A 71,198-nucleotide genomic window follows, 5' to 3' on the forward strand; every position below is an offset into this window, starting at 1 on the left:
ACTGCTCTCTAACTCTCCCAATTGAACAATCCATGTTATCCTTTCTTCTTTTATTTCTTTTTTTAAGTTCTTTCCGTTTTCTAAAACTCTGGCTATAACATTGATTAATCAAGCAGCAATTTAAAAATAATAGTTAAGAAAAAACACAATTTTAACCACACACTGAGAAAGAAACTGCTTTTGATTTCAACACGTTATCGGCCAACATGCACGTAGAGTGTAGCCTTGTATTAAGTCGAATTCAAGTATTCAACTACTTCCACCATAAGATCTCCTCCGGGTTTGAGAAAGGGATCGAAAATTCAGCATTTAGTTCATATGGTTGCAACTCAATATATATTTAGTCAACACAATTCATTGTGATGGAGTGTTTGGAAATGTAATTATGGTAGTTTTTTAAAGTGATTTTTATTCAGAAATGCATCAAAATTTTATTTTTTTTATTTTTTAAAAATTATTTTTAATATCAGCGAATCAAAATGATCTGAATATATCAAAAAATATTAATTTAAAATAAAGAAAAAAATAAAAATAAATTAATTTTTTAAAAATCACTTTAAAATATAAAAATAAATAGAATCATGATTCAATGTTACACAGGCACAGGCACGAACATGGAACACCCGAAATGAGTGGCATATTAGGAATATTCATGTGTACCACATTATTTTAGTTATTTTTATATAAAAATGAAGACTGTTCATCCGTAGATGAGTTTTTTTCTTAAAAAGGTATGAGCAAGCCTATACCTTTCAGTTTTTAAGGTACCCTAGAATGCCCTTTATTACGAATATAATTCCCATTTATTAGATTCAACTCCTAACAAATGGGCCTTTACTCCGGCAACCTCCCCGTCCCCACCTGCAGTTCATCCCCCATTTCTCGGGTTCATTCTGCATTAATTTCTTGAACGTAACAAATTGAGATTTTCCAACCTGAAGATATGGTTCCTGTAATTGGAGGAGGCATCCATTCGAAAGGGAATAATTTAATAGCATTGGTGTCATTTATGGGAGTCTCTCATGGGATCTCTTTAAAGAGTGATGGCAACATCCAATCTAACAACTGCTTTCTAACTCTTCCCATTGAACAATCCAATTAAATCCTCATAGTAATTATTTTTTTTAGTTTAACGTGATAGTCCGGGCCAGCTTATGCATATCTCGACTAATCCCACGAGCCCTGGTTAACGACTATATAAATCTTCATTGGCCATCTTATGAGCAACCACCACAAGATTTAACAGTTTTACCGATGAAATTTTTCCGTCGGTGTAAGACACATATTCCATTGGTAATTATATTACCGACGAAATCAAAGACGGAAATGATCCGTCGGTGAATCGTCCGTCGGTAATGTTTTGTCCGTCGGTAATAATTTTTTTATTACCAACGGAATTACCGACGGAAATACCGACAGAATTAACGAACATTCCGTCAGTAATTTCGTCGGTAATTACTGAAAAACATTTTATAAAAATTCATTTTATAAAATTATAAAATAATTAAATTAACATAAATTAACACTGTATAATATATACTTAAAATGCTTGGAAAAAAGAATAAGAAAATCAATTCAAACAAATTTGCAACAAATAAATAAAATAAAAAAATAAATTCAACTAAAAAAATTCATATGAAAAAAATGAAGTTGCAATTGCTAAAAATTTAAAAATCCTATAAATAAATCTACTAAAAATTGATCTCATATGAAAAAAAAATCTCACAACAACATTTATACAATTATTAAGAACAAAAACAATTAAAAATAAAATAAAAAAACAAATATAGTGAAAAAAAATCATGAAAAAAGAAGAAAAAAGAAAAATCTTACCTTAATGTAGTTGCAAGTGAAGCTAAGGAGAGAAAAAAAATTTCATTAAGCATATTAATTAAAAAAAACTAAGAGGATAAAAGAAGAAAGAAGAAGAAGACATACCCAAGCATGAAGGAAAAAAGAAAGAGATGAGGAGAGAAAAGAAGAGAAAGAAATAGATAAGAAATGATGTTTTTTACATAAAGTGAAGAAGAAGAAGAAGACATACCTTAATGATGTTTTTTATAAGGGCATTCAGGCTTTTTATTGGAACGCTTTACCGACGGATTTACCGATGGATAATTAAATATTAATATTTTTTAATTATTCCGTCGGTAATTCCATCGGTAATATTTAATTTAAATTTTTAATTTCGTAAAATTTTTTCAGAAACCGCTAAAAAATTACCGATGATTTTTCAATCCGTCGGTGATTCCGTCTGTAATATTTAAATGAAAATTTTAAATTAATTGAATTTTTCATAAAACCGCCAAATAACACCGACGACTTTTCAATCTGTCGGTGATTTACTCTCTGGAAAATACTGACGGAATTTTCCGTCGGTGATTCCTTTTGTAATTAACATGATGAACAATGTTCACAATTTACAAACAAATTTACCGACGAAATCACCGACGGAATTTATTCCGTCGGTAATTCTGTTGGTAAATCCGTTGGTAAAAATTACATGTCATCATTTTTTTTTGCTTTGTTTTAATTTTTTTTCCCACGGTAATTTCCTCGGTATTTCCGTTTGTATTTATCAATTTTCTGGTAGTAAACCACATGGGTCGAACCTGAGATCACAGAGGGAGCAAACCTCTTAGTCTCAAACTCTTACCACTGGACCACCACCTAGATAATTATCTTCATAGTAATTTTAATTATATTTGCGGAGATTGATGCTAAGTTTACCCTGTTAAGATCTTGAAAAAAACCTTATGGAATCTCATGTATTAAATCTCATTTCCTTAATGAATCTCTATATTCAGGGATTTTTATTTTGTTTATAACCAATAACAATTTGAAGATAGCTGAGAGAGAGCTCTATTTCGCGGGAACATCCAGTTAAAAAATCTTCAATCCGTTGATTCATAAATATCATTATAATATTAGAGCGAATAACCAGAAACCAGTCGAATAATAAATTATTAATAATGATCGAGCGTCCTATCCCGAGCCTAACGATTATCCCCTCTCTCAATTGAATTGACAAATTTCTGGCTGCTCGCCCATAACAAGAAGGTACTCTAAATCTGTGATGTACATCATTAAAAAAATAAAAAAATCTAAGTTAATAACTTCTGATTCAGAATATCAAGATAATTTTTTAAAAAGAAAAAAAATGAAGCTCAAAACTCAATAATCTAACTTAAAAAGATAAAATTAAAAAAATATATTATTAAAAAAAACCTAAAAAAGGTTCAAGATTAAGTCATGCTAATTTTCAAAACTTTGAACTCGAATCATGAGATTAGGATTACTTCATAGAAGACATACAATTAATTTTTGGAAGGGCTAACGTAAAATCCAAGATAAAGAAAAAGAAAAATAGAGGAAAAGTAAAAAGTCCATCGTTGTCCTACCACTGCTCCACCGTGCACATGCGTCTAGGACGACATGATTCTTCCAACACCGTTGTGGAAGGTGGTGTTTGACCACCAGGAGAGGTCGCACATATCGCTCAAAGCCTATACGTGCCTCCTATTAGTTGTCATATACGAAACACGCACCAGCCATTTTTTAATTATATTTATATTTGTTAAAAGATTGAATTATCCTCATTTAAATTGATTATCACTAAAAAACTATGATGAAAATACAAAAAATTCCCTGGATGTTAGTTTTATTTCCTTTTCTTTTAAAGGAAATTTAGTCATTTCACTATGCAATCAAAATGTTAAAAGGATAAAAATGCCCCTGAATCATAATTTTTTTTTCCTTTTAAAGATATTTAAGTCATTTTACTGTATATTTAAAATATTAAAGGACTTATATATCCCTAATCAATATGATAATTAAAAATAAACCTCGGAGACACAACAAAGCTCCATTGATAACACCGCCGGAACCATAAAAAAATCTTGAGAAAATAAATTTAACAATACCAAAGAAGATCACAAACGATAAACAGAATGGGCCACACCACCCCAAAACACTTAAGAAATTCAAGAGTTCAAACTAGGATGAAAAGAAGATGAGTGCTTAAACACATCCACCATGATAATTAAAAGAGAATCAAGAGAGAAAAAAGAGAAACTAAAAAGAGAAGTGGCAACGAAAAGGGAAAAAAAAAAGGAATAACAGAAATTTTTGACTGATTAACATTTGAAATTCACTTTATTACTTGGTAAGGGGTTCTAAACCTACCTCAATAAGCTTAGGTGAAACGGAATAGAATTGATGCCAAATTTATAAATTTTGTGTTAGGGTTCATAATATAAATTTTAGAGAAATGCAAATTGATTGTTGTTTTGGCCAATTAGGTTAGATTAAATGTTGATGGGTGAAAAAAATTATTAGAAATTGAATAAAAACTTAGCATCAAAGAGATGATAAGGGGTGACAAAAAATGAGGAGAATTGGCAAAATTGAAAATTTCATGTATGTTTGCTTAGTTGTGTTTGATTAATATATAGGAATGCATTAATGTTGAATTGAGAGGAAAATCATATCTTTCCTTCCCTTTTTGTGTGTTTTGGCGAAGAGAAAGGTGAATAGGAAGATTTTTTAAAATTATGTAAATGCATGTGAAATTATGTTATAGGAAATACATATTACTATATGGATGATATTTCAAAATAAGTTGTTTATTTTACTTAGTAGTGATTGAACGGTTATATTAATGTGACTTGGAGCTCTTGAGGAAAATTGTTAAATTAAAGATAAAATTGTGGTGTTTGTGTCCGATTGTTTAAAGTAAGGAAGGAATTAAAAAAGATGATTTTGGGTCGAGAATAAATGAATGACTTTGAATTGGTGTTTGATGTTTCTTAATATGTATAGATTGTGCTTGCCTACTAATAAGACAATAACAAATTAAAAATCATGTCGATACAAGAGAAATTGTGGGAGTAAAATAGTGAGCAGAGGGGCCAAACATAACTAGATTGCAGGTAGGTGTTCACACCTTAATCTAATTTAATTATTGGTAAATTTTTGTTATGTGGATAGTTGATTGTGATCTTATGACTATTGGATGTGAAAATGAAAAAGAACTAAATTAAGGAATTTATAGAGTTTTGGGCATTTGTATAGGATTGTCGAAGTTATAGGCATCTGTGTGGTATTCCTGGAGTTATAGGCATCTGTGTGCGATTGCAAGAGTTATAGGCATCCGTGTGCGATTGATGGAGTTCTTGGCGCTCATATAGGATGACTAGATTTATTAGCAATCGTGAGGTTTAACTAGATGATTAGGCGACCGTTCGAAGGTTAGTCAGAGTTCTGACAACCAAGGAAGTAGTCATGATAATATATAACTACCGAGATTGGTCGAAGTAATGGAAGTATTCAACGGTGAGAAATGTCTTGTTGTAATGAGGTTATGATCCAGGATGATTAAATTGAATTTGTGTTTGATGCAAATGATAGAATTATGGATGGACCCTTTTTCAAGGGAAAGCACTATAGAGACATTCTAAAGCCATAATATATTTTATTATATTTTTGTTTCCCTTAACACTTAAAATATGTCTTACGTATAAGTTTATAAATCTTAATATTAAAAATAAACATATTTGATCACAGTTAAGGCACCACAAAGATAACAGACGTGCATATAGAAAGTCGAACCTGGGTGCTGAGGAAGGGAACAAGTCCATGTCATGATCGCTAAGCCACGACTTCAAGTGCGTCAAATGTTATTTTAAATTAATTTATTGTTCACTCACAATTATTTTGCTATAATATTAATGTTGGAGAATATTTTTTAATAAAATTTTAATCCAAAAAATGAATAAATTTTATTTTTAATTATACTCAAATGTGTCCAATATCTATATCTAAGAATCAATTTTGTCAACTGGAAATTTCCTACTCTTCCTTGATGTGACATTATTACATGATTTTCTATATTTATTTTTATTACACCAAAATTTATAACTGTAGAATTTAATTCAAATATGTTGCATACCATCTCAATCTAATTTGAAAGAATGAGTTTTTCTCTTGATAACTACCGTATCTGATAGACAATAAATAAGATATAAATATTATTAAATTCAACCTAAATCTAATTTGAGTTACACACAGCTAGAACATATACATATATATATATATATACATATATATATGTTGTTGAATATTAAATAATAGTAAAATAATAAATATATAAAACTTGATGAATAAAATGTAAATATTTAAATAATTTACTTCACGAGTAATAAATATAGTATAAATATAAAGGAACCTATCCATAGATACGACTGTCGTCCTATCAAAATCAGAGATTATCAACTCTCATGCTAAGCTTTTCCAATTTTAAATTAATGTCCATAATAATTGTAAAATCCTCTTTATCCATTCAAAGAAATTGGAAAGATCGAGAACTATGGGTTCCACATGACTTGGGATTGTCATCCTGTCAAAATCATAGACTAACACGTGGCTAAGAAACAGCAGCCGAAATTATTACTATTTACTTCGTTAATGAAATGGTTTCCTGCCATGGAAATGCACTGCTGTTACATGTGGCTGCCGAAATGTTTTTAATTCGTAGTGGAGACTGGGGACAGGTTAGCGGCCAAGTTGTTCGGCACCGCTTCATTTATTGTTCCCTGGACGGGGCCAGTCACCTAGACCCACCGACCATTTATTTACATGGCTTCCGATCCCATCCCTCCCTGAATAGCTTCTTCTTTTTTTTTTTCTTCCTTGAATTCCCTATTTCTTTCACATTTCTAATCTGGCTCCCTATTTCTGACTAGTATATGTCTTGTTTGTACAAAACATTAGTGATTATAATGGATACTCATTGATCATATATGCTTTTACTTGTATTTATATTTTACTTATTATTCATCGAATATAAAATTTAAATGTATATATTTTATTCATGGATTTCGGTATTCATGGACCAAGTACCATGTATTATTTTAAATTAAAATAAAAAAGTAACATACATATACTAAAATACAAACACACAATAATATATAAATCTTGAAACAGGTTTTGGATCAAATTTCACAATATCCATATTAACAAAAAAAAAAAACTATAGAATCATAGGTTTTCATCGTAGATGGAGACACAAAAAAACAATATATATCGAAATAATATTTGGATATTTTTGCCTTTCTATCACAAATCATTAAGTCTTGCATGAGGGTAGAATGATCCTTTTACTAATAATAAAAAAATCATTTATGAATGAACGGAAACTTAAGAATCTTTGTATATTTTTTAGCACAGTAAAATTACTTAATCTCCTATAAAAACAAAAAATCCTAAGCATGGATCTAATGGCTTTATCATCCTTTTCTTCTTCTTTTTTTTTAAATAGTAAAATGACTCATTTGACCTTAAAAGATAAAAGTTTTAAAACTTATATCCAATAGCCTTCATATCTTTTCACATTGGTTTTTGTTTTTTTTTTTGTAACAATAAAGCTGGTTGGGAGGTTGTTTGGTAATTGACTTAATATAGATATTATTAAAAAAAATATTGGTTGGTGCGTGTAATACACGCACTAGAGTGAGGGTTGTCTCCATGCCTTTTAGTCGGTGGATGAGACACTATATGGTGGTTAAATTATGGCTTCCAAGGCAATGTTTAAATCATATTGGCTTTCTCTTCATCCTAATATGACGTGTGTTTTAAACAGATCTTTGATTTGGCGCGAACAACTCTTTTTTTCTCCCCACTCCTCCTAGATTTCAATGATGACACTGTACAATTTAAAAGTAGCCCTTCAATTTATTATTCCTTCACATTTGTTCTCTGTTTTTTATTTGTACTATTTATTTTATTTGAAATAATTTGTGAAATTGATTATTTTTTTAATTTCACCTTTTTTATTTTTTTATCTTTCAAATTTAATAATCATTCTTTTAATTGATATTTGTTTTATTTAAGATGTTTTTTTATATAAAAGTTTTATTTTCAATTTCATCATCCTTTAAGTTGTTTTTCCTACCAATTTGATCTTTATTTTTGTTGTTTTTCCTACCAATTTGATCATATAAAAGTTTTATTTTCAATTTCATCATCCTTTAAGTTGTTTTTCCTACCAATTTGATCTTTATTTTTGTGATTGCTATTTGATTTTTTTTTTATTTTTTTCTTTGATTTAGTCCCTCACCATTTGGTTTCAGTTAATTATTTTATCAAATGTGGTCCTAATTTTTTTAATTGCTATTTATTTATTTTTTATCCTTTTTTCTAATTGAATTTTATTTTCAATTTCATCACTTAAAATTTAATTATGAATTATTTTTATGTCAAATTTGATCCCAAATTATTTTAATTTCTATTTATTTTGTTTTAGATCCTTTTTTTTCCAATTTCATCCCTCAACATTTTACGGTTAAGAATTTAACTATATTATTTTTTAGGGTTTGTCTTCTATAGTGAACTCATGACAAGGGTCACAAGTTTCATATATTAACACGGGTTGACTTTGGTCTTAAAGTTTTTTTTTTTAATTTGATATTTTTTCAATTTTATCTTTCAATATTTGATTTTCACACTTTTTCTCCGCTTTTCTATTTACAGGGTTATCTCAATTATATGTTCATGGTTATGAGGTTAACAATTTGGATTGACTAAAATCTTTTTTTCATTGCTTTTTTTAAATTAATTTTTTCAATTCTACCCTTTGATATTGGATTGTTTGATAATTAAATTTTATTTTTTTATTCAACTTTCTTTCAACGAGGTTACCTAATATCATGATCGGGTCATAGATTTGGTATGCTAATTAAGATGGACTCGGGTCAGTTATTTTTATCTTTTTTTTCATTGCCAATTTTTTTCCAGTTATTATCATTTTTTTATGTTATCAAGATTATATGAGCTTATTGAACCCAATCAAGTGAATAAACTTGATCATTTTTTCTTTTTCTTTCTTTAGATCTTTGCATCACCTTAGCATCTTTCTCTTACAATAGAAAAAGTTTGGGTTGGCCAACGATGTAATGTAAGTCACCTATTTAGTCCTGACTATTTTTCAATACATAGGGTAACTATTTAAAAAAAAACTCACCTATTAAAATTAGTATCAATCCTATTCAAGTTAAATTGTAATTTCTAATTCAAGAAATTAAGATGCTCTGCATTATAAGTTGATTTGTTAATGTTAATATTTTAAATATTTTTGTTAAATAGATTGATTGATATATTCATCCATTTATTTCTTTTATTTTTAATGATTATAATTAATTAAATTTTAATTGACAGATATTATTTACCACATATTAAAGCTAAAATAATATGATTACATAATATTTTTGTATTATTTAATCTAAATTAATAATTCAATACCAAGTTAATGAATGATGATGATACTTATTTTTTTCTTGTAAATGAAAATTGATATTTAAAACATAACTAATCTTATTTTATTTTTAGTATGAAAGATCTAAGTGTAATTAAATCTAATCTCAAATTAAAATTTGGATATTTAATTCTTGTGAATTAATTTTATTTAGAACTTAACTTATAATGAGGTGGGAACTACTTCTATCAAATAAAAAGTAGGAATCTAAATTTGAAAACATAAGAAAGTAGTGTTTGTTATGGAAAAACCATCATGTAGAAAAGAATAGAAGTCTAAGAAGAGAGAATATTGCAGAAATTAAAATGTGATTGGAGAATTAAAAAAACTATAAATAAAATTAAGAAATAAATAAAAACTCAATCGGGATATAAATAAATAGTCTCATATTAATACTTAAATCTAATCATATACGTACTTATTTATATTAGATGAGAAGATTACATAATAAATTATAAAACAAACTGAATTATATCGTATTTCTTTGCTAATAATTATATAAATCCTAACTAATCTAAAACATTTATGTTAATCCTACTTTGAATAAGATTAATGCTTCTGATCAATTAAGTGAATTTTTGTTGTTGTGGTTGATCACTTTTTCTTGATCAAATACTCTTTTTTTATATATATAGTTAATCATCATGCTTGATCAATTTCATGGATGATTTTAGCCTTTCCTTTCATATAAATGTTCTTATTTGGTTTGCAAATGAATACTAATTTTTTCTATAAATAATATCACTCATATTATTGTATTTCTAGATGGAGTGAAGGAACATTTCCTTGCAATATTAGTACCGAAATCATTCAATTAAAATTTCAAACAAAGTGTTTTCTAGCTTTTTCTCGAACAACTTTCTTGATTGTTTGTACTTAAACAAACAACTAAATTGTTTTTGGATGTTATTTAGAATCAACTATGAAAAAGAATGAAGTTATAAATTAATAATAGCTTAATTACCATGCTTGAAATACATACATTACAATTCTATAGTAATCTCACACTAGTGAACTCCAGGTTGATTTGTTAGTTTTCTTAGAATATGGAAAATGTATTGAAAGATCCTGAAACTATTTTCGAAGGGAATTTAGATGTGCTTGAAGAATAAATAAATATAAATAAAAGAAAGAAAGAAAGAAAGAAAAAACTTATAAGTAAAAACATAAATGATTTGCAAATATTAAATGTGTGGTTGACTATATGTTCTAGCAACTGGTACGACTTATTTATATTGTTATAATGTTAGAGTTTCATATAAATATTTAATTATAATAGATTTATTTATTTCATATAAGGTGATTACATGATAAATTATAATATAAATTTAATAATATTTTATTTATTTACTAAAAACCATATCAATCCTAACTAATCTGTAAATTAATAAATTTAATGTACTGAGAATTACCACTTTGAATTGAACTAAACTTGATGGTCGATTACGCGAACTCTTATTGTCGTTGTCAATCACATTTCCTAGATCAATTTTACTAGCTCAGGCTCGACTTCAGCCTTTCGATCCTTCCTTGGAGGACAATAATGAACAATAACTATTCCTATTCTTGATTGACATATAAATATTTAATTTCGTTTACGTAAACATTAGCTTAATATTTCGATTAGCACTGCACTCGGATCCAATGGATTTGCCCACATAAGAACAAATGAGAGACTCGGAGTCCTTTAAAAGTTATTACTTGGAAGAAACCTCCCATCTCACATGTGCAATTGACAATTAGTCAATTGTCCCCATCTCCGTCAACAAAACAGTAACCAACATCTCCTAATCCAGGTATGGAAATCTTGGACTCAATCGGCGGTCCTCTATTTTTAATTACTTTTTCACTGGTTTTCTATGTTCCCATCCATGGTGGTTGAGCTGTCCATCCTTTATTGGTAACCACTTCAAGAATATCATTCCAGCTTTCTTGTAGTTAATGTACTAGGGCTTAAGAGGCCTCATTTCCCCAAATATATAGCATCCCTCCCTAGCTAGTTCGTAGCCACCCAGCCATTCTTAGACGTGTAGCGCTCGCTTTCTTTCAATTTAGATTAGTTTTTAGTTGGAGGGTGATTTAGGTCAGCTTCTTATAGACTTTTGTTTATAAATAAACAATATCGATCTCTCGTCCATTTTATTTGAAAAACCTAACAAGCAAAACAGAGAAAGAGAGAAACACTTGTACACACAGAATGGGTTGTATAGAGATGGATAAGGAGAGGCTCACGGCTGAGATGGCCTTTAAGGACTCCTCCTCCGCCGTGATCAAGATTCGTCAGCATTTGCCGGACTTTCTACAGTCCGTTAAGCTCAAATACGTGAGGTTAGGTTATGGCTACTCTTGTAACCCTGCTACCATTCTCATGTTTCTCATAATTGTACCTTTATTTATAGCCACACTTGTTCAGTTCACTGGTCTAGAACTAGACCGGGTTTATGAATTTTGGAGGACTCAGTCCCTTCATGAATTCCACGCGGCCACAAGACTTGCCGGTTCGGCCATTTTACTCTTTCTTCTTGCTCTCGTTTGGGCTAAACGGTCCAAGCCAGTCTATCTAGTCGACTTTGCATGTTACAAACCGGAAGACGAGCGTAAAATATCGGTGGATTCATTTTTAAAGATGACTGAAGATCTCGGGGTTTTTGAGGACGAGACTCTTCGATTCCAGACACGTATATCAACCCGGTCTGGTCTTGGCGATGAAACATATCTTCCGAGAGGAATAACATCTAGACCACCGAATTTGTCCCTGGAAGAAGCTCGGGTCGAGGCCGAATCGGTCATGTTTGGTGCACTAGACGATCTTTTTAGCAAAACCGGAGTTAAACCAAGAGATATTGGTATCCTTATTGTGAATTGCAGCTTATTTAATCCCACACCGTCTCTATCTTCCATGATAGTGAATCACTACAAGCTTAGAACGGATATCAAGAGTTACAATCTTGGCGGCATGGGTTGCAGCGCCGGGCTTATCTCTATTGACCTTGCAAAAGACCTACTCAGAGCAAACCCCAATACATATGCAGTTGTGGTAAGCACTGAAAACATCACTCTTAATTGGTATTTCGGTAATGATAGGTCAATGTTATTATGCAACTGCATTTTTCGCATGGGTGGTGCTGCTGTTCTTCTCTCAAACAAAGCACGAGATCGTGTCCGGTCCAAGTATCAGCTGGTCCACACTGTTCGGACCCACAAAGGAGCAGATGATAAAAACTACCGATGTGTTTATCAGAGAGAGGATGATAAAGGAGATATTGGGGTGTCCTTAGCTCGTGAATTAATGGCAGTAGCTGGTGATGCATTAAAAACGAATATCACCACATTGGGTCCTTTAGTTCTGCCTTTAAGTGAACAGTTTATGTTTTTTGTCGCACTTCTTAGAAGAAAGCTGTTGAAAGCCAGAATCAAGCCTTATATACCTGATTTCAAACTTGCATTCGAACATTTTTGCATCCATGCTGGAGGTAGAGCTGTTTTGGACGAGTTACAAAAGAATCTGCAACTCAGTGACTGGCACATGGAGCCATCAAGAATGAGTTTGTACAGGTTTGGTAACACATCAAGTAGTTCATTGTGGTATGAACTGGCTTACACTGAGGCAAAGGGTCGGGTTGTAGCCGGGGACCGGGTATGGCAGATTGCATTCGGGTCGGGTTTCAAGTGCAACAGTGCTGTTTGGAAAGCACTGAGGGAGATTCCAGCGGGTGAGTCAAAGGGTAACCCGTGGAATGACTCGATTGACTGGTACCCGGTCAAGGTTCCCTCGGCCTGATTGCTTATGTGGCATTGTATTACTGGATGTGATAGTCATTTGGATGTTGATGTGGCATTGGGAGTCTTCGATTTTACTCTCTTGTTTTTTTACCTTTTTTGTCTTCTTTGTATCAGAACACAGCGACATCGCTGTCATTTGTCGTGTTATACAAATAATAGTAATATAACTAGGTCTCATGCCCACGCAATATCGCGAGTTTGTGAAATGTTTATATGATGTTATAGGTTTGTGAAAAAAATAAAATAAAATTATATGAAGAAAAATTGTTGTAATTCACAATATTTTTAATGAAAAAACTATAAAGCTAAATTTTTAATCAGTTTAATATTTAAAAAATAAAATGAACAAAATTTTTTTTGAAAAAAATCATAACCAAAAAATTGAAAGAAAAAAAACTATGCAGGAATACACTGTAGCAATCTATAGTGTTTCATGAGAAAATTTATAGTTGTAATTCTTAACCAACTCAATATTAAAAATAATAAAATCGATAAAGATAATTTTAAAAAAATTCATAACAAAAAATCATGTGGGGAAACACTATAGCAATCCACAGTGTTTTTTTAAAAAACTACAAAGCTAAATTGTCTTTCTCAATATGAAAAAAAATCGACAAAGACAATTCTAGAAAAAAACAAAAAAAATCATAAAAAAAAAACCATGTGGGAAAACAATGTAGTATTCCACTATGTTTTAAAGAAAAAAACTACAAAACTAAAATTTCAACCAACTCCATATTAAAAAAATAAAATCAACAAAAACAATTCTGAAAAAAAAACACAAAAAAGAAGAAGAAGAAGACAATTTTGGAAAAAAAAAAGCAAACAAATGGAAAAAAACATGTGGGGAAAGTTAAAGCCAAATTCTCAATCAGCTCAATATTAAAAAAAAAAATCAACAAAGATAATTTTGAAAAAAACATGTGGAGAAACAATGTAGCAAAACAAAACCATGTGGGGAAACATTATAACAATCCACAATGTTTTCAAGAAAAAAACTACGAAACAAAATTCTCAACCAGCTAAACATGAAAAAAATAAAATCGACAAATACCATTTTGGAAAAACAAATTCATAAAAAAAAAACCATGTAGGGAAACATTGTAGTAATCCATAATGTTTTAAAGAAAAAAACTACAGAACTAAATTTTCAATAAGTTCAATATTAAAAAAAAAATTGACAAAGATAATTTAAAAAAAAACACAAAAAAAAAACATGTAAACCCCAAAAAAAAGGGAAAAAATGTGGGGAAAGACAAAAAAAAGTAAAAAAACAAAAAAAAAACATGTGAGGCTCCCCACAGTGGCAGAGCCAGAATTTTTTAGATGATGGGGCAAATTACTAACTAATACTATATAACTTTTCAATCTGATTTTTCTTTGAACTTGATTGAGTTACATGACTTGAAGCTTTGAATGACTTTTCATCCTCAAATGATTTACGCTTAAAATACTTGTTTAGTGACATGTTAATTTAATTGATAAACCTACTAGTTTTTTTTATTATTATTATCATTTGTGTTTACATAATAATTAACACAACTACACAATAATTTGCTGTTAAATAAAAATCAGTTAAGTTACATAATAATTCTAAATTTTCCATATGAAATTCATAGCAAAATACATATCAATTCATCAAAACTCATTTCAATTCATATCTATATACATATAATAAGTATGTTGATTAAATTATACTTAATCATTTCTAGACATTTAAATTATTTATAGATACACACAAAACAATTCTATGGACTCACTAAGTCAAATATGTAAAATTAATTTTAATATTATATTCTAGTTTCAAATATAAAAAAAATACAGAGAAAGAAAAAGTGTAGCTCATGGGATTTAAACCCATGTCGTCTCCTAATTCCAAGCATCTCATTAACAATTAATTACAAATAAATTTGTGATATAAAATGACAATCAATATATGTTCATTGTAAATTAAGACCTCAATTAAATAATTAATCCATGATTATAGTGAATTAAGAGACCTCGGTTAAATAATTTTAATAATTTACTCTGTCAATACAAGAGATGCTAAAAATGCTGGTTTTGCATGAACATTAATTTATTCATTTATAATAAGAAAATAAATATTTAATTAATTAAATTAGTAAATTCAAACATTTATTTTGAACATATTTGAATACATTCATATCAAAACCCCTAAATTATCATAAACCCTAATATTTTTAATAACTAATTATAAAAAATTAAAACTAAATTACATAATAAAAAAATAGAAAAAATGAAAGAAATTTACCTAAAACATAAAGCAAAAACAATTAATTTGAAGAGAAATTTACATAATAGGAGGTAGTAACAACTGCTCAAAAGAAAAAAAGGGCGTTAATTAATGTAAAAAGAAGAAGAAGTAAATGAGCTACACATATATATTATATATTATATTAAAAAAAAGCTTTAATTATGTGAGGTCTTTAACTTGATTTGATTTGATGAAAATAAATAGTATTCACATGAGATTGAAAGCTTTAACCATGTGAGGTCTTTAACTTGACTTGGTTTGATAAAAGAAAAGATTTTAATCCTTTGTTTTCTTGATTTAATTTAATCAAGAGAAAGACTTTGATCCCTTATTTCCTTGATTTTATAAAGAAAAGGAGTTTGATTCTTTGCTTTCTCAATGGACTCGAATTTCTTTAAGAGAACTTCTAAATATTTTAGAAAAATTGACATGAAAATTATTTAAAATATCCTTAGTTAGAAGGATATTAAAGTAAGGACAGTGAAACATATTTAGACTAGGTTTTTAATTTAATCCTTATTCTTTTGATTGTTGTTTATTTTGGTTTGGATCCTTTTTCATTAATTTTTTATTCAATTTCATCCCTTGTATTTTGTTGATTGAAAATTTGACTTAGTGATTTTTTCTGGTTTGTCTTCTATGGGGTAATCTCGAACTCATGACTTGGGCCACGAATTTGAAAGACTAGCTCTGGTTGACTTTGATTTTTTTATGTTATTTTAACTATTTTTTTTAATTTCATCCTTCAATATTAAGTTGGCTTGGGATTGAGCTTCATTGTTTTTTTCACTTTCCTTTCAATATGATTATCTCAATCTCATGTCTCAAGTCACGAGCTTGGTAGGTTGACCTAAGGTTTTCTTTTCAATGCTTTTTTTTCAAACTAAATTTCTTTTTCAATTTTGCCCTTCGATATTGGGTTGGTTTGAGAATTGAGCTTCGTAATTTAATTTATTTTATTTTTTATGGGGTTATCCTTATCTCTAATTTAATTGGGCTAACTCGAGTAGACTTGGGGTTTTTTATTTTGTTATTTTCTGGAATTATTATTTTTTCAATTTCATATTTCAACATTTGATTTGCTGAGAATTGAACTTTAAATTTTTATTTATTTTTTTTCTATGAGGTTTTCCAGTTCTCATTTATTTTTTGTTTTGTTACCAAATAAGATCATGAAGACCTTTTTTTAAGTATATTGGAAGAATATATTTCTACAATATTAGCAAGCATTTATTTTAAAAAAAATTAATCATTATCATTTTTTTTCTGTTTAGTTCGGTTTGTTTAATGTCACTTATTTTTTAAAATATATTATTAAATTAACCGAGCTTATTGAACTCAATCAAGTTATTGACTCAAGTTTTGGATTTTTCTTACTTCTTTAAAAATGTCAGCATCATCCAAGCATCTTTTTTTTTACGTTAGAAAATTTTTTGGCCCTACCCCTTCATTAGTTTTTTAGTCCTTTTTTATTGATTTTGTTTTCAATTTTATTGTTCAACATTTGATTTGCTGAGAATTGAGCTTTAGATTTTTCTTTTTTATTTTGATTTATATGGGGTTATCATGTTCTTATTTAATTTTTTATTATTATTAAATAGAATAATGAAGATCTTTTAAGAATATTAAGAGGATATCTTTCCATAATATTAGCAAGCGTTCATTTTTTACGGTTAATCATTGTGAAAAAAATTTATTTGGTTTGGTTTATTTATTGTTGTTTTTTTTAATAATATTATTAAATTAACCAAACTTATTGAACTCAATTAAGTGAATGACGTGATCCTTAGGTTTATTTTGCTTCTTTAAAAACAATTGCATCGCCTAACCATCTTTTTTGAAGTTATGAAATATTTGGCTCGACCCTCATCATCATTTTTTTATCTTGTTTTAAATTGATTTTTTTTCCAATTATGTCCTTCAATATTTGATTTGCTATGAATTGAGCTTTGAATTTTTTTATTATTATTTTTCTTTCTATGAGGTTATCATATTCTCATTTAATTTTTGTTTTAATATCAAAAAAGAATATGAAGACCTTTTAAGAATATTGAGAGGACAAATTTTCATAATTTGGCAAGTATTCAATTTTTGCAGTTAATCATTGTCAAACAAAATTGTTTGTTTTGGTTTATTTATTATCATTTTTTTAATCATATTACTAAATTAACCAAGCTTATTGAACACAATTGAGTCAATGACCAGAAACTCATATTTTTCTTACTTTTAAAAAAATGCTAGCATTGCTTAAGCATCATTTTTTTTATGTTAAGCTAAATTTGGCTTGGCCTGCTTTGTTGGTTTATTTGCCCTTTTTTAAATTGATTTGTTTTAATTTTGTCTTTCAAAATTTGATTTGATAGGAATTGAACTTCCAGTTTTTTTTTCATTTTGCTTTCTATAGAGTTATCTCGTTCTCATTTAATTTTTAGTTTGTTATTAAATAATATCATAATGACCTTCTAAGAATATTGGGAGAGTATCCTTTTATAATATTTGCAAACATTAATATTTTTATGTTAATCATTGTCATTTTTCTTTATTTGGTTTGGTTTATATATTTTCGTTGCCTCTTGTTAATCATATTATTAAATTAATTGAGTTTATTGAACCTAATCGAGTCAATATACCGAGTCTCAAACTTTTATTACTTCTTCAAAAATACTAGCATTACTTGAGCATCCCTTATTTATGTTAGAAAAAATTTGGCTTGACCCACTTCATCAATTTTTTGTCTTTTTTTTAAATTAATTTTTTTTTAATTTTTCCTTTAATATTTGATTTGTTAGGAATTAAACTTTATATTATTTTTTTTTCATTTTGCTTTTATAGGTTATTATGTTCTCATTTAAGTTTTGCTTTGTTATCAAATAAAATCAATGAGACCTTTAAATTTTAAAGTGGGAGCATATCTTTTCATAATATTGAAAAGTGTTAATTTTTTATAGTTAATCATTGTAAAAAAAAAATTATGTTTAGTTATTATTGTTTTTTTAATCATATTATTAAATTAACCAAACTTATTGATCTCAATTAAGTCAATGACCCGAGTCTTGGATTTCTCTCACTTAATTAAAAATGCTAGCATCTTCTAAGCATCTTTTTTATGTTAGGAAATATTTGGCCTAGCCTACCTCATCGATTTTGTTTTCTTTTTTTAAAATTAATTTTCTTTTTCAATTTTGTTCTTAAATATTTGATTTGTTATGAATTGAGCTTTGGATTTTTTTTCTTTCATTTTACTTTCTATGAAGTTATCACATTCTCATTTAATTCTTGCTTTGATATCAAATAAGTTTATGAAAAATTGTTAAGAATATTGGGATGATAACTTTTCATAATATTTGCAAGCATTTATTTTCTGCAATTAATCATTGTCATTTTTTGTTTGTTTTAGTTTATTTATTGTCGTTATCTTTTTTTAATCATATTATTAAATTAACTAAGCTTATTGAGCCCAATTGAGTAAATGACTCGAATATCAAAATTTTCTTACTTCTTTAAAAATACTAGCGTTGCCTAAGCATTCTTTTTCATTTTAGGAAAAATTTGGCCTGCTATGCAATACAGGCCACCAATCTAGTTTAATGACTATATATAATGTATCGTACAATGTAAAGAAATAAGTCAAGGATTCTTGAACTCTAACATAAAAATTAAGAACCTAAATTATAGATAAAGAAACTAGGGTTTTTCAAGCCCTAAACTATAGAGAAAATTTTGATTCGAAATGTACTTTGAATAATATTTTTTGTAATCTCTTTTAAAAAATAAACTAGACAATCATATTTATACTAGTTCCAAACCTAAATCTTAATAGAAAAGAATTTTTATTGAAAGTTACATGGCTAAATAATCCAACTAGCATTGAGATATCTAAACCCAATAAGAAAATAAAACAATTAAGAGAAATAAAGGAAACCTAGAAAACTTGTTGGACCTAATTTGGTCATGAAAATAACCATATATGGTTATAGCCAACTAATATTCTATAGAATTGGCCAATAGAATATGCTGAAAAACTTTCAGCCCAATCTAATGGTAAAATTAAAAGTTATATTCTTTTTATTTTGAAAAGCTTATTTGATGTGTCTGAACCTCTTCTTGAACTCGGACTTTGATAATGCCTCATACCATGCTCCCTCAAAAACTCATTCTCGAATAAACAATTGAAATTAAACTCTTCCGTATCATATGGATATATACTTTGAAAATATCATTGTAATTAACCTATTTAGATACTAAACATTTTTTCACTAATACTTCAAACAAATCAATCCTTTTAAACTCTTTCTCTTTTGTTTTTTTTTGTACCAGCCTTTCCTAATATTTCAAGAAAAGATTTTTTTTTCCTTTTTGATATCAACTTCATCCTTCTAAATAATTTCAACAACTTATTTAGATTCTTTAATGGAAAGAACTTCTGATAGATCAACTAGTTTTATTAATATTGGAAGATCAACTGTCTTTTGATTTTTTATGTGACAGTCCTTCAATGATGGTGATAATTTTTTTCTCTACCATTTATTTGGAAAAAGACAGCAACTAATTTAACATTAGCCACATTAGTCATTAAAGCCAAAACAATAGGTGTATTTGCATAAAAAATGAAATATTTTTCCAACTCATCATCAAATAGAACATCAAAAACAAAAATATCATCAATCATCTTAACCTTGACTACCTTTTTATCTTTTGTTTCTCCTTTTTATTTAGCAAATGGGGTTAATTAACTTGCTATTTGAAAAAGTTGAGTAGAATGCAACTAATAACAATTTAATTCCTTATATACTCTAGTATAAAATTTCTTTCTTGGCATCTTATACAAACTCCAAAGTTAATAATTTCCTTATAGTTGACCATGATAGAATCACATGCTTGCAAATACAAACTCTATCTTTTAGAACATCATACCATTAATCTTCAACACCATAATTAAGTTTATGTTTTATATATCCTATCTTTTGATATTAAGGGATTTTTTTTCATTGAAATTATGCTTCCACCTCTTACAATTATCTAATAAAATTTTTTGTTTAAGAAAATCCCCATCAAAGAAAGGAATTTCATAAAAACTAAGAACACATCTACAAAAAGGTTGGTTACAAGTTAAGTCTATAGTTCTTCACCTGTTGTAAACACCACCCTTTGTATACTCATGGTGCCTATATGGGTTTATAAGAATAGATCAGGAGTTTAGTTTGCCCCGAGGTAAGTCTCGAGGAAGTTGGCCTAACCGATCAAGTCCCTATCATAGGATTCTTTATGCTAACTCTTCAACCTTCACAATGCTCCAGATGGCCTTCAGTCCTTCATCACTAGATGAGAAGATGTTGTTAATGTTTCCATCAATCAAACATGATGGGTTTTTTGAAACACATATACACAGTGGAAAAGGTAAAAAAATTTAAAAAAATAAGAGTTTTAAGATCTTGTTAAATAAATTTAGATTTGTTTAGGGTTTATATGAAAGTTATCTAAAGACTAGATATTCCTTTTGGCTTTCAATGATTGCTTCAGGGCTGATTGCTGTAACTATAAATCATCCAAGTATCTGGTCTCAAATGGTAAATCCTCACAAACGAGTAGTGAGAAATCTCTTAAAGCCTTTTAGGAGAGAGAGAGATTGTTATGTCTTTGAGTGCTGACTCTTTTCTTTTATGTTTTTTTAAATGTTCCGTATTGTACTACTAATTGTGTGTTGTCCATAAAATAAGAGCCATAGCATTCTATTTATAAAAAAAATTTAAATACCATATAAATAACAAATATATACCCCCTAAATAATATCACATATGTTATTTTAAGATGATTTTAGAAATTTATTCAATCCAATCCCTACTTGATTTTTTTATTCTAAAACCCTATATAAATTACATTATAATCCTCAATTTCTAAAATTTATTTACAATCAAGTCACACTTAATTAATCATTCTATTTTAATTTCGGACTGATAGTTCTTACAAATGTCACCCATTAGGTTTCCTAATAAATTGGCGCAAATATAAATCACAATTCTAAGTAAAATAAGATTAAATAAATTAAACAAATTAATTTATTATCAATTCAACAATTGATTAATTTATATTTGAAGATCAAGTATAATAACTAGCAACATATCAAGATCCCCTAAATATTAGAAAATTCATATGTGGTTTGACTTAACTTTTCAGTAACTAATTTCTCAACATAATTATTATTCATTCTTCAACAATGTTTTGATTTAGACATTATAACATGAGATGTGTCTACTCTATCAAATTATTTTTGTTCTTAACATCATAGTTATTGATTCTTTGAATAAGATTCAAAACTCTTTTTATATCTCATTCCACCTTGCGAAAGGATTTACAATCAATATTATTTGAGAACAGATAAAATATTTTTTTCTAATTCACCTAAAGTGATGAAGGTATCTATTGATTACTTAAATACCTTTACATATTTCATGTTACACTCAATATCTTTCTATTTGTTACCCTTGACTAGGACAATATATAATAGTATCAAAGTATAACATTCCCTATATAAGATAATTTAGTGATTTCAAATTTAAAATTCACTTATAAAATTGTCATATGAGCATTTTCAAATACATGAGTGATCTCTCTATATAGAATTTTTATTTGGGATTAGTTCAATGTATATATCATATGACAAGCATCTACATATTGGTTTTAAGTATCTCTCATATATCAACTTATGAAAATAGCTACTTCTTTTCATTTTAAAAAAAAGAATAAAATATGTATCAGTTTTAACGGCTCTAATTAATGTTCAATCTTAATAGAGCATTAACCAAGAACATTTAGGAATGATACTTTAAAGCAATAGAAATCTCATAATTATAACAACTTTATAATTTCTTTTGCAAAGCATTTTTATCTCAAGAACTTTATCTTTACTTTAGATTTATTAATCAAATATTTGATGAATATTAAAGATAAATAAAATTATTAAAATTAATTATGTTGACAAGAACAAAGTCAATGCACTAACAAAATAGGCCAACATTATCTAATATAAATTAACACAACTTATAGCAATAAGAAAGAAGTTATTATTCCTCAAGTTCTAAAAATCATAGCTCTAAACTGTAGAGAAATAAACTAGAATTTCTCAAACCTTAAAATTACAGCTTTAAATTGTAAAGAAAACTTTGAATTAAAAAGTTCTAAAAAAAATTCAAATAATCAATTTGTTTAATCTATTTGAAAAATAAATTAGACAACCCTATTTATGTTAGTCCTAGACCTAAATCCTTATCGTTATTGAAAGTTACATGGCTAATAGCATTTAACTAACATTAGAGTTCTTAAACTAAATAAGGAAAATAAAATAGCCAAGGAAAATAAAACAAAATCTTGAATAACAACTTTTGAACCTAATTTGAGAATGAAAATGACCTTAACTTAGCTGGTTATAGTGAGCTAATCTCTATAGAAATTAACTTGTAAAATGCATTGTAAGAATATAGTCAAATTAAAAATTAAGTCTAATTTCATTATAAAACTCATTTGACACATCCAATTTTTTTCTTGGATTTAGACTTTCAACACAAATCCCACGTCAATATAAAAAGTTGATAATTTAAAGTATTCTATCAAATGACAAGAAAATACGTAGAATATAAAGAATTGGGAGAAAATACAGTAAATAAGTGAATGATACAATCTTTTAATATTTATAAAAAATATGGTGTTTCGTATTTTTGAAACCTAATTTCATTGGCAATGTCATATGTAAAAGTAAAATGCATTATATAAATAAATAAGATATAAAATGTGTATAACTAAGCAATAGTCTTTGACGTTCTAATTATAATAGGATGTTCAATCATATATAAAAATATGAAAATATTAAATATTGTGTTAGTAAAAAAAAGTCCTCAAGAGACATAGCTTGATGGCAAAGGGCTTGAGATCTGCATAGCAGGTCTCGAGTTCGAGTCAGGGCGTGCATCTCTTATAAGAGCCTGGAACAGCCGGGGTTTTACTCACTTATCTGGGCCTACAAAATACGCTTTCTAGAAAATAGAATTTTCTTTAATCCAAAAAAAAAAATTTAGTCAAAAAAAAGTGGTAAACTCAAGGCATTAGATGTGAGGCAAAAAAAATTGTGATACCCAGGAGAGCGTCTATGAGCTGCGAATTCGCGTGGAAGATTTTGCACTATTTTTTAGATAAGTTCGATTTGTGCACTAATTTCTAGGAAAAATTGATTTTATGGAATGTGAATTTTCAAAAACACTAATTAGTACACAAATCTGATTATTACAGGAAGGAGAAAATACAGGACGAACCGAAAATTAATTTTATGTGACTCAGGAAATTTTGTACTGTTTTGTCTGCAATTTAGTGGGTCAGTGATTCCATAATCCAAAACTTGGATCCGCTTTTGCCCTGCAACACACTTGTAGATCAAGTTCTACATTACCGCTAGTATGTATGTCTGTCTGTCGAGATTATCATATTTGTTTTTGTATGTTGAAGTATTTTTAAAAAAATTAAATTTATATTTATTTTTTATTTTATTTTAAATTAATATTTTTATATATTTTTAAATTATTTTGATGTATTAATATTAAAAATAATTTTTAAAAAATAAAATAAAAATATTATTTTAATGCATTTTCAAGTAAAAAATACTTTGAAAAATAACTACTATTATAATCTCAAACATTTCATAAAACTCTTGCCTATACGTGAACCAGTCAAATGACAATATTGAGATTATGGTGAGATTATTTTTTAAAATATTTTTATTTAAAAGTTTATCAAAACAATTTCAAATTATAAAAAATAAAATTAATATTAAAAATATTTTTTAAATGTAAAAACAAATTTGTGCAAGTGTACAGCACTAAGCTTTTGAGGGCGATGCAGCCAGTTCTGGACTTGTTAGGACCATCATTTCAAGTGGTCCGAAAGATGTCTGAAACTCTAGCCACTAGAAATAGGCCCAGATTTTCGGAAGTTTAAAGACTCGCAAAAACCTATTAACACGTGATCTATCGATAACGCCTAAAAACATCATGTGGTGGGCGACGTCCCCAGTTCAACCAAGACCATTCTTCCCTCTCCTCCCAGGACCCGCCAAATCGGTGAAAACCCTCACCTTCTCAGCCAAAGCTCAGCCTCCCAGCCACCAGCCTTCCCCAACATCGAAACACCAACAACAGCAAGGGGAAGGTAGAAGAGCAAAGCAATTTAGTGGGTTCGATGTGCTTTGGGCTATGCAAAGAGCAACTGCCGAGAAAAACAAAGTGAGCGGTGGTAGTAAAAAGAATAATAAGACGAGAAAGGGTTTTGTCTCCGGGGGAATCCAGAGAGAAGAGAATAGCGTGGAGTATAGTAATGTGAAGCCTTTGTGCATAAAGAATGATTGGGATGTTAGATTGGATGAGTTGGAAAAGCGTCTTCAGGAGCTCTCTGACACAAACTGAAGAAGATTGAGGCTTGCGTTTCTGTGCCTTGTAAATGATTGCCTGTAATTGATCATCCTTTTCTTAACCCTTGCTGTGAACCCCCCCCCCCCCCCTGATGTTACACAAATATATAAATATTTGGACTTGAATTCACAGACCGTGCCAGAGGTTTAAAAGAAAAAAAAAAGTATTTTTTAATGTTCTTTTTGGTTGCTGAGAAAATTTGTAATTCATAATTCATGTTAGAGTTTTCATTTATTATTTACTTCTATGATTAGCATTGCTGTATTTGCTGGAATTACAGGCTTTTGTTGGGATTGTGATGCTGCTTTGTTAATATTGTCATAAACTCACGTTTTAGCATTTGCTAAGATGAGGGAAGAATAGTCGGAGATTTCTGTTTGCTCAGTCTAGTGCTTAGGAATGCCAAAAGTTTTTTGTTTTTCTTAATTTGTTATGTTTTGTTTTAATGTCTCTTTCTTATCTGGCGTTTGTGCAGCCAAGATTCTTGTTGGTGCATAATTACTAACGTTAAAAGCCCTGAGGAGACCATTCTGATTGAGATTATAGCTCCTATTAAAATATGTATTTGTGGGAAAAACTAGGACTCTCTTTGTGCATTGTGTTTTCTTGTGATATTATCAATTCAGGTTATTTTGCGAACGTATAATGATCGATAGTTTGCCGGTAAAGCCCACGGAGTTCATTGGCAATGTTGCTCTTGGTATTTTCGACATCCAGTCCCAAGTTGCATTCGATCAGCTCAAATCCTCTCGTTGATTTTGACTGATTGAAATTGTTGGTCTTGTTTAGATTGGCTTCGCCAATAGATGCCATAATTATCTTGTTCTTTTTCCTGTTAAACTTGTAGTGTTAGCACGCCAGACCACTGTCAAGTTGGAGAATGTCTGTTAGTTTTTGCTTATATACTGCCAGGTCTATCTGAACTGCCATGCTTTGCCCTGGTGCGCACATCATGTATCCAGCAGCATCAATGGTACGTTCAGCTTCAGTGTATGAGACATGGATTAAGCGTGTTGCATCTATTTGCTCTTCCACAGTGGAAGATTCAATGTTCAGATAGATTACGACACAGATAAGCTTGCTGCAGAATTGTTTCTGCAAGCAGTACGATTCTCTTTTCTAGAGATTGTGCATCAAGATGTTTGCAAGGGCCAAATTAAGACAACTATTGCCATTTCGCTATCACTGCAGCAGTTGACTTCAGAACCTCTGGCAGATCTCGATAGGTCAATTTAGAAACTAGTTCTATAACGATAAGAATTTAATAGGGAAAGATGTGGCAGAAGTCGGTTTCTCCGTTCACAATTTCTACTCTTCAACTCTAGAATTGTTTAGTTCATCATGCACCTCGCGACTTCGCGCAGCTTTAGTTCCTTAAAGTTGGATCCTGTTCAATGTCATGAACTGTGTTGTCCACAAAACGATGAGAATTTTCAACTCCACGAGGAGATGATGGCATGAGATTTGAGGATAGGAGAGGATTGGTCCAATTTTGCACCCCAAGGCTCGTCAAGACTTGTGAACTAGAAAATTTGAACCTTTTTCAGGCTCCAGTCCTATTGCCAGTTAAGGATCCCAACATTGAACTTATCAAACCAGGTGCAACTTGTGAAATGGAATGCCTGTTATGCCACGCTTCAATGTTGTCCGCAGAAACAATCCCCAACAAAAAATCATATTGGCATAAGCAACCTCAGCTCTCATATTATAGCCCTTTGTCGTCACATCAATGCGCCTTGATAGCAATCAGCCATGTGCTTATGCTGCTGCTTCCTTCAATTTGGGAGTTTGCTTTTGGAAAGCACAGGACAGACAACCAAAAGCCATGGTGAAAAAACCCAGTAAAATCCACATCATCTTTGTGACGTTTCATGATCATTTTGAGCTCATTTATCCTACAGATGCAATAGGCAGAAATGATATGATACAGACTTGACCTCAAAGCAATCAGGAATTTCAAGAAACAGAAAAACGCAGAAACCAGGCCACTCATCACTTGTGTAGTTCTGAAACAAAACAGATGCTGTTTTTTATGCTTCCTGGGTACCATAAAACGATGCCAATAAATATAACAGCAATTACTCAACTGTCAACTGTCTCCTACAACATCAAAGTCGCAGTACTTCACTGTCCTATTCTAACATCCTTCTACTTCATACTTTGGTTTTTTTTCTTCTCTTTATTGAGATTCTAGGGAGTTGTGAGGTTGAGGGAATGGGTGATAGCTCTGTTATTTGTTCAGCGAAACAAGTCATCCAACTAAAATGTTTCTCAATTCCCTGAAAAACTACAACACATCTCTACCGCTAATAAGGTCGGTACCTTCTTCCACGATTGCCATCATCACCACTACTACCAGCTCGCCCAGGCCAACTTGGACTATTGCTCCGATCAACTCTTTGAGGCCGAGGCTGTGGCATCTGTACTCCAGGCTGCTGACTGCAGAGTACCAAAACACCAAACCAAAGGTTGGAAATCCATCTAAAATCTATATCGCTTGCAATTAAAACAGAAGGAAAAGGCAACTCACAGGACGTAGCCAATTCGACCATCTGGTAAAACCATCGGTACCATATGCATTCCTGCTGGCATTGGACCCCTACCATATATAACCGGCTGTTTGCAACGCAAGTTGTTCATGAGATTAAATTTGATACTACAGGAACTGAACCATATGTCAGAATGACCAAGATACCTGCTGAAAACCGGCAGCAACACCAAATCCAGTGCCCGAAGAGCCATATGGATTCCCTGCAAATCCACTATATGCAGGAAGGGGGACTGGGTTTGGATTAACTCCAATGTTGTAAGGATAAGATCCATCAGGTTTTTTATCAGCCTGAGGCTTAGCAAGAACAACCTCCAACAACTGACCTGCAGTTAAATTCATTAAACATGTTATTTGTGGAATCACATCCTATTTAACCATAGCATTCATTTTGTGTCACAAGCATGCATCACTAGATTTTAAACACCTAAAATCAGTATCATGCCCATGTAAGATGGATACATAAATAAACCTCTTTTCATCAGAAGAGGTTTGGGGGTTGGGGGGGGACCCTCTTCTTACTAATTCCATAGACTTGCCAGGGCAACATCTTGCAACATTTATCATGAGATATTAAATTCCAAGTTAAACATTCTCCATTGAAATTACTGACTATCCAAGGTTCCAAGTGTCACCCCCACCCCCTTGTTTTTTCCCTTCACAAAAGATGAACCACAGCCACAATTCACCAGCATGGAAATGGGGTCTCGTTATACCAGTATACAAGTTTTAGATTTAAAAAAAAGGAGCATGAAAATACAGCCCCTGACTCAAAAGAGAGGTGCCTCAACCGATTAGGCTATATACCTTAGCATCAGAAATTTCCATATCTAGTCTTTAAGATCAATAACATGAGACAACAATGATTAGAGAAGAGGTGTGTCAACTAAATAGGCTATACCTTATACCTCTGCTCAAAGTCTCTATCTAAAATTCACTTATATGAGACATCAATGATCCAAAGAGCGGTGCAACAAACAATTGGGCTATCCATCAGAAAAGGAAAATTCAGACAAATATTAAAAGAAGATAAGAGCCCTTTTTTTAATAATCCAAAAAAAAAGGAAAAAAAAAAGAGGAACACATGATTACAAACCTCCATGACTTGTTGCTATCCTCAGACATCATACACGTCCTAAATCTTAGAAGGTCCACCCGCATGTTGGCAGCCAAAAGCAATGAATTCAACATATCCATAACTGAACGACATATTAACTGTTTCTAAATCTTCACACTTTATGACACAGCATGCGTTAGACAACAAGGCCTTGAAAGACATCCTAATTTGCAAGACTTTGGTAGCTTCCTAATTTGCAATAGATCTTGTTAGGCACCATCTGGATCAAGGTCAACTTTGGACACCTTTAGTTTCCAAATCTAAATTGCTAGAGAAAATGAAATGTGTTTGGGATTTGGGAAGAGATGAGAAAGAAATGATGTTCAAAATAAGTCCCACAAACTCTGCAAGGAACAGTATCTGCTATCAGACCTTGCATAGTATGAACAAGCATAACAGTGATTAACAAAAGATCTTCAGTTTCACTGTCATTACAGTTCTTCAAATAACCCATATTCTAATTGAAATCAAAACCCTTCATGGAAAGAAAACTAGAAATAGGTGAAATGTACACATTGTTGTGACGAGGGTCTTCCCAGAAATGAAGCAGGAATCATTATGAATTTTATATTTAAAGAGGGAAGGACTGTATAATTAATTTATGAGGGCCCAAAAAATACTATTCAACAGGTATTCCAACATTTCCATCTCAACCACCTGACAAAAGCCTGTACTCAAGGATACATACTTGTGCCATATTGAATCTGATTTTCATGAAATTGTTGTAAACAACTCCTCACCAGAATTCTTTTTTTGAATCAAGTGAAGAAATCCCAAAACCCCATATGTTTTGTCATCGCAACATATCTCCTTCCAGTCAAAAGGAAATTTTGACATCAGTATTACCAATCCAAATGCAAAAAGAAAAAGAATAAGGATTTAAAGAGAGATGAAAACTGCCAGGAAATGCTAGACAAGCATGAATGAAGAACAGCCTTCTTTCCAGAGGGAGGGAGAGAAGGCACAATCCTGTTCATCAAACCAATTAGGATCTTGGACAGATAGGACTTCCATCAAGAGGAACTATAAAATATTTCAAATGCCAATCCAAATGACACATGCCCAATTCTAAGTAAATCTCTAAGCAACACTTTTAATCCTATTAATCTACAGCGTAGGCACCTTTACAAAATATGCAGTAAAGATAAGATGCCAGAACCTTACCTATCCTATCATCACCCAAGAAAAGAATTGTATCATCTATAAGCATCCTCAGACCCCAAACACAATGTTCTCAATCAACTTTTTTGTAACAATATATTAATCATCCTGCTGTGGACATCCACCACTATTGTAAAGACAAGGGGCAACGAGATATAATGAATACCCATCAAACACAAAAAAGAACCACAAGAATCCCATCCACAATTACTGGGTGGGGCGGGAAGGGGGGATGCCAAGGCAAGAAAATCTTATTCTCATGCACTTCCTCCATTAGACTCCAAGACCTTTCAAGGAAAGTCTAATTCACCTGATTCTGACCTGTTTAAAGCCAATTTAAATCCCACCCTCTTCCACGTCTCCTAAATCCTTCACCACATGACCAAATAGCAACACAAAATCTGCTAACCATCAACAAATGTGGAATGGAACTAGAAGATTGTGCTCCCTGACACTATGAGGAACCTCTAAACAAAAGTCTTATGCAAAATCTTTCACATGCTAATCAGCAAGCTGAGAAAAGGCAAATGGTGCTCTTTTTCTTGTGATCAGACCACATTTTACTCTACCAACTTATGGTTTAGAAACTGACTTTGAATCCCCTGCAAAGTTGATTTATGTAATCACTTTTACTTCAAACTCAAACAGCTAGAAAGAATTTATTATGCTATTTTCTGGCAGGTCTAAGGATTTCTTTGAGAAAATCTGTCCATGAAATGTGAATAAAAAAGATGAGAAAACAAATCAATGGACCAGGTGCCATGATGCAAGATGTGAGGTGGCCTAACCCAGGGGTAAGTTATGATTTCCATTGAAAAGAATCCACCCTAATTCTTCATATTTTAAGGTAAAAAAAAAAGAAAAAGAAAAAAAAAACATGACAGCTGTGCTTTATTGCGAACTAAGATGAAAATTGTAATGCTCATAAAAGGCCAAGGGCATAACCCTCTGCAAATATAATTGGCATATGACTTCAAGTTATATAACCTGCTAATCAATGTATGTACCCGACATATGACACTCAATGAACTGTTTTAGCAGAATCTTAATTAATTAACCAAGGATTGACCCCTCATCCATACATGTTCAAATAGATTGGCGCAAAAATTACCATCGATTTCATATTTCTCTGTATCTCTGACTGCCTTCAATGCACTTGACCTTTCAGCATAGTGAATGAACCCAAAATCTCGTTTTCCAGCTTTTCCAGGTGGCGTAACAACTTTAGTCACATCCCCATGACGCTGGAATAGTTCCTTCAGTTTCTCAGTGGAGGTGTTCTCAGGTATGTTTTTCACATACAGAGCCTTAACCTGGGAATTCAAAACAGATACACATTGTAACAGTAACAGGTCAAATTATTGTATACACAGGAAAGCCAGAAAAAGAGAAACAAAAAGGAAAACCCTCTTTCTTCCAGAGATAAAGAATAAGACTTATTTACTCCAGCTAAACAGCAACAAACAACTTTATATATCTCTTAGATCTTCCAATTTAAAGTGGTTCAATTTCAGCAAAAAAAAAATCATTGAACAAGGACTCTTACAAACGAGTAGAGTTTCAGCATGGAAAAATCCACTTTTTTGGAACACTAGCATTACAGAGCATTGTTAAGTATGCAACATCATGGTAGCAAAAATGAATTTCAAAAACCAAAGCATTATGCTAATAGTTTACACAAATCAACACCCGCGGAATTGACCACATGCATAAGTCCATTCCTAGGTCACATGCTGAAATATCCAAAGTAGAAACTCTCCAACTAGTTGCCACATTTCAGGCAAGCTACTCAGAAGCACAGACTGATCACCAAGAGCGTCCATTGATTCATGCCTCGATATTGTAATCCACGCAGATTCAAATATAAAACCCAAATAGAATAAGATCAACTGTTATTATTGACAATAATTGTTAGCATATCTAACTTCTCTTTAACTTTTTTCACTCAACTATTGATTAATCTCGTAGATCCCTTGTCAATAATTTTCATAGAGTTAGCAAAGAGATCCCTTACCTTCCTTCAGCAAGTTTGACATAAAAAGATCTAGTTTACGAAAGAAGAAAAAAAATTTAGGATAAAAAAAGACAGATAATGCAGGACAGGAGTATAAAGAATCCTCCAAATGTAAAAAGCAAGGTAAGCATGAGTGGACTCTTGCATGCAAGTTTTATGAGTTCCAATTATCCTCATTTGTATTGCACTTTTGAGAGATAGATGCATAAATTATTTAGCAAGACAGGACAAGTACTCCAATAAATTACTTAGCAATAGCCATTTTAGTAAACAAAAGATAAAATTTTGAACATCTAAGGACTCAGCTTCTTCCAACTACTTCTGGCATTTACCTGGCCAGCAGCAGCAGGAGAATGATCAGGAGGCATGCCCTTCGGATCAGCCCAGCTAACAGTGGGGGTATGACCATCAAGCTTAAAATTAGCATTTAACATTTTCTGCCTTGAATAATCAGCACAAGCATTATTGTAATACAATATAAAAGCAAAACCACGGTTGCGAGTTGGAGTTTGAGGATCCTGAAATTAAGAGGAAAATAGCATTAGCAAGGCAAGCAGTCATATCTACTTGAGAGATGAGAGAACTGTTCAGCTCCAATTCCACCTTTATGAGCTCAAGAACTTCCATCCCGGGACCAACCTCTTCAATGATTTTTCTAAACTCATCCTCTGTCAAGTTCTTTGGAACATTACCAATAAACAATCTATTTTTTGTTTCATTTATTGAACACCTTAAGGTTTTTCCCTGCAAGCAAGGCTACAAAGTTAGTTTAAAATTTAAAAAAAAAATGAAAAAAAAGATTAAGGACATCATGCAAGCAAATTACTGCACTGAATTATGACTACCTTGTAGTCTTTACTACGAAGCTCTTCAGTGGCTTTTCGAGCAACCTCCTTTGATTTGAATGCTACAAAAGCAAAACCCTTGCTTTCACCAGTGTCTTTATCTTTCATTAGCCTTATCTGAAACATGTTAAGATAAATCCACATTAAAAATGCCAAAAAAAAACACCAATATATCTTGTGTACAAATCAAAAAATTATGACCTCAAAAATTTCGCCTATCGTTTCACAGAGATCCCTCAATTCATCTTCGATTACATCCTTCGGAAGTCCACCAATGAAAACTTCAGAACCGTGAGGAGGAAGAGAAAGTAGTTGAGCATGCTTATCCTTTTCCTCTTTTTTAACCGAAGCAGTGGGCTTTTGTTCATCCTCCACAGGTTCAGCGTTGGGAAGGCTTCTATCTGCTTCTGGAGATTGATCTTTCTGACTGCCCTCAGGCTTTGAGTCCTCATACTCCTCTTCAACATTTTCTTCAGCATGTGCATCTCCAGCATCATCTTCTCCATCCTCATCTAGTTGATCTTGAACATCATCGTCTATCTCTTCCATATAATTGTCTTCTTCAAGATCCACTCGTTCCTCAATTTCTGTGCCCTCTGCCATGACTTTTTCACACACCAGATCTTATCATCTAGCAACTGCAGTTAAATTGCCCCTAAATTAACTGCAAGTTTAAGTAATCATCATGGAAAACGTGTGGAACCTGCAAGAATGTGCATAATGCACAAAAATTGATATGGGCTGGTTCCAAATGGGAATGTGAGAGTGACATGCAGAGTTGGAAAAACCCTCCATGTCCAGAATAGAGCTGGGAAGCTACAGAAATGTAGGGCCAAACGACTAGCAATAAAAAAAAATTGTTATAGTATTTGTGGTCGCTAGAGCATGTTTTAACATTTGTGGAGTCGTTATAGCATTTTTGGAGGTGGTTATAGCACCCATGGAGTAGTTAAGTATTTGCAGAGCATGTTATAGTGTTTGTGGAGTGTGATGGACAGCACAACTATAGTTGTCTTGCTCCAAGTTCAACTAGGAACCAAAGAAGAAAGGGAAAATGAAATAAAAAAAAACCCAATTGTCCTTTGCAATCGATCCTGACAAAGACAAAAACAGGAACAGAAAAACCACTCAGATTCCATAGGTAGCATTGCCATTGCTTGGCTGAATTTAAGTTAAAATCTGCACTTTTCTTTTATCAGGAACTGTACAAGATTTGGAATCCAAACACAAATTAAATAAGCAAACTTTTAAATCAGTAAGCAGATAAACTAAGTCTTATTCCATCTCAACTTGGTCAACATTTCAAGGGTGGTTCAAAAAATGTCACACACCAAAACATATACCCAGTTCAAAAATGTTACTCTGGTGAAGAAAAAAATCCCCAAAACAGCCAGAAATCAAAGAGAAATAGCAAGACTTTAGAACGACAGTGAGGATAGCAATTAAACCCTAAACCCTACTTAGTACAAATCTAAAAATTGACTTGGACTAAATCAGCCAAACCCTAAATTGAAATTAAAGATAAAACCTAGCAGATTCCAAATCAATGAGCAAAAAAAAAACCTTAAAAAAAATCGTCGAATTCGAGCAAAGCGTTAAACAAAAGAAACAAGATTTGTGGCAGAGAGAGAGAGAGAAAAAAAATTAGACAAAAAGGAATAAATATTAGCAACGTACCAGTGACTGTGTTTTTTTCTTTATCTTGTTTTTTTTCCCTCTCTGTTTCTCCCTGTTTATTTCCTTCTTCGCGGTAGTTATCCGAGGAAATCAATGAGAGTGGGTGCCATTCTCTCCTCACCGTAATTTGGAAACCGCTTTTTATCTGCTGTGACGGGGTACTGTAATAACAGTGAAGATGCGTCCCAATTCATGACACGCCATCTTGCTTCGCGGAATTTCTCTCATGAGAAGACTATAATACCCTCCGAGCATTATTGCACGTGACTGGGTCTGGGATGCGGCTAATCTAAATGCTCATAAAAATTGTTTTGTTTTGTTTTTTAATTACAGTAGAATGTTTTTCGCTAGAACCACAATCCCACGGTAATTGTGTTATTAAGATAAGTCAAGCAGTTTGAATTAATAGGGTGACTCCTTTATTCGGCCTTTTTTATTGGTTTGGATTTTAAAATAATATGTATAAAATTAAGTTAAATAGTTTTTCATTTAATCTAAATTATGAGTTTAATAATTTTTTTAAAAAATAATTTTTTATTTAATTAAATTATTATAACAATAAACATTTGTAAAACAAAAATAAAATCAAACCATTAAATAAAAATGCATTTCTTGAACCTAAACTTAATTTCATTATCATTGAGTAAACAAAAGCATATTTATTCAGTGGCGGAGCCATGTGGTTATAAAAAATGACAATTGCCCCCTTAATTTTTTTAAAATATTTTTTTTTAGAATATTAATATAATAATTTGAAGAGGGTTTTATACATGAAAAGCGGAAAGTTATTGTTTACTTATATTTTAATATAATATATAATATATATTTTCAACTCATTTACTTTAATATTTTCCTTTTTTTTTCACTAATTAACAGAGAACCCTTTTTCTTTTTGAGTTATTGCTTGCCTCTTTTTCTTGTGCAAATTTTTTTTCAAGTCCAGATAACCAAGTAAGTTCTTTTGATTTATGCTTTAGGTAAAAAAAATTATCTTTTCTATTTATTTCATTATCTAATTTTAATTTATTTTTTTATAATTAGTTATTAAAAATATTAGGGTTTATGATAATTTAGCGATTTTGATATGAATGTGTTCAAATATGTTCAAAATAAATGTTTGAATTTCCTAATTTAATTAATTAAATGTTTCTTTTCTTATTATAAATAAATAAATTATTGTTCATATAAAACCACTATTCTTGACATCTCTTGTATTGACATAGTAAATTATTGAAATTATTTAACTAAGGTCTCTTAGTTCACTATAATTATGGATTAATTATTTAATTAAGGTCTCTTAATTTACAATGTACATATATTGATTATTATTTTATATCACAAATTTATTCGTAATTAATTGTTAACGAGATGCTTGGAGTTAGGAGAGGGCATGGGTTTAAATCCCATAAGTTACATTTTCTCTCTCTCGATATTTTCTCTTATTTGAAACTAGAGTATAGTATTAAAACTTGTTTTATATATTTGACTTAGTGAGTTCATACAATTTTTTCATGTGTGTTTAGAAATAATTTAAATGTCTAGAAATGATTAAATATAATTTAATCAACATACTTATTATATACATATAGATATAAATTGAAATGAGTTTTGATGAATTGATGTATATTTTGCTATGAATATCATATGAAAGATTTAGAATTATTATGTAACTCAATTGACTTTATTAATATAGAATTGTGTTAATTATTATGTAGATACTAATGATAATAAAAAAAAATCAGCAGATTCATCAATTAAATTAACATGTCACTATAAAAGTATTTCAAGTGTAAATCCTTTGAGAATGAATAGTCATTCAAAACTTCAAGTTATGTAACTCAATCAAGTTAAAAAAAAATTATATTAAAAAGTCATAGTATTTATTAGTAATTTTCCCCCTCATCAACAAAACTCTGCCTCTACCACTGTGTTTATTGATTATAAGCATAATTTTTTAAATCAAATTCATGATATCAAAAATATTAAAACAGTGTCTTAATATTTTGTAATAGCTATTCTATCTTATGAACTTACTAAAATTAAAATTAATCCCGTCAGAATAACATTTTGCGCAATTGTAGGAGATTTGGATGTTAATGATAAATTATTTCTCTAAGTTTTTATCAAAAGCAGTCATAAAGAGCATTATAATTATAAAAATAGGGAGGTGTTTTATTGTCCGCCCACACCTATATGCACTATGTATGATATTGTAGGGAATAGTGCTTGGAAAAATAAATAACTTTGGTCTTTAGGGTTTTTTTTCAATTTGGTCCCTTGAAGTTTTATGGTTTTTCATTTTAGTTCTCAAACTTATTTTTTTATTGTGTTTCATTCCTTAAGTTAAGATAAATAAAAGAGAAAGTTGTTATAAATGTAGAGTAGAGAGACAGAATTATACTAATTGCATTTCAACCATCAAAAAAATTCAATATTAGTGTTAGTGTTTTTTTCTTGAAGTGGAGAGTTCAATGGTGAAAGTTTTTCTCATCAACCATGTTAGAAAAAAATAGATTGGTCTTCGTAAAGGTTTTTTGGATTTGTTTTGATTTTAAGTTTTTAGAATGATTTTAAAATATTTTGGAGTTAGAAATAAGATAATTTAGACATCTAAAATGTTGTAGGAGTGTTTTTTTGCCAAAACATGTTGAAAATTGAGTTTTGAGGGAAATTATTGCAAACGACACATCATCTCTTATAATTTTTTTTATATGTATGGAGTGGATGACACATCTTCCATTAAATATTAAAAAATGTGCCAAGCATGCATGTTTGGTTTAGGCTAACACGTGTTTGAGATTTTTTTTTTTGAGGCCAAGCGAGCGACCCTAGCTTTCTAGGCCCATGATTTTTTTTTAATTTCAAATAAATTCTTATTGAAATTGTAATTAAAGTGCTAGTTTTTTTTATCCTATTATATTATATTTTTAAAAATGAGATTAGAGTTTTTATGGTTATATCTGTAATAATATTTTTAATAATTATATATGACGTTAATATGGAATAAATCACATAAAGAATTGCACATATATATTCAGTGAAAATTAATTAATTATTGTTGTTGTTATTGTCTTTTATATGGTTTTCATGAATTAATTATTTTTTGATTTTTTTTCATATAGTAACATAAAAATATTGAAGACATTATATTTATTATTTTTGTTTGAAACTTCATTTAGATTATAGTAAGTTTTTTTATTTGAAAAGACATGCTACTAATAAAAAAAATTATCCTTTCATCGGAAGATAAATTTAATAAGAAAATGAGGGTTTTGCCTCTACAAATTATCTTCGACGCCTAATTTAAATTATAGAGATTCTTGTAAACTTTAAGAAATCTTGGATCTTCTCACATCAAGGCTAGTCCGAGTCCAAACAATGAGAGCGGGTTCTAACAGGCTTAACCCAAACCAATCATTAAAATATTATGGACTGGGTCTCTCAAGCTCATACCCCATCAACAGCATGGCTGCAAATAAAAGGCATCTCTCTCTCTCTCTCTCTCTCTCTCTCTCTCTATATATATATATATATATATATTATTTTTTCTTTTTATATCAGCTCCGATATTTCACCTTAGGTGTTTTTATCAATTTATTAATAAAAATAAAAACTTACTTTCGACACTGGATCGAAGATATTCTATCTTGAGCGTTAAATTATAGGATCCACTGATAATAATTTTATTAAAAAATATTTTTAATATATATATTTTTCACATGAAATATTAATATGTTTAAAATCAATGATGCAAACTTTTACAAATCCAAAACATTTATCTCATATTTAAAAGATTACAAAACTTGCTTGCAACTTGTATAAATAAAAAGTTAAAATTAAACTTATAAAATATCAAAAATTTTAGAAAAAAGAAACTTTGTAGTAAGTGGATTCGAGTTTAAATTATATATTAGAGCTTAATTTAATAAAAAAATAATTTTAACTAAAATTATTAATTTTTACCCGTTCATAGACAATATTTAAATCGCATAAGCTCATAATTAATAAATTTGTCTGATTGAATATCTTATATTTAATTAATAAATGTTTTAAAAACATCTTTATATGTGTTTATGTACATCCCAGTAAACTAAACTTATGTCGTCATAAGTTTAAGATTTACACTACTTTATTAAATTTACATATAATATAATTTTAAACCTGTATGCAACATAAACTGTGGTCGTATAAAAATTAAACCATACCAATTTATTGCAATCAATCTCAACACTGGTGGTGCATGTTCACGGTTAAGTAGCAGTCAAACGTAAGGCTGTGACGGTGTACCGGTGTTCAGTAGCTCTTGATTTTGAGTTTAGAGAACCATCAATCCATCCGCCGGTGACAGACCTATAGCCTCTCATCGTTACTGCTCCGGAGTGCTAACATGGGCACAAACCCTTGCTTCCTGATAAATTTTCCCTGGTCTACAGAGATAGCCCTTGCTTGGTGCGCAATGAATGTCTTGTGAGCATATACACAATCCTTCCAGTGCACAGCCCTCTTTTATTATGTTCACATCTCCTTTCAGTCCAAGGACTTGATCTGTCCACTCGTTGGAAAAGAGCCCCAGTGGATCATACATCTCCTTTACCCTCAGAAATGCTCCAGCATTTTTGTATTTCTTGAGTGCACCGTTGAACACTAGGTTTCTGTTCTTTCCCCAATGTGGCAAACCTCCGTACTTAAACACTGCGAGTTGCTCAATCTCTTCAAGTATGTCTTCATAAAGTCTGGGTTTCGCGGGGTCTTTGTTTCGATAGAATGTAATATCAAAATCCAAGGCATCATCTTCCTTGCCCAAGTAGGCACTTGAGGCCTTCACATAGCGCATGAGGATACCATTGTATTGTTCTAGGCCACATAATGCTCTAGGATCCAGTTTGACGAGCTTTTGCACATCTTGGATGAAGCTCTTCACAACTGACAGGCTGATACTGAATGTGGCTTGGAAAAAATACTCGCCCTTAATTCTTGAATCCCATGGACATGCCGTGATCATTGCATCTTCAGGGCTATCAAGACAAGTTCCTGACGACTGTAGGCGATTGTGGTACCCAATTATAGGATAACCCGTGAAAACTATTCCTGAAAATCAATCGAAGTCTACAATCACAACAATTTAGTCGCAGAAATATGAATATAAATTAATTAGTTGGAAACAAAAGTACCATTGTTAGTTAGTCCGTAAGCCAAGTTCTTGAGGGTGGATGTAATTAGTTTTGCGCTGGCGCACTTCCCATCAGGGTCTTTCAAGGATTCTTGAGCGTCCTCTAACAGCGAAATCAAAAGGGAAAAATATTACTCATATGGCAATGCAGCTGCCTGACATAAAAAGGTTTGAGGGATCGATTTGTCTATAGGAAACACATATTTTCTTTATATTTACAGTATAGTAGCAAACCTGTAGCTCTAACGACGGCCAATCCGAGAGAAGGAGTAGAGCGGAAGGGGATGTAGTCGTAAAGGCCATTGCCAGAGGTATTAGAAGAAATCCGATCATCAATTCGATAGACTGCCTTGCCTTGACTAGGATACCACGTTATGTCTGCAAACTCATGTTGTCTACCAAAGCTAGCCACTTCATCTCCCAAGTCAGTATCCTTCTTCACCACATAGGAAATGGATCTTTTAAAGAGGGGTTGCAGTTGCAGAGTAACCTGACAAAGCCGAACCAAAATTTAATTTAAGATATCTTTGAGATTAAGAGTTGGGATGATTATGCCATATCATTAAAGGATTAATAATAAGACTTGGAATTAATTATCATCTTGGGATGAATAAATGTACATCTCCATCTTCAATTAATCTAATAATCAACAAGGAGGCAATTCTTTCTGATACATCACTCGGACAGTCTTTTCAATTTAGAGTGTAATTGCTTTGGTAGTAGCAGTGTATTTTAAAAAAATAATAATTTTTTTAAAAGTAAATTTTTATATCATTTTAAAATGTTAATATTAAAAATAATTTTTTTAAAATAAAAAAAAATATTTTAATATATTTCTATGTAAAAAATACATTAAAAAAATTACTATAATAATAATAATAATAATAAACAATAGCTGAGTATAATTGTCCACTCAGACTGACATGGTACAATAATTTAGTATAAACAAAAATTATGTTTCTACACATCAAAGCATGCGGGATTATATATTAATGGCATTGAAAAGCATTAGTGGTTGTGCGCCAAGCATACAAGAAATTAATCCATTAATTATTTCATGTTCTTTCTATATATATATATATATATATATATATATATATATATATATATATATATATATTAAGAGGCCAGCAAATCGTTTTTTTTTTTTCTGGTTACAAAGTCGGAAAATTGTTGGTTGAGCTTTATTATAAAATTATAAAATTTATTTGGTAGATAAACTAATGGTTTAGCATCACTTCCAATATTTCATTATTTAATTACTTACACTAAGCCATATCACATGGCAGTGTACTTGTATAGTATGTAAAAAAAATCAATTCTTTCTTTATTATAAAGCGTGAACAGGCATAATTAAAAAAAAAAAGTATAACTATTTAGGTGGCGATCTAGTGGTAAGAGTTTAGGATCTAAAGATTTGTTCTCTCTGTGATTCCGGATTTAAGCCCTGTGATTATTCGTATGATCGATAGCCACCGGAGGCTTACATGGTTGTTAATTTCAAAGTCTGTGAGATTAGTCGATATGTGCACAAACTGTCCCAAACACCCACGTTAAACTCCAAAAAAAAATATTGACAGTCGCGGTGACATACTCGTAAATTAGCATTTTTCTTAGAATTATTTCACTCCCTTATTAAGTGACAAAACTCTCATCAATTATTGCCCCGCTGCTCTTGGCTTGAACTCTTTTATTACAGCATTTCATTACATTTTAATATGACATCAGAATATTCTATAATCCTTTTTTAATTTTTTTAATTAAAATTAAATTCAAATAAAATAATATGAGTTTATATAAATTTTAAAATATTTGTATTTAGGACATTATCTAAATACCTTATATTTTTTTTATATTGAAATGGTTTTATTGACAGTAATAGAGTTCACTATCAATGGGTACGTATGTTTTACTTAGCTTGTGTTTGTTTATTTGGAGTTCTAACTACATTTGTCTTAACTAGTAGTGCTAGCCGATTATTGTCCTATTGGCTATCATAATCTCTATTTTTTTTACAGAGAAATTCCTCTCTTTTTAATAGAGAAATTACTGTTATATAGAATATAAATTGATGATTGTTCTCTTTATTTGGATTAGGATCGATTTTAAAAAAAAAACATTGATCCACCAAGTATTATTATATTTTCTAGTAGAATAAAATTTTATACTACATGAAGGTTTGACTTGATATGAACTAATTGATTTAACGAGTATAAAAACAATATAAATAATCGGTAAAAACATAGTTTAATTAATTTTTTAAAAAAATTCAAAATCATATTTTTTTTAATATTAAGATGACAACATATTGAATTGACTTGGGTTAACCTAGGTTAACCTGTCAAATCCCTTATCCAGGTCATAAGATTGTGATAACCCTATAGAAAATAAATCGGAATAAATTATAAAGTCTAATTTCCAATTAACTCAATATTAAATGATAAAATTAAAAAAAATCAATTAAAAAAGACAAAGAAAAATTTAAGTCTATCTGGACTAACTTTATAAACCTACGAATCGGATCATGAGATTAGAATAACTTCATAGAAAGTAAATTAAAACAAAATATAAAGTCAAATTCTCAATCAATCCAATATTAAAAAATATTAAAAAATATGAATTAATTTATTAAACTGTAAAAAAACATAAATCAAGTCTAAATAATAATAATAATAATAGTAACAGTAATAATATTAAAAAATTAGCATGTGGGAGACATGGACGGGGTATAAAAAATAACTAAGTTCACCGCATTATAAAAACTCTATCATGAAATACTTTCGAGAACTTACGCACCAAAAACCTGACAGCTAAACCAAATATATAAATAAATACAAAGTCTGAAAAAGTTTAAAAAATATTATCAAATTAAACGCAGTCCGCATAAATTAACCAAATCATTCATATTATAGCCTTATAGAATCCCATTATTATATTAAATGAAATTCACTTTTCAAAATCAAATCATTTTCCAAAGAGAAAAAAATACCATATTTAATTTGTTATATTCCTGAGAACTCTATTTAATTCGTTAAAACAAAATCTACAATTTATTATAAGTCAAGTTTTACATAAATAATTCAAGAATATAGACTTCCTTTCGTTGACGAAGTTAAAAGTCAAGAGTGACATCAATTAAGTTTTTATATGATGGAATATATAGCCATTCTATTTTCTATTCCCACCAAGCAAAAAAATTAAAAATTAAAAATTAAAAATTAAAAATCAAGCAACATACTTAATAATTAAGTTTTTATATGATGGAATAACAATTCTATTTTCTATTCCCACCAAACAAAAAAAAAAGGAAAAACATGCTTAATAATTAAGTTTTTATACGATGGAATAACCATTATTGTTTCTCTTCCCACCAAACAAAGGAATGTCCTTTCTGTATGGTCGATTTCCACCAAGAAAAACAGAAGACCTCTGCGCCTCTTCCTCTACGCTATGTGTGTTGATGATGTACGGTTCTCTGTGTGTTACTTAGAATTAAATTCCACTTGTGTCCTTTTCTTAGGGAACCGAATTAATTCACTTGAAATGCAATCCGACAGCGAAAAGAAGGAAACCAATTATATTAATTTGAAGTAATTAATTAAACTTGATATGCAATCCAACGGTGGAAAGAATGGGGCGTTGTAATTATCATATTTTACATGCGTGCTTATGTTGAGTTACCTTTTTAATCTCATTTCGATTTCATTCTTTTATTATTATCAAGAATTAATCTCATTGATTTTCTTGACGCTAAAAGTTAAATATTGTTTAATTCTTGTCCTAATCACAGTATCGTAATCTGTGCATATATATCTGTTTTTTTTTTTTTTTATATTTAGACAATTTTATTGGATTACACAAATTAATTTATTAGATAACTGGTAATAATTTTAGGATATTATCATTAAAATGTATATAAGGTAGTAGTTAATTATGCCGAATAGTTTTTGCATTACAACTATCCAAAGGGACACTAATGTGACTCCACTGTAGTGAAGCCAGCCTTCGAACCGAAAAAAGGACAGGAGGAAAGGGGAAAAAGAGAGAGGAGATAATGACAGCATACGTACCTTCGAAATAACTCCAAGAACTCCAAGCGAGACCTTGGCAGCATCAAGTTCAGCACTATTACTCTCGTTGAGCCTCCGGACCATAGCATAGCCATCTTTAGGTATTCCTGGACTAACAATTGTTAGTGCCACCACATAATCATGAATTGCACTCCCTTTTCCCCACAATGTGCTTCCATGCGCACCGGTGCTCAATAGGCCACCAATAGTCAAGCCCCACCAATATGGCGAGTAAGGCAATGCAAGGCCAGCCTTGGCAGCCTCGTTGATAAGCTGTCTCAGAGTGACTCCACTTTCTACGCTCATTGTCATCGATTGAACGTCAATTTCCAGTGTACGATTGAGGTAATCGGTGCTTATAAGCAATCCATTTTGGCCATCTGGGCAAACTAGTTTGGGGATGCTATGAGAATAACGAGTTGCCACCTTCACCTTTCTTTTGGCCTTGGTCGCTGCTGCTACTATTGAAATCAGCTCCTCTTCTGTGGCGGGGTATGCAGCGTTTGCTGCTTGACATATGCTGCGATCAGGGAAAGTGCCATACGAGTTTGTGATAGTGCAGTTTGTGTTTGTCGATGAGCATTTGATGTGGTTCTCCGGGGGGCTGCAACCCACCATAAAGACCGCCAATAGGAGACAGCTGGCTGATAGGAGGATTCGCTGGAATATTTCCATTTTCTTGAGTATTGACAGTAGCTTGGTTGAGAAGAGTTTTTTTTGGTAATTTTACTTTCACAGACATACATATATATAGAGCTGCCACACCTTGCTCTTAATGATGATCTGTGGACACCTATATATATAGCGTAAAGGGTTTGTGCCAAAGAAAAGAAAGATGCTCGTCAGGATGCTTTCAAGTTAAGAGAACTAATTTAATTTTTAACCAGCTTGATTTTAATTCTTGCCAAGTGTGTGTGTGTATATACATACATACACACACACACACACACACACACACACACATATATATATATATATATATATATATATATATATTGCGCGTGAGAAAATGGAAATGGGATCATTATTTTTTGTTGGGATAGAAGACAGACAAGATTTGTTCTATATTATCATTGAAGGGAAGACAAGAAAGTAAAATTGGAAAGCACGACTATGTCAATCTGTGATAAGTGAATGTACCCTCGTGACAAGTGGGTCGGATTAGGAAATCCTAATGTGTATACGGGGTTTCGAACTAACTTCACTTGAATCATTTGATCTCCACCTGTCACACACCTTGAAGGAGAGGTGTTCCATCTCTCCTCTCTTGGAGGCTGCAGCCTTTGAAGTGAAGTTGTCGATGCACGGGCTACGAAAAATGGTGAGGGAGTAGGTTTTTTGTTCCTGAGGTGTTGCACTATAGCTAGTGCTTACCATGTGTGAAGCCAACTCGTTTTCACACACAACACTTCCCCCGTCCTGCCTTATCAGAACATTTTTTAAGGCAGTGGGGTGCCTTGTGCGCCTTGCACAATTGCTTTTAATAATGTGGCGCCAAGTCTCAAACCAGAATTTTCTTTCGTGCAGGGCTTGATCTTCATTTTCAATGCTCCTTTTCTTATTCTGCCATGAGTTTTCTCGTTTATCATGATTATCCTAACCCATTAGCTTAAGGCCTAGTTCGTGCCCACCGTCTTCGTGGTTGTGCGCTCGATTATTCTGATCAGTTCACAAGAGCTTGAGTTCTGACAAAGTTGGGAAAACTTCAAATTAAAATATGAGGTTTTTCATAACTGGTACGATGGGTTTGAATTTTTTTTTTTTAGCTGCCCTCCTGCCTCACGCAAAACAAGTTTTTTATCTAATAATTTAAGATATTTATGTATATCGGTCACGTGAAATTGCGTAATAAAAAATGAAATACAAATGGTTGGTCTGCACATATTATTAATTGGTTAAATAGAATAGCGCCGTTCCAGCAATTGGTGAGACATGTGACGGACAGCTATGTAATGGAGAATTTATGTATACGCCATGGAATGCCAGAAGGTAGTTGCGCGGCGTCGTATTGACATGGCATGTGCCCGTAATCATTGCTATGAAAAACTAGATGCGAGCCGCGTATCATTGGCATGTGGTTGTGCGGCTCCGCGCTAATAAGGTGTGCAACTACAACTTCAGTAACGAAGAATTAGATTTGAGCTAGGAGTTTGCGTAGCGACAAGATTTGTGTCGCAGTATTCTTTTTCTTTCCTTTCCCCTCTCTCCCGTGGATGTTGTACGGTCAAGCAAATGTAGGGATTGAATTGGAGATTTCTTGAAGAACCAGGGACTGATTTGGATAAGTCTGTTAATTATAAATATGTAAAAAAAGTACAGCTTTTTGCTGAGTCTGTTACATTTAGTCAGTATAATGCTGCATTATAAACATAATTGTTGCAATTAAGAAAATTAGTTAAAGTCAAGAACAACAAAGCTGGAGAGTTGATGCAGAAACTGCTAAATTACAAAAAAAATAATACACAAAGGCGCGGCAGGGCCCATTGTCTAGCTTGTTAATTTTTAATTTGTTTTACTTGATGTTGTTTGATATCGCGTTAACTTGCTTACTTTTAATAGATCTCCTCTGCTAGCATATGTGGGCCACTTTGGCACGAGATTTCAACTCTTTGACTTTCACATCAAACACATATTTTCACTTGTAATCCAATTTCTTTCCTTGCCTACAGTGCTATATGTTTTTTTATTTTAAAATAATATTTATATCAAAACAATTTAGAAATATAAGAAAATAATTTTAAATAGTTTTTTTTTAATTTTTAACAAATAATATTTGTCTCATCTTTCCCAACACTACTTGCATACATTTATTTTTCTTTTTTATATTTTTTATTTATATTTTTATTAGTTAAGTTTCTATTAGAATGATCGATTTTCCTGATCACAAAGAGCTTAGTCTAATTAATTGGGTTCAGATGAAATAAAGTTTTTAAACATTTAAGACAGAGTTATAATGTCTATTTTTATTTTTATATTTTAAAAATACTTTTTAAAAAATTTAAATTTTAATTTGAAGTTTTTATTTCAATTAATGTTTTTTATATTTTTATATTATAATATTAAAAATATTTTTTTAAAAAATAAACAATATTATTTTAATACATCTTTTCAAATAAAAAATTCTTTAAAAAATTATACTAACTTCCAAACACCCCTTGATTGCTGTAAGGCTACAGCTCAGTTTACCAATGCAAGCTCAGCCAACCGGTTATTAATCTTGACAAGACTGCTTTGACTTTGTGGCCTTTGGACTATAAAGATTATTTCGTTGCGGACAATAACCAGGGCTACCTGGTAATTCCCTTATAAATTTTATAGTCCCTCACGCATCACCGACATGACTCTTCATGTTTTTTCGAAAAAAAATAAAACATTCGATATTTATTTTGTTGATTGAGTGCGGTTTTTGAATACAACGGGGTATTTATTTTATTTATTTAATAAAATAAAAAATTATATTTTATTAAAAATACTTTTAAAACGCAGTATAATTTACCACTTTAGATTTCAAAGAATCTCTTTATGTTTTAATGTTGATGATTGTATAAACTGTCCATTATTATCCTATTCATGAACATTATTAATAATATCCTGAAATAAATTGTTGCATTATACAAACTCAGTTGAAAGAATAGAAAGACCTTTGTTCCTTACACTGTCTTCTCTCTGTTTTCATTACATGTTTAGATTTCCATGGCTGAGCATTTGTTCTAAAAGTCGATAGTTTTTAGTACAAGTTTCCCAGCATTTCCTTTTGTATCTCATCTCACCATCGATGAAATAATAATAATAATAATAAAAAACTGATTGGGCATAGTGAGTTCACCGAATCCCTAGACATAATGTGTTGTCGTTGTGAAGAATGTAGTTATATTTTTGCCCTTAAAAAAAGAAAGCAATATTGTAATTTTTTAAGGATAAAATAATTATTATTATATTGATGGAAAACAACACAATATTTTTATATTTTTAGAGTATAATATAGTGATTAGAATACAATTAAAATCAAAATAAATCTAACTGAGTTGAGGAACTATTTCTACTTTTCACTTTTACATGCACAGTAAATTTACTTAATCACCTTTGAAAACATAGTTTTTTAAAACTTAGGGACTGTTTCTACTTTTCACTTTTATATTCATAATAAATTTACTTAATTATTCTTGGAAGCATAATTTTTAAAAACTTATAATCAAAGGTTTTTTCGTCTTTTCATCATGGTTTTTAGTCAGGAAAATTTGATATTTTAATAAGTATAAAAATTATTTTAAAAATAAAAGTAGCTTGCGCATATGTTACAAATACCAGTGTGTGAGGCGACTACGCACACATTTAGCGGCGTGTGCGGAGTCATACGGTGTCATAAATTGTCCATCCATGTCAGCGTTAGAATATTCACGACGTCTTCTTCCCAATAAAGTCGCGAGACTGTTTGTGCGGCGGTGTAGCTTTAGTCACTTTTTTTTCTCCTTTTTCCTTTCTTCTCTTAAAAAATGAGCTACCTAATAAAAAAATCTATGTTGTCCTTTTATTTTGTTTAAGTTTTTGATTTAGTTTTCTGCCTTTTGATTGTCTGATTTTCATCTTGATTTCTTTTGTAAACTTTAAATTTGTTTTCGATTTTGCTTTTCATTGAAATGTTATTTTTCATTTCATTTTGTTATTGTTTTGGATTTGATTTTCTTTTTTTTTTTTGTTTTGATTTCTTTTGTTAAATTTAAGTTTTTTTTTTTAATTTTCATATTTAAATCAAACAACGTTATTTTTCCTCGTATTCTATTTTTGTTTGACATTTGATCCTTATTCTTTTAGATTATTTTTTTTGTTTTGGTACCTTTTGTCAAATTATTATTATTTTCAATTTCATTCTCCAATTTTGTATTGATTGGGATTTGAAGGTTGTGGTTTTTTCTACTTGGATTACACCGGGCTCATGATCCAGGTCACAAGTTTAAAAGATTAACTTGGGTGATATTGACCTTCCTTTTCTTTTTTCTTTTTTCTTTTTTTACACTGATTTGTGAAGTTGTTATTTGTGTTTTCTTCAGTTTTATTTCAATAGGGTTATCTCAGTCAATTGACCTTGTTCATGGGTTTGTCCTTTTAGCCCGGGTTTATTTTATATTTTTTTTGGGTTTGTTCTTTTTAAAATTGACTTTTTTCCCGGTTTGCCATTCATAAATTTTTTCCCTTGCATTTAGCTTCATAACTTTTCCTAACTTGCCTTTTATTGTGTTCTTTCATTTGCATGATCCGAGTCATGAGATTTGATGAGCTAACTCAGGTTTGTTGATTTTTTTTTGTTAATTGATAATTTTTTTTTCAAACTAGTCCTTCCACATTGGGTTTGTTAGGAATAGGAGCTCACATCTTTTCTTGATTTGCCTTTTGATCTATTATCATGGCCTCATGAACGAGTTACGGGTTTAGCGAACACACTCGGATTGACTTGGGTTATTTTTTTTTATTTTCTTTCTACCATGCTCATTTAGATTGAAATGTATCCAAGTTTCCTTTTAATAAACATTTTTTTATCGTGATGTTGTTACCTATTTTTTTTTGTTATCTTATTGAGTAAGACAAGCTTATTCAATCAAACCGGGTCTATAACCCGAATCATGACCTTCTTTTTTTTTTTACTTTTTGAAGTACACCTGGGGCCTCTTGACAATATTTTCTTAATGTTAAGATATTTTTCTCTGCCTGCGATGTAGCTCGGGCCACAAGACTAGTATATACTAAAAAGAGACTTGCTATAGTAATCTTGAAGTCACTATAATTATAATGACTTCAAGTTTTCAAAGTAATAAAATAATATCTATCATGCAATGAATTTAAGTATTTATTAGTTCATAATCAATTAAATTTTTTTAAAAGATTTTAATAATAATTTTTTCACCTCTAAGGTAATAAATAACTTTTTTTATTATAATTATATTTAATTATTTGTAATTATCATAATTATGAAGTAGTTAGCTAAATTACAAAGAGACTATATAATTTCTTACAACACATTAAATGAATATACTTAAACTTCATGGCCACTTATTTATTATGAAATGAATCATACTTATTTTTTTCTAAAGATAAAAATATACTTTTTGAGAGATAATTACACTATAATATTAGTAACTATCAAAACTATGAGATGATTAGTTAAGTTACTAAGAAATAATATAAACCACTATAACATTATAAATAAAAGTCTTTTTATAGTCCATGCTTGAAGGTACCATAATTATAATGCCTTTAAGTGATCATAGAAATTGTCATCATAAAAGTGTCAGTTTGAATAATGTCATAATAATGATAAAAAAAAATGTTATTTTAGTACATTTATTATTTTTAATTGGATATATGTCCTTATTTGTAAGTTTTTATCCTTTTATTTTATGAAAAACATACTTTAATCCTTATGATAATTTGTTTTCGCAATCAAATCTTTACATGATTACTTTTAATCATATAATGTTTCATTACACTGACTTATTTTCATATAATATGATTACCGTTAGGTTGCATTGTTTGTTCCATTATAATTTTGAAAATGATAAAACCAACCATAAAATTTATTGGATGATTACATTACACAATTCATTACAATGAACTAAATATAGCAAAATGCAAAGTATCACTCACAAGGGCACCCAGTCTTGCACTTGGATAAATTTTACCTAATTTGCAAAAGTAGTCTTTGCTTAGGACACAATGAATATGATGTGAGCACATGCACAACCCTTCCATTGCATACCCCTCTTTCATTCTGGCCACCTCACCTTTTAATAAGAACTTGGTCTGTCCACTCGTTGAGGCATTTTTTTATTTCTTGATCACTCAATCAACTGCTAAGTTTTGATTTTTTTTTCTGCAATGTAGCAAACCTTCATACTTAAATAGTGCCATTCGGTCAATTTCTTCAAGTACAACTTCGTATAGCCTAGGTTTCAGGGACTACATTGCAACGTGTATGGGAAATCAAGGGGTTTAATTAAAAATGATTAAGGACCAAATTGAATGGATTCTTAAAGGAAAGATCCAATTGAGGGCTAGATTGAGATTTTCATAAATCAAGGGCTATAAATAAAAGAAATCTACAAATCCAGGGACCAATTTGAATGATCTAAAATGACATCGTTTTGTTCAATTAAAAGGGACCCTAATTCTTTTTAAATGACGCATCGTCCAATCCTAGACCAGAAACCTAATTCCATTTTTAAGTGACAATTCATATACTTAATTGAATTGAAATGATGTCATTTTGGTATTTACAAGGACCAACTTGTAAGATGCATGAGACTTCAAAGATTGAAATCAGTGAAATCAGGAGTCAAATTGATAAAAATAAAAAAGTTTAATAATAAATTAGGGGTTCAATTAAATAAATCAGAAACCAAGAACCAAAATAAAAATGATGCTAAACTTTAAGGCTGATATTTGAGTATATTGGGGTTAAATTACATGTAATTAAAAAGGTTTTTTTTTTATGTCAATTAAGGGTGTATGTGTCACAATCAGAAGAACATGGACAAATTGAAACTTTGCCAAATTCCAAATTAAAAACCTTAATTTATACGGTTTAACCTAGATGACATGTCATTCAGTCTCTATTCATTTTCTTCCATGATAATTTCATGATGATTAGGTTAGCACCTTCCAAGAGCTCGTTGTGGAGTTTTAGATCTCCAAATGACATAAGCGTTTTTGAAAATGAAAGAGGAACGACCCTCTACAATTTTTTTTTCATGAAATTAAACGTTTACATCCCAATGTTTCCATCAAGATCCCAATGTTTCCATTAAGTCCCCAACATCTTGTCCATGATCAATCATCACTTAATTTTAAGATTTGGGGCTGATCAGATTGACACCTTTGAACTAATAAATATGGAGTTACAAACCTTTAAATCAACTAAAAATGGATCGAAATGAAAGGTATGCACCTCTCTATCAAATTTAGATGATCTCAGGTGACAATGACAACAAAATTGCTCCAACGAAGCTTTAAAAGTGGGCAACTCAGTCAACCCCAACAATGCAACTATCTTGTAAAAAGAGATTGGGTTTTCTTGTGTTCACACACAAAGACACCTCAATGGGTCCTTATCAAGGGTTCATAACACTCTTTTCTCGATCAAGAGGTCAAAAATAGATCTAAAAGCTCCCAAAACCCTATAAATACCCCCCCCCTTAAACATGCTTTAGGGGCTATACAAAAAAGAGAAAAATAAAAAAGATAAGAAATGATAAGAAAAAAGAGAGTAATATCGATAAGAAAATATAAAGGTAGAGGTCCAAGAAGAAAAACAAAAATTTTCTTAAGCTTCGTATGCTTGTGAGAGGTAAAACTTTCCAAAGAAAAGACAAATAGAGAGTAGTTATTCTAGATATATATTCCAGACCTAAAAATAGGTCCTTTATGACATGCTTTTGTTGTTTTTATTTTTTAGTTTTATGTTAATGTTTATGTTTACAAACATAAAAAGAGGTTTGAATGCTTAACAATCAATGTTGTAACCACCTTTTTGTTGCTTTGATTTCTATTTAATGAAGTTATTTTAAAGTTTTCTTTATATTTTTAATGTATTAAAGTTTCTGTTTAAGTTTTCCTTTTGATATAAATGTTGTTTTAGCTTTGGTTTAGTTAAAGTTATGCATGTTAAAGCAAGAATATTTATCTTTAGCTTATTAAGCATGTTCATGCATAAAAATAGGTTTAGAAAACCAATTTTGAATCATATTGCATGAACATGTAAGCTGTTTTAAGTTGTTAGTTTCTAGATTTGGTATCTCATATTTGACTTTGATTGTTTGATTTTTTTTGTTAGTTTTTTAGATTCAAATATGTTTGTGTATGATATTGTGACTTGTTAAGATAAAAAAAGCATGCTTTAGAGGCCAAAAATGCTAATTTTTTTGGTTTGGCAATAGCTGCCTTATGGCTGGGTTCTGGGCAATGTTCTTGGGAAGAACATTGCCTTAGTCCCTTGATTTGGACCAATTTCAGTCCATTTCTTTGCAGATAACCCTTTCTTATACGTGATTAAGCAATAATCTAATGTTTTTTGTTGCATCAATAACACATTTATAATGATTTTTAATCTTAGGGTTTTGGTTTTGAACCGAAACCTATTTTGACCAAATTGTGATGATTTAATGATAATCTAAATGAATGAAACATTAATTCTTGATCCTTGAATGATTTACAACCTTTTTGTGTTTTTGATGTCATGAAATCTGGTCTGGAATTGAGTTCACATTGCTAGATTTTGTTTCGGGTGTTCCTAATGTTCTATATTTTTTTTGTGTTTGATCCGTTTTGTTTAATTTTTTTTTGAGTTTTTGTGTTGTTTGTCAGGTTAAACTAGAACTTTTTGTTCGGTTTATGGTCAAACTAAAAATTTTGGGTCGTCCTAATCATGTCAGGTAAAAAAATAAAAATAAAATATTTTTTTCTTGCATATGGATAAAAATCCTAAAGTTATTTATGCATTTAAAAAAATCTAAAATACTTTGACATGTTATTTTTTTTAAAATATTAAATGGATTTTTACAATTTATAAATCTCTAAAGGATTTTTGGCCTATATTTCAAAAATATCAAAAAATTTTATTTTATTTCTTTTAATACACGAGATTATAAACTTATAAATTAGACATATTCCTGATATTAAATAAAAAGATCATTTATTTTTGTTAGCATTAGATTAGTTAGTTTTTTTTTTTTAATCTGATAAGATAAAGACCTCTTTACTATAGAGGATTTTTCTTAAACCTTAAACATATCAATGATTAGAAAACATATTTTTTTTTCCGTAGTTTATATGAGACAAATAAATAATGCAGCTTAACTCAGGTACGTATTAGGGATGCTAATACTTTCTCTTTATGCAATCAGTCTCTTTCCCATACTCTAAGACTAGTTATGGTTTCTAGTGATCAAAATACTAAGTGACAACTCCCATTTTTTTCTACTGATAAAAGACAATAATTCCTTATCATTTTCACCCATATCATTCTTGATTATTCAAATCCGAGAGGATGATAGCCGCTACGCCGCACCACATGCGATAACCTGTTCAAGATATGATCTAATAAGAAACTAGACTTTAAGATTAAAAAAAAAGCTATTACTTCGAATTGTTCGATTCATTCTTTTTAGTTCATACAAAACCTACAATTTCTTATTGATCTACTTGTTGAGATTCATAGTGTGTAACAAACAATATCTGAAATTTATGAAAGTATAACAATATCTTAAAAGAGCATAACAATATCTAAATGTGATATATTATTCATTAAGATAAAATACACCAGATGATCATGCATTTTGAGTAAGCATTTGAACTAGTGTTAGCTAACAAGGGAGCATAATTGTGAAGATATAATTGTTTTCAATGTTTTTTCTTGGATGCAGAGTTTTACCAACCAATTCCAACTTTTTCTCTTGGATCTTGCATGATAGGATTTTATCATGCAAGAACAAGTACACTACATCTTATTGATGAAATTGCTTATTGTTTGTATAAACCATGTATGAAAAAAAATACTTATAATTTTATGATTTATTTTTACAATCTAAGTTTATATTGTATTTTTCAATGTTATGTCAAAAAAATGTTTTTCTACAAACATTGCATGTAATTTCTCCATGTTTTACTTCTTAGTTCTATTTCTTTTAATTTTGTATTTTTATGACAATTTGAAACCTAATCCCATTTAATTAGACCATACAAGGGTAAAATTTATTGGAAAAAAGTTTCAAAAATAAAAAAAATAAATTGGTTCACTATTCATATGAACAATAAAATCAACCCCATTTCATTTAATTGTTTTGTTAATATTACCGAAAATATGTCTACTATATATTAGCAAAAAAAACTCAATAAATTAAATTTAGATAGGGTTTGTCATATAGTATATATATAGAAGGATGTTTATCGTTGGTTATGTCGTTATAATTTTCTAGATTTACTAATATTAGAAATATATGTCGTATTAATATTTTTTAAGACATTTTTGTGATTTTAATTTAGATAATTGGTACCTATGATTTGGATAGTGAGACAACAAAGGTTTATTTGTCTATAGTAAATTCTATTTTTTCATTAACTTTGGCGTTTAAAGGTATGAAAAGACACATGCAAAATTCTCATTGGTTCTAATTTAATAGAAAGAAATTGATTAAAAATTAAAAAAAATTAAAACTTCAAAAAACATATTAAGAACATATGCTATTTTTTTATTTACATTTTAATATTTATTTTGAGTTTTTTTTCACACTAGCAAAAATTTCTATTTATTTTTAAAAAATAATAATAAGAAATTGATTAATCTTTTGTTCAATGTAATTAGCAAATACTATGATAATCATTTGGTCTTATAAATTAAAAGATGGTATAATAATATTCAACGAAGAAAAAAAATGAATTTATTGATGAAATATACATGATGGAATGAACGTGTATTTTTTTTAATCATATCCATGACTTTTTAATTTATTTTTTCATGAAAGATTTTATGAATACATAAAAATTTGTAAAAAAAGAAAAAAAAATCGTACATATATAAATGAAACTTTAACAATAATTTTAAGTTTAGAAATTAATTTGAAAAACAATTATAAATTTGAACCAATAAAAATTTGACATGTCCCTCCACATCTTTAAAAGCCAGAATTAATGAAAAATTGGACTCACATTAGATGGAGGGACCTTTGCTGCCTAGATTGAAATAAAAAAAGTGTATTTGTCAAAAAATAATATTATAGGACCCCAATGTCATCGAACCCTATCTATCTATATATCTATATATATATATAAACACGAGCACCCCTTGCCTAAGGGATCATACACTTTTTATATATTTATGAGTCATAACAACTTGCGTGAAGGTAAAGACATCATAATGAACCCGCAAAGGTCTCTCCATCTATATATATATAAACACTAGTACCCCTTGCCTAAGGGATCATACACTTTATATATATATATATATATAAAGTGTATGATCCCTTAGGCAAGGGGTACTAGTGTTTATATATGCCCGCAAAGGTCCCTCCATCTATATATATATAAACACTAGTACCCCTTGCCTAAGGGATCATACACTTTATATATATATATATATATATATAAAGTGTATGATCCCTTAGGCAAGGGGTACTAGTGTTTATATATATATAGATGGAGGGACCTTTGTGGGCTCATTATGATGTCTTTACCTTCACGCAAGTTGTTATGACTCATAAATATATAAAAAGTGTATGATCCCTTAGGCAAGGGGTGCTCGTGTTTATATATATATATATAGATAAAAGGTTTAAATCAAGCCTAGCTCCCATTTAAATTCATCTCCATTCATCACTTTCATATCAATACACATTAATTAAATACATAAAGTAAATAAGTATTCAAATCAATTAAATCTAATTTCCTTTTTCTTTTTATTTGGCCGACCCTTCAACCGCACATAACACTAAGTTTCCTTCCACATTTATTTAAGATTTTAATTTAAAATAATGCTGTTTTTTTAGTAAAAGATACAGAATCTACACATGAGCGTGTTTGACAATGTGATTGCGGGTGTTTTTTAAATAACTTTTCGTGCTAAAATACATGCCAATAATATTTTTTCATTTTTTAAAAATTATTTTTGATATCAGCACATCAAAACGATCCAAAACATACAAAGCATATTAAATTTTAACCAAAAAAAATTTAATTTTTTTAAAAACCCAACCACAACCACGTTTCCAAACATTTCCACATGGAGTTGCAACCTTATTAGCTTTAAATTCTCGATGTCTTTCTCGAACCATGAAGGAGTCTGACCGGTGAAGTGTCTAGTACAATAATATTATAGTACAAGTGCTTGAGCACTTCAATTTGACTTATCATAACACTTCATATGCATGTTGGACGATAACATGTTGAGATAAATAAGGATTTGTAGCAATGTATGGTTAAAACTATGTTTTATTGTAATTATTATTTTAATTATTAAAAAGATATAATTATTATTACAGGTGAGGCAGCCAGAAATATGTCAATTCAGTTGAGAGAGTGAATTAAGTCGGTGGGCTCAGGAAGGGTCGCTTTATAATTATTAATAATTTATTATTCGACTGGTTTCTGGTTAGCCGCTCAAATAATCACTCGCTGCAGTGAACCTTTAGCTACATCATGGAGAAAAGCATTAACCAGCCCGTCATCTCTCAGTTTGTAACCAAGCTACAAATTAAGATAGAGTTAATTATCTACCTGTTATGATAAAAGCTTGAGATTAAAAAATTTATTTTTTTTATAGTTTTAAATTCTAATTCTGTGGTTGCTTATATAATGATCATTGAAAATTTACATAATCATTAATTTTAAAACTTATAAAATTAATAGAGTTATGCACAGGTTAGCCTAAACACTCGTATTAAACTAAAAAATAAATTAAGATATGGTTCATCAACAGTACAATATCTCGGACTTCACAATCACGCTGATGCCACCAGTTCCCTGAAAGAAGCAGAGAATACAATCATACATCCAAGAAACCTTCTTTCTCGCAAATGACTAGTGAGGTATCGAGGGTACATGAAAGAGAACTCTTAACAGACAAAAAATAAATAAAAAAAAGAGAAAAAAAAAACAGGAAAACGTTCCGTGTACAGTGGTTACTGGTAGAAAAGGAAAATTTTGAAAGAACTTGAAAATAAAATAAAATGGATAACATGGATTGTTCAATTGGGAGAGTTGGAAAGCAGTTGTTAGATTGGGTCTCTCCAACTACACGAACCATCATCAAGTTGGAAAATCTCAATATGTTCAGTTCCAGAAATTAATGCGGAATGAACCAGAGAAAAGGGGGATGAACTGCCGGTGGGGACGGGTCGTTAAGGACCATCCTTTGGGAGTTTTGGATGGCTGGGCTGCACAATATTACGTCATACAAATAAAAAATGGAGTGTACAGTTAATGGAAATTGACGAGTCAAACTCAGTATTTTTTATGTTTCGTGAAAAAGCTTAAATCCTTAAGAGAACGTAGATCAGGTGAGAATTAGATCCAGCATGCCTGGTTCGACGGTATACTAAGTCCAAGTAAAAAATGCATCAGGCGAGTTGTAAGACCCAAGATGTTGATACAATTTAGTTTAGTTTAGGGACATAAATTACACTGGACAATGAGATGAACTACCGGTGGGGACGGGGGAGGTTGCAGGAATAAAGGCCCATTTTTTAAGAGTTTCGGATGTCTCCACTGGACAATATTATACAAATAAAAAAAGGAGTGCACAGTAAATGGGAGTTGTCGTGCTTGGATTATGGACAAGGTTGTTAAAATTATGATTTTAACACGATATAAAAAATATAAAATAAATTTGGATTGTACAAACAGATCGTAAAATCGTAAGGAATTTTAAAATATATTAAAAAAATTCATATTTCAAAGAAAAATTTATATATAGTTCAAGCACCTTAAAATACATAAAAATTCATACATAGTTCAAACATTTTAAAATACATGGTCCAAATAAAAATTCATACATAATTTAAATAACTTTTCATTAATTAATAATTAATAAACTTAAAACAAACAATCTACTAGTGTGTCATGTAAAATAAAACCAACTTCATTGCCTTCATCTTCCTCATTATTCCTCAGATATTCATCAATATCATTAGCATTAAGAGGATTATTAATATTACTACTAGTACCAACACCAATATTATGAACATTAGTGCTACTACTAGTACCAACACCAATATCATCAATTTAAATCTCCAAATCATCTTCAGTACTATGATTCTTCATTTCAGCATCATTAGAAATTTCTTCTTCATCACTTTCATTTTTATTACCATTTTTTCTTCGTGTTGCACTGTCAATAGTACCAAGCATATCAAAGTTTGAATATTTTTCTCTCTCGGTTATCCAATCATCATCAGATGAAAGATCATCTTCTACACCAAAATCATCAGCTTGCCTTTTGACTTGGTTATCATTCAATTTCAGATTGCACATTACAAATACCAAGTCATTCATTTTTCTTTGGTGCAAACGATTTCTTCGTTTTATATGAACCTAAATAAACAATTCAAATTTATAAGATTTTTATCAAATATTTCAACGTTTAAAATAACAAAATAAAAAAACTCACCATTTCAAATGCACTCCAATTACGCTCACATTCAGATGAAGTACAAGTCAAGCTTAGAATTCATATTGTAAACCTTTGTAATTCTGGACATTCATCCCCATAAGAATCCCACCATTGAGCTGGATTTTTTATTTTATCTCTTGCTGTCTTGGCAGCCTCAATGCCAAACAACCCCTTTGCATCCTTGAATGATTCAAGTTGTAAGTTAGTTTTGCACATTTCACTTGCATTAGGTACCATCCTTTCTAAGCATTGATATAATCTTATTTTAATGTTGGCATTAAACTTAAAATTAGGATTATAATGATAATAAGGATTCAAATAATAAGCTGTTGCATGTAACGGTCTATAGAGTTGATGTTCCCATCTTGCATCAACAATATTCCATATAGGTATATAACTATATAAAAAAAAACAATAAAAATATCATTACAATGAATATCTCAAAAAATATCATTACAATGAATATCTCAATTGGAAGTATCTTTAAAGACATTCATATTAATAGATGACAACATTTGAAATAAAAATTAGCAAGATATATATCTTTTTTTTCACAGAACCAAAATTCACATGTATCTTCTCTTTTGCTTCATCCATTGCTTTATATATAAAACCCATAGCTGGTTTCTCATCTGAATCAACTAATCGAAGAACTTTAATTAGAGGATACGCAGTCTTAATACATATAGTGACATCATGCCAAAACCTGCTGTCCAAAACACAATTTTGAATTTATTTCCCTTTTTCTATTCTTGCAAACCTACATGAACTCCACCGTTTGGAAGTAAACATAGTCATCAGCTGCATTTTATGATCATTCAAACATCCTAGAGTCAAATATGCAATAGCAAACCGAGTGACAACAAGCTTAATCAAATCCCTTCCTTTCATAAAGTGTCTTAGCATGGAAATAAAAATGGTTCTTAAATAAATATATGAGGTGATTCTCCTCCCCTTAGCAATACTTACTTGATGAACCTCTAACTTCTTCTTAAAATCTTCTAATATCAAGTCAATACAATGGGCAACACATGGTGTCCAAAACACACTCTTTCTTTTTTTCATCGATAATTGTCCCACTGCCTTATAATTTACAGCATTATCGATGACTACTTGGACAACATTTTCCTCCCAAATCCTCTCTACAATGGCACCCTAACATCTCAAATACCTTATCAACAGTCTTGGACATATTAAAAGTATCCATCGATGATAAAAAAATTGTCCCTTTAGGACTATTAACCAAAAAGTCACAAATACAACTTTTTTTATTTGTCCATCCATTAGACATTATCGAACAACCTATTTTTTTCCATTCTAGCTTGTACTCAAGCAATTTCATTGTTTGATCCACTTTTTGATTCAAATACTTTTCTCCAATATCATGGTAGGATAGAGGCTTGAAACTTGGCTCATGCTTTGTAACCATTTCAAGTGCTTTAATAAACTCAGGGTTTTTTACACAACTAAATGGAATTGCACCAGTGTAGAAAAATCTTGCAATTTGTCGACATGTTTCTTCTCTAATATCCTTTTTTAGCAATTGATTTAGGGTTGTTTGTGTACTTCCACTCTCACTAGCTACCCTCTTTCCTTTTTCCTTGGAGCTAATTTCTTTTATTTCATCATCATCATCATCATTTCCACTATATTGATGAACCTTTCTTTTCTTTTCACTTGCTTCTAGATTTTTCACTAAAACACCCAAAATCATCAGCTTAACATTTTTTGGTATTGACATGGCTCAACATCCTTACGAGTGTAAGTCAAATGCTGTTTGAAACAAAAAAATACCTCCATTAATAATTTTTTGACAATACTTGCACAAAACTTTTCTAGAATTCTTATCAACATCTATACCATGGTGCCATCCCACATCAAGCCTATTACCATAAGTATTTTTTATAGATGCCATAAGTTTAACAATTCAAGAATCAACTTAAATCAACCTTGTAATCAATTCAAACATTTTATGATTGTAATTAATTTTTTGTTAAACAATAAGTACCATAATACATGTGTTAGAACAATAATGCATCTAGATATTAAACATCCCATCTGAGCTATCAAAAAAGAAATACCATAATACTGAATTTAAAAACTAATTAAAATTAGTAACCTAGTTAACAATTTTGAGAAGTAAAACACTGAATCCAAAACACAGAATATAACATTATAACTCATGACTTATGTTTTTCTCTAAATGCTTTATTGGTTGCTTGTAGTGTTTTCCTCTCTGTCCCTCAAGCTCTGACTTTCTCTTCTCGGCCAGTATAAACAAGTCAAAGTGTCAAACCATTCTGGAAAATAAACAAGTCAAACCATCAAGGTGAAAACCATTTTCACATAATCCATAAGAAAATCTTCAAAGATAGAACACAATATCTACTGTGAACCCAATTTTCTGCCATCTATATAACTTTCAAAATCAAAACATTTTTTTTTCAATGTGTCTCAAACAATCTCAATGGCCTTCAATCCTTCATAGAAACTATAAATTTAACAAAAACCTAAAAAAAATAACAATATTAAAAATAAAATAAAAATCTTCAAACACTGTTAAACAATAGTCAAATGTACTCAACTCAAGCATTCACAAACAGTTAGCAAACATTGTTTGACTTGTTTTTGAATAACAACTAACCCTGAATAAATTCATAGATGAATATTTTAGACTCTTGCTTTCTTGTATTTTTTGTTATAAAAAATAAAAATTCACAGATGGACATTTATTCAGGGTTAGTTGTTATTCTTTTTGTGTGAGTGTCCCATGGAACTGAATTGTAAATATAAAAACACCAATTTAGACAACTTAATTGCCTGAGATTTGGTGAGAGACCCATGACACAGGTGACATGTTTGCAATTTTACAAATAAATTACTCTAGACTCTAAATCGTGATGCTTTTTGCAGAAGGTGAAAAAAGATAAACAGAATAACTTACGATGGCTGGTGGAGACTGGAGAGACGCTGCTATTGTTGTCTGAAATCTGTATCTCACGGTGGCTGGTGAAAAGGACGTCGTCGATGATGGAAAAATAAAAAAGAAGAGGGTTGTTGGTGGTGGACCGGTGGTTGATTGTTGGAACATGGACGGCTGAGAGAAGGAGAATAAGGAGAATGTAATTTTGCTTTTGTTCTATGTGTGTAATAGGCCAATAATTGTTGGACACTTGGAGCTGGAGGGAACAATGATTCACATTTTATTTTCTTCGCTGAAAGCATTAAATCGGTGGTGAAATCGTGTTTTTACGCGATTTGGCCCGATTTTAGCGATTTTACCTGATTTCATCTATTTTTTGAGTTTTTAGAACGATTTAGCACGTTAAGTGTTTATTGACTTGTAAAATTGCACGATTTTACAAGTTAAATCGCGATTTTAACAACCTTGATAATGGGTAGTAAATAAAGTGGACTAAATTTTAGTCCCTAAATGTTATTTTGCTAACATTTTTGTCCTTTTAGAATGTCTTGGACCCTCTAATTTTATGGTATGAACAATTTAGTCCTTAAAATAAAAAATTGCAAATAAACCCCTACATGTAAATATTCATTTTATTAAAATTAGTCAAGTGGGATGAAAGAAAGAGGAAATTATAATTAATAAATATAAAATGGAGATAGAAACCATTACCTTATAGTTTCGTTGATCGACGTTAAAGACCAGAAGCTTTGTAGCTTCCTCAATTCTAGACATAATTTCATTTGCAGGGCTAGGAGAAGCAATATAGGTTTCTGGTTTCACAACACCCTAGAACAAACATGTAATCCAAACCAATCATAAAGTCCAATCAATAAATGTCCATCTTTTGAGAGATTATTCAAAAGCCTTAGAGAAACGGCCCACATCTCATTAAAAGAAACCCATGCTACTAACAAATAAAGCCCAACCTCATCAAAGAGGAAAAAACTGAGCTTCCATGCATGATGAAACACAATCATTAAGTGATCTGGAACCTAGTACTCCCTCCAACTTTGTTAGTAATCATCTAGAAATGGCATGCATCAGAGAAAAGGGGCACCTTAAGATGCTACTTGGCTCTACCCTAATATTGCTTGAAATGCATATAGGACAAACTTGAAATAAAGGAAAGCTAGCCTACTATGATCCCTTTTCTACTATCATTAAACTTGCATGTCAGTCACCATATCACAAAACAAGCTTTATAGATCCCAGATATATATATATATATATATATATATATATATATATATATATATATATATAAACTCGAACTTGATGACTATAAACATTTACCTTTTACTTCCCATTACAAGAAACAAAGGAAAGGGACCGATGGTTCTTAAGGTTTCTATTCCATGGCAAATTCCTTACAACTCACAAAGCTATAGAAACATAGTAAAAGTACACATGTTGGCTACCACAAATCAAAAATTAAATGGAACAAAAGAACCATTGAAAACAACGAATTGGAGGATGAAAAGAAAGAAATACAAAAAGAACGACAAAAACATTCATACCTAAGACGGATGTGTCTGTCTTAACACGAAATTGGAGCTCCTTTTCCCCTAAATCATGAGGTTTAGTTTGAGAGTTACAGTTGGTGTAAACCACCACTGTCTTGACAAGTTCCAACGGATGTGAGGTGTTAGAAATTATTGTTAACGTTCCTCCATTACTTCCAGTAAATGGAAAACAACTATTTCTATTGATACTTCCCGAAGTTCAATTGGCCAGGTCCTAGGTTTGCTCCCTATAGATTATCAGTTCGAGTCTCACAAACCTCAGGACCACTAGAGGCTTACATGGTCGTTAACTTCAGGGCCCATGAGATTAGTTGAGGTGCGCGCAAGCAGACCCGGACACCCACGTTAATAATAATAAAAATAAACGGCTGTTTTTATTAAGAGTTTTACGTGTTATCCTGTTGCCATTAAGAGTTTCACATCATAGTTGAGAGTTTTACGTGTTATCCTGTTGCATGTTATTTCCATTTGTTATGCTCTATTTGTTACGTGTTTGAAGTTTCGGTTGTTAAGTACTAATTTCCTTTTATTTTTAGCATTCTTATATGTAGCTTTGCTTATTTAAGGAGTCAGAATTTATTAATGAAGCAAAAGAAAAATATTTATCCAAATTATGGTACTTTTCTCACCCAAAGAAAAAAAAATTTACGTTAGCATTTGTAATATTTGTTAGGACCTATCATTGACATCAAAGACTGATTGCTAATGGGAACTAACAATGAGCGTATTGAGCACTTGGAGTCTGGATTTACTGTAGTTCAAGAAGGACTTCAACAAATGGAGTTTGGGATGAACGACAAACTCCACAATCTAGAGGAAGCTCTCAATTGACTTTTGAATATATTGATCACAAATCAAAAGAATACCAACCATGATAACCATCACTGAGATGACAACGATGGGGGTCGACAGATCATCTCGTGCAAAACAGCGAAGCTATAATTCCCATGATTTTTAGGGGATGACCCAATCGAATGGTTCAACCGTATGAAACAATTCTTTAAATACTAGGGCATGACATAAAACCAAAAAGTTCCTATGGCTACTTACCACCTTGAAGGGGAGACCAACTAATGGTGGCAGTGGTTTCGTAGGATGCTACAGGATGAAGGGCATGTAGTTTTATAGGAAAGATTTCAAGAGGAATTGTGGGCTCACTTCAAACCATCAGGCTATGAAGATTTTATTGAAGCTCTTTCAAGAATCAAGCAACCAGGGATGTTAAGAGACTATCAACGTGAGTTTGAGAAGCTCGACAACAAGGTGAGTGGGTGGGTGTAAAAGGCGTTGGTAGAGACATCCATGGTTGGCTTAAAGGTTAAAATAATGGATGAGATTCAAAAGTTCAAGCCATAGACACTCAAAGAGGTCATTAACTTGGCAAGGATGAGGGGTGATCAACTTGCACGACAAAGAAGGTTTATGAGGTTACCACTTGTGAGAGCTCTATTAACTCTTCCACCAGCCACTTGTATAGCTTTTGCTACAGCTATGAGACCCATTAAGTGTTTGTCTTGGGAAGAAATGTAGAGGAAGAGAGCACAAGGTCTTTGTTTCAACTCTAATGAACATTTTACAGCAAGACATAGATGTAAAAAACTGCAGCTATTACTTTTGGAGGGGCATTAGGACATTACTATTCAACAAATGTATGCTGGAGGATGATCACGTGGGAGATACAACAGAGGTGCAGAAAGCTGAACTTGAACCTAAAATCACATTATATGCATTGACGAGATGGAATGCTCCGAGAACAATGTGTATGACATATTAAATGAAAATCAAGTTAGCAATTTTAGGCTCATTCGTCCTAGCACCAACCCATTTTCTTTGCTGGTTTTGGTAGTGAAGAAAAAAATAGAAGTTAGCGATTTTGCACGGACTACCATGCATTTAATATCGCAACAATCAAATACCATTTCCCTATCCCAATGGTGGATGACATGCTTAATGTATTATATGGCACCTTTTATTTTATAAAATTGGATTTACGGGCTGGATATCATCAAGTAAGAGTAAATTCTTCCGATATCTCTAAGACTGCTTTTCATACTCATAATAGCCATTACGAATATCTCGTAATGTGTTTTGGCTTTTGCAATGCACCTTATACTTTTCAGGCCATTATGAACTATATATTTCGACCTTGCCTTCAAAAATTCATCTTGTTTTTTCTCAATGATATTCTCGTTTATAGTACTACTTGGGATAAACAAGTGATGCAGGTTGAACAAACCTTGGAGATTTTGAGGCAGCATAAATATTTTGATAAGATAAGCAAGTGTGTTTTTGGTCAGTAAGAATTAGAGTATCCGAGGCATATCATCACACCTCAAAGAGTAAAGGTTGATGACAAAAAAAATTATAGCCATGTTCGCATGACCTGACCTATTAATATTTATGAGTTGTGTGATTTTTTAGGCTTGATAGGGTATTATAGGCAGGTCATTCAGAGTTATGACATCATCATACCACCTTTTACCTACTTACTCAAGAAGGGAAAGTTTGGATGGAATGACGATGTCGAAACAGCCTTCTCGGTCTTAAGAAAGTAATGACCACTACTCCTATTTCACCATTAAAACCAATGCCTCAAGAGAAAAAATTGGCATAATGTTATCACAACAAGGCAAGCCCATTGGGTTTATGAGTCGAGCATTAGAGGATACAAAATGTTTTTGGTCAACCTATGTCAAGGAAATGCTTGCAATTGTAAAGAAGATACGTTTATGACATCTTTATTTATTAGGAAGAAAATTTTCATCCTAACTGACCAAGGCAGCTTGAATTATTTTTTTAAGCAATGTTTGAGTCAAAAGAGAACATAAATTTAAAGAAGAAAGCTTAGTCCAGTGGAAGCGATTACTAAAAGAGGAGGCCATATAGGAGACAACCTAAACATTGCTTGCATAATTTTCATCTGTGGACCTTGGGGACAGATGTCCAATAGAAGGGGGAGTATTGTTAGAATTTCACGTCGTTCAGAGAGAGGCATAAAGCTTGTTGATCTATTTATAGAAGGGCAAACTTTAACCAAAATTAAAGGAGAATGGGGCTGCTATAATTGCTTTCATGGAGGAAGACGTGTTAGAATTAATGGTGTTGTTGTCGATGGTGTTGTTAATTATGATGATGCTGGCTAACATCAATAGGGAAGATGAAGGTTGTATGGTGGTTTTGTTTTTTGAATTGTGTGAGAGAGAGCTATTACATGTTTTTTTTCTTCCTTTTTTCTTTCTCTCTTTCTCTTTCACTTAAATTTTTTTTAGCACTCTTTTTTATTTTCACTCATCCTCTTTCTTTATCTCTCTCTCTCTCACTTGTTTTTTTTCTCTTTCCCTCTAATGGTGGTTGGGGTTTGGGAGAGGAACAAGATGACTTAGTTTTTTTTTTTTCTTTTTTTCTTCCTAATGATGGCTAGGGGTTTTTTTTCACTCCTTTCTTTTTTTTTTCTTCTAATTTTCTCACCCCCTAATAGTGGCTGGGGTAACAAATATTTGTCATCTTCTTCCAATTACATAGGGAGCAAGTAGCTAAGTTTCACTTTGATCCTTTTTTTTTCTTGTTTCATATTTCACCAATTGATATTTTTTATTTAATTTCTTATGTTCTTATTTTTTTAAGAAAAGATGTCAACTAGAGAAAAATAGTAATAAATTATGAAATGGGCACGTGAATGGATGAAAAGCGTTGAAAACATAATTGTTTGTTTTTTTGGCCTTTTTAGATTTTTGAAAATTATTTTGGAAATGAGTTAAAATTAGGTTATGACAAGGTTGCTTGCCTCTCAATTTAACCCATTTAGATTTTATGATGAGGCTGGTTGCCTCTCGATTTGTCCTATTTAGATTTCATGATGAGGTTAGTTGATTTGATCTATTTGAATTTTATGTTGGGGTTGGTGGTCTCTAATTTGAACCATTTAATTTTGTTTTGAAACTGGTCACTTCTCGACTTGATCATTTTTCAAGGTTTCTTTATAAACACTATCCTTCTACATAATCTTACTAAACAAAGTCTACAGAAAGGATTTTTCATAAACTTTATATTGTAAACATTGTAAAAAAGTGACAATTATCATAACTTAATTTTTACCCCGCTCAAGAAAAAAAGTTTTTTCTAAAATAATGTTTCTGTCAAAATGTTTCCAGACAATGTTATAAAAAAATATGCAATTGAAAAGGAAAAAAAAAATCAAAATACAAAAACAAAAGGAAAGGGAGAAAAAAATTGAAAAACAAATTACAATTAGGGGTGAAATTGTAAAGAAAATTGAGAAAAAGGTTGAAATTAGAAAAACAAATTAAAATTAGAAAGCTAATGACTGAATTGAAAAAGGCACCAAAATCAAAAGGCTATTTTTAGTGCAATCAAAGGTAAAATTAAAAGAAATTATAAGAAAATAGTTAAAATTTTAAATTAAAAAGCCAATGAATGAATTGAAAACAACTCCAACATTGAAGGGCCATTTTAAATGTATTTAGTTGTAAAATTGAAATAAGAGACTAGATTAAATGAAACTTTAAGAAAAAAGATTGAAATTGGATGAAAATAAAAAAGCCAATGACCAAACTAGAAAAGGCAACAAACTTAGAGGATTGTTTTGAAAAAAAAAATCCTTTTTAAATTAAAACAATGTTGTTTTGAGAGATAAATTAAAATCTTAAAAGAAATGGTGTATTTTGGGCAAAACAAATGTTTTCTCGTAACAAATAAAAAAGAAGAGAATGCTAAAATGACATCGTATTGAGCATAGGAGAATAATACCTTCTTCCCCCTAGCACAAGATAACCTTTTCTTCTTTGTTTTACATAGTTCTTGGTTGACTTTAGCCATTCTTTTTTTTTCCTCTCATGCCATATAAAAACACCAAAAAACATGTCATTTTACTCCATGTATATGTACTTTATATTCACCCAAAAAATGTATGCTCTGGACTTTTCAAATAATTGAAAATTTAGTGAAAAAAGGCTAACTTGAAATCAAAATGTACAACAATGATGAAGAGTCGAGATTGACCTAATGAAACCAAGGGACATGATCATTTCACTTAGAAAGGTTCAAGGACCTTTATCCTTACTTATAAATAAAGGTCTCAGGAATCGAGAGCCCTATTGTGGCTGGACCCTGTTGTACCACAAAGCGTTGTTTGAGAGTCTGGTGGAAAATTCCATCCAAGGCTAAATATAGGCGATGGACTGATAACATATAAGTATAATAGGGGAAAGATGAAAAGGAATTTGAAAAGAGAGTCAAAGAATGCTTGAAATTATCGAGAGGGAAGAGGATGGTGGTTGGTGATGCACCCTAGCTAGATGTGGAACAATGATAGCGAGTCCACCAATTGGCTCAAGGCGTTGACCAATGTGAATTGTGGTGGTAGCCCAAACCCGAGCCTTTAAAATGCCCACAAAGATGCCATTGTCATAATCATGGACTGTAGAGCGCACCATCATGGTGTGCCTCGGCACATTTATACTCTGGGTATTGGCCTGCGAGCTCTCTATTTGTCCCATCTTGAAACACGAACTACAGAGTCTGACATGTGTGTGAGTCAACAAGCGAGTAAACCTGTAAGGCTCATTGAAGCTGATTGCCAAGATCCCTTCGAGGGTTGCATTGCTGACCGACCTTGATCTTATGAGAAAGGTTCAAGTGAGAGTATGCCTATTGGGATTTGAAAGATGGTGAATTATGCCTGAGCAGGGCGAAGCCAGAGGAAACTCTGGTGGAGGCCTGCAAGGATACTGAAGTCCAAATCATTCGTTTGACTTGGGTATAGGGGTTAAAGATCAATCAAACCGTCTAGTAGGTGGTTCCCTCTTAAGTTTCTCTCAGGATAACTGGAGCTTAGTAGAGGTTTTATCAGATAAAGCCAATGGTTTAAACCAATGATTAGTTTTAGGACCTAGAGTACAAGTGTTTTACATATGATGTTGTAGACATGACTTCCACTATCTAAGAGTATAACTCTTTATTAAACGGCCTCCAATCAGATATGGTGTACTTCTACATTTCAAAAAATTAAGCTTTATACAATTATACCTAAATTACTCAGATAGACCACAAGATGGTAAAAACATATGAACATGTGAGGTACTAACAAGGGGTGGTTCTGGAGCTATTTAAATTCCATGTTAAAAAATAGACTATATAATGAGGAAAGTGAGGTTTGTTTAAGAATTCTAGCTATAGAGATCTATGGTTTATTTCTTTTCCCATCAATAGAATAGAAAGGATGATTGATTTCAAGATTGTTAATGTGTTGAAGAGTGAGATCGCTCTCACAATCAATCCAACAATGATGGTGTTGGCAGAAACCCTTGCCTCTTTGAATCATTATAGAAAAGTAGGAAATAGCTATTTAAGATATTACTTGTAGATGTTGTTCGTTTAAATAGTGATCCATAAATCATATAAACTTGCATGGTGTAAAGGGTGGTGATTGGAATAAATTGTGCGTTCATGCGGGTCTAACCCAAACCTATCATTAAAATAGTCTAGGTTTGGGCTTTCAAACTTAGTATGTGTTTGAAATTATAATGCAAAATATTTTTTAAAAGTGTTTTTCGCTTGAAAATATATCAAAATATTTTTTCTTTCAATTTTTTTTTATTTTTTACATCAGCACATCAAAACTATTGAAAAACATTAATTTAACATTTTTTTCAAGTTAAACGCACATTAAAAACACACTTAAATACAATTTGAAATGCAAAAACAATCAACCTCTTAAACCGAAAGATCATGACTACAAGAAACATCTAGATATTTTCTTATTTGTGTTCACATAAGTTATGTAACTGAAGATAACTTGAAAAAAGTTAAGACGATGATACTAGAAAAAACTAAAATTAATGCATTTGATTGTTATTGTTTATAAAATTCAGAAGCAATCACATAATTAACCCTTTAATGAAGAAAGTTGGACCTTTCACGGGCCTAAAGCTTTGGACCTTTCACGGGCCTAAAGCCCTACTTTATACATGAGCATATAAATCATGTCCTTCATAGGCTCTTTATTTGTTTTTGTGAGATCAGGTCCTCCCACATGGCTTAAAACTTAAAAGAGAAAACATGGTACCTGGAAGGTAGGGGTGAGCAAAAAAAACCAACAAACTAATTAAATTGAGAAAACAAAAAAAAGAACCGAAAAAACCAAAACATGAAAAAAAACTGATTAAACTGTTTAGAATATTTAAAAAAATATTCGGTTTGGTTCGGTTTTTGTTTTATAAGTCTGAAACCCAAAAACCTCAACTGAAAAACTTCAACTATACTGAACCGGTTTAGTTCAAAATAAATCAAACTGAACTGAACTAAAATTAAAACCCATCAGAAAGTCCAAAAAAATCCCAAAAAAATATAGTTTTTGATTTTTAATATAAAATAACTGAACCGAACCAAATCAAATAGAACCAAAACCAATTGGCTGAGTTTGGTTTTTGATATAAAATAACCGAACCGAAACCGGTTGGTTGAAACCAGTTTTGGTTTAGTTTTAATTTTACTTTTTATATTTTATAAAAATTTAATTTAATTATTTTTAAATATAAAAATCAATCTAAACTGAAAATAATCATCGCAGCCGAAAGGACATCGCAACGCTTCAGGTCAGGATCGGAACGCACTAAGGATCTATTAGCTGGCGTGCTGCCTCACCCATCTTCAAAGGCATGAAAGAAGAATTAAATTCGGCAATGGTTTGAAAATATTCTATCCTGAGCGATAAATAAATACTGAAAAAAGAATTGGTCCATAAATTTATTGCATTAGCCTAATTCCTATGTATCACCACTGTCGAGACAGACGAAGCAATAAACATGCCCTCAATCGGTTAGATAATTACCATGAACATTTCCCTTATTTTTATATATTATAGTTTTACCTTTCAAAAAAATAACAAAAGAGAAATTTCATTAAATTTATTCTTAAATTAAGTTGTTCAATACCAAGTTGGGTATCTTTAATATATTCTACTTGGATCTTCCTCCAGTTACTGTGGTATCCATTCATAATTTAGGTTAAAATTTTATTGAAAATTATCGTCTATCATATATACATAAATGTGAAATATTAATGTATTTAGAACTAATTATAAGTGAATTATAAATTGATATAAAACCTCAATGTGACG

At 30.9% G+C, this 71,198-nt stretch overlaps 4 protein-coding genes across 7 annotated transcripts; 2 read left to right on the forward strand and 2 right to left on the reverse strand.

The window, feature by feature from the left end:
• The first annotated feature begins 11,300 nt into the window (after positions 1 to 11,300).
• On the forward strand, positions 11,301 to 13,281 carry LOC133691256 (3-ketoacyl-CoA synthase 1). The gene has a single exon (XM_062111684.1). The coding sequence runs from the start codon at positions 11,508 to 11,510 to the stop codon at positions 13,089 to 13,091; it is 1,584 nt and encodes a 527-aa protein (XP_061967668.1). The 5' UTR covers positions 11,301 to 11,507; the 3' UTR covers positions 13,092 to 13,281.
• An 11,071-nt stretch (positions 13,282 to 24,352) lies between these two features.
• Positions 24,353 to 25,061, forward strand: LOC133691679 (uncharacterized). The gene has a single exon (XM_062112284.1). The coding sequence runs from the start codon at positions 24,404 to 24,406 to the stop codon at positions 24,812 to 24,814; it is 411 nt and encodes a 136-aa protein (XP_061968268.1). The 5' UTR covers positions 24,353 to 24,403; the 3' UTR covers positions 24,815 to 25,061.
• A 1,803-nt stretch (positions 25,062 to 26,864) lies between these two features.
• LOC133692277 (heterogeneous nuclear ribonucleoprotein Q-like) lies at positions 26,865 to 34,339 on the reverse strand. 4 transcript variants are annotated; one of them, XM_062113108.1, is made up of 9 exons: positions 34,183 to 34,339; positions 32,707 to 33,143; positions 32,506 to 32,622; positions 32,264 to 32,404; positions 31,993 to 32,178; positions 30,758 to 30,959; positions 27,516 to 27,694; positions 27,351 to 27,436; positions 26,865 to 27,259 (listed from the first exon to the last, which is right to left on the reverse strand). In XM_062113108.1, exons 2-9 carry the CDS (start codon positions 33,106 to 33,108, stop codon positions 27,127 to 27,129), a joined length of 1,446 nt encoding a protein of 481 aa, XP_061969092.1. In that variant the 5' UTR covers positions 33,109 to 33,143; positions 34,183 to 34,339; the 3' UTR covers positions 26,865 to 27,126. The 4 variants fall into 4 exon arrangements, with proteins under 4 accessions (XP_061969092.1, XP_061969091.1, XP_061969094.1 ...); XM_062113107.1 differs by having other exon boundaries at positions 32,707 to 33,599; positions 34,183 to 34,337; XM_062113110.1 differs by having other exon boundaries at positions 32,707 to 33,169; positions 34,183 to 34,316.
• Positions 34,340 to 38,191: 3,852 nt separating this feature from the next.
• LOC133691524 (probable L-gulonolactone oxidase 6) lies at positions 38,192 to 44,216 on the reverse strand. Its single transcript, XM_062112064.1, has 4 exons — positions 43,423 to 44,216; positions 39,587 to 39,842; positions 39,354 to 39,455; positions 38,192 to 39,270 (listed from the first exon to the last, which is right to left on the reverse strand). Exons 1-4 carry the CDS (start codon positions 44,095 to 44,097, stop codon positions 38,549 to 38,551), a joined length of 1,755 nt encoding a protein of 584 aa, XP_061968048.1. The 5' UTR covers positions 44,098 to 44,216; the 3' UTR covers positions 38,192 to 38,548.
• Positions 44,217 to 71,198: the final 26,982 nt, after the last annotated feature.

The sequence above is a fragment of the Populus nigra genome, chromosome 4 (genome assembly GCF_951802175.1).
Source record: "Populus nigra chromosome 4, ddPopNigr1.1, whole genome shotgun sequence".
In the NCBI taxonomy this organism is placed as follows: domain Eukaryota; kingdom Viridiplantae; phylum Streptophyta; class Magnoliopsida; order Malpighiales; family Salicaceae; genus Populus; species Populus nigra.

Bases quoted from the DNA above. Each gene is read 5' to 3' on its own strand.
- LOC133691256 (XM_062111684.1), top strand. From the start codon at position 11,508: ATGGGTTGTATAGAGATGGATAAGGAGAGGCTCACGGCTGAGATGGCC.
- LOC133691524 (XM_062112064.1), bottom strand. From the start codon at position 44,097: ATGGAAATATTCCAGCGAATCCTCCTATCAGCCAGCTGTCTCCTATTG. The intron at 39,843-43,422 runs GTACGTATGCTG...CGGCTTTGTCAG, and splicing joins TTCTTGGAGTTATTTCGAAG to GTTACTCTGCAACTGCAACC. The intron at 39,271-39,353 runs GTACTTTTGTTT...ATTGATTTTCAG, and splicing joins TTACGGACTAACTAACAATG to GAATAGTTTTCACGGGTTAT.
- LOC133691679 (XM_062112284.1), top strand. From the start codon at position 24,404: ATGTGGTGGGCGACGTCCCCAGTTCAACCAAGACCATTCTTCCCTCTC.
- LOC133692277 (XM_062113108.1), bottom strand. From the start codon at position 33,108: ATGGCAGAGGGCACAGAAATTGAGGAACGAGTGGATCTTGAAGAAGAC. The intron at 32,179-32,263 runs GTGGAATTGGAG...TCTTAATTTCAG, and splicing joins AAGTTCTTGAGCTCATAAAG to GATCCTCAAACTCCAACTCG. The intron at 27,260-27,350 runs GTGAGTTGCCTT...GGTACTCTGCAG, and splicing joins GGTCGAATTGGCTACGTCCT to TCAGCAGCCTGGAGTACAGA.